This window comes from Arachis hypogaea, chromosome 4 (assembly GCF_003086295.3).
Source record: "Arachis hypogaea cultivar Tifrunner chromosome 4, arahy.Tifrunner.gnm2.J5K5, whole genome shotgun sequence".
Classification (NCBI taxonomy): Eukaryota; Viridiplantae; Streptophyta; class Magnoliopsida; order Fabales; family Fabaceae; genus Arachis; species Arachis hypogaea.
In genome coordinates, this window is record NC_092039.1 from 103535928 (window position 1) to 103608016 (window position 72089).

The 72089-nt window shown below is 36.7% G+C and overlaps 2 protein-coding genes and 1 non-coding gene across 12 annotated transcripts; 2 read left to right on the forward strand and 1 right to left on the reverse strand.

Annotated features, from left to right (window-relative positions):
* Nucleotides 1-3547: 3547 nt before the first annotated feature.
* LOC112799164 (small nucleolar RNA R71) lies at nt 3548-3655 on the forward strand. Its single transcript, XR_003200742.1, has one exon. It is a non-coding gene; the product is annotated as a small nucleolar RNA R71 (small nucleolar RNA).
* Nucleotides 3656-32355: 28700 nt separating this feature from the next.
* On the forward strand, nt 32356-43318 carry LOC112797108 (protein SIEL). Of its 9 annotated transcripts, none has more exons than XM_072235780.1 (11): nt 32356-32768; nt 35649-35781; nt 37801-37954; nt 38601-39218; nt 39463-39540; nt 39782-39994; nt 40175-40366; nt 40579-40719; nt 41264-41353; nt 41484-42025; nt 42391-43318. In XM_072235780.1, the coding sequence occupies exons 3-11, from the start codon at nt 37928-37930 to the stop codon at nt 43298-43300; spliced, it is 2811 nt and encodes a 936-aa protein (XP_072091881.1). In that variant the 5' UTR covers nt 32356-32768; nt 35649-35781; nt 37801-37927; the 3' UTR covers nt 43301-43318. The 9 variants fall into 9 exon arrangements, with proteins under 9 accessions (XP_072091881.1, XP_072091882.1, XP_072091880.1 ...); XM_072235781.1 differs by having other exon boundaries at nt 32399-32768; nt 35658-35781; XM_072235779.1 differs by having other exon boundaries at nt 32407-32768; nt 35658-35781; nt 39448-39540.
* Nucleotides 43319-43542: 224 nt separating this feature from the next.
* On the reverse strand, nt 43543-49240 carry LOC112797110 (uncharacterized). Of its 2 annotated transcripts, none has more exons than XM_025839881.3 (11): nt 49004-49240; nt 48039-48214; nt 47565-47746; nt 46886-47476; nt 46723-46800; nt 45764-46082; nt 45478-45677; nt 44912-44988; nt 44573-44674; nt 44194-44380; nt 43543-43936 (listed from the first exon to the last, which is right to left on the reverse strand). In XM_025839881.3, coding segments are annotated over exons 1-11 (2013 nt in total). In that variant the 5' UTR covers nt 49006-49240; the 3' UTR covers nt 43543-43837. The 2 variants fall into 2 exon arrangements, with proteins under 2 accessions (XP_025695666.1, XP_025695664.1); XM_025839879.3 differs by having other exon boundaries at nt 45764-46085.
* Nucleotides 49241-72089: the final 22849 nt, after the last annotated feature.

Consider the following 72089-nt stretch of genomic DNA (forward strand, 5'->3'; position numbering starts at 1 on the left):
GTGAACCTTTTCAGATTATGACTCAGCTTTGCTAGAGTCCCCAATTAGAGGTGTCCAGGGTTCTTAAGCACACTCTTATTTGCCTTGGATCACAACTCTTATTTCTCTCTTTTTTTTTCGTTTTTCTTTTTCTTCTTTTTTTTTTGTATTCACTGCTTTTTCTTGCTTCAAGAATCATTTTTATGATTTTTCAGATCCTCAGTAACATGTCTCCTTTTTCATCATTCTTTCAAGAGCCAACAATTTTAACATTCATGAACAACAAATTCAAAAGACATATGCACTGTTTAAGCGTACATTCAGAAAACAAAAGGTATTGTCACCACATCAAACTAATTAAGCTAGTTTTAAAGATGAATTTGAAATCCTGTACTTCTTGTTCTTTTGTGATAAAAATAGTTTTCATTTAAGATAGGTGATGGATTCATAGGACATTCATAACTTTAAGGCATAGACACTAAGACATTAATGATCATAAGACACAAACATAGATAACCATAAGCATAAAATTCGAAAAACAAGAAAGTAAAGAACAAGGAGATTAAAGAACGGGTCCACCTTAGTGATGGCGGCTTGTTCTTCCTCTTGAAGGCCTTATGGAGTGCTTGAGCTCCTCAATGTCTCTTCCTTGTCTTTGTTGCTCCTCTCTCATGATTCTTTGATCTTCTCTAATTTCATGGAGGAGGATGGAATGTTCTTGGTGCTCCACCCTTAGTTGTCCCATGTTGGAACTCAATTCTCCTAGGGAGGTGTTTAGTTGCTCCCAATAGTCTTGTGGAGGAAAGTGCATCCCTTGAGGCATCTCAGGGATCTCTTGATGAGAGGGGTCTCTTGTTTGCTCCATCCTTTTCTTAGTGATGGGCTTGAGGTCATGCCTTCTCAGTTGAACCGGCTTCCCTCTTGAATCTCTCTTTCATTGAACGCCCTCTTCACAAATGTCTATGAGGACTTGGTCCAACCTTTGATCAAAGTTGACCCTTCTTCATGGCCACAACTTCATAGAAGTGGTCTTGATGCACCCTTGAGATGAATCTCTCCATCTCCCATGACTCGGAGGTGAAAGCTTTTGCCTTCCCTTTCCTCTTTCTAGAGGTTTCTCCGGCCTTGGATGCCATAAATGGTTATGGAAAAACAAAAAGCAATGCTTTTACCACACCAAACTTAAAAGGTTTGCTCGTCTTCGAGCAAAAGAAGAAAGAAGAGAGTAGAAGAAGGAGAAATAGAGGAGAGGGAGATGGCTTTGTGGTTCGGCCAAAAGGGGGAGAAGTAGTGTTTAGGGTGTGTGAAAATGAAAGAGTGAAGATGATAGTGGGATTTGATAGGTGGGGGGTTTTTGGGGAAGAGGTATTGAGGTGATTGGTGAATGGGTGAAGAAGAGAGAGGGTGGTGGGTTTGGTGGGGATCCTGTGGGGTCCACAGATTCTTAGGTGTCAAGGAAAAGTCATCCCTGCACCAAATGGCATTCAAAAACACGTTTTGAGCCAATTCTGGCGTTAAACGCCGGGCTGGTGCCCCTTTCTGGCGTTTAACGCCAGGTTCTTGCCCTTTTCTGGCGTTTAACGCCAGTCTGGTGCCCCTTTCTGGCGTTAAACGCCCAGAATGGTGCCAGACTGGGCGCTAAACGCCCAACTGCTAGCCTCACTGGCGTTTAAACGCCAGTGAGTTCTTCCTCCAGGGTGTGCTATTTTTCTTCCTGTTTTTCATTCTGTTTTTGCTTTTTCAATTGATTTTGTGACTTCTTATGATCATCAACCTACAAAAACATAAAATAACAAAGGAAAATAGATAAAATATAATCATTGGGTTGTCTCCCAACAAGCGCTTCTTTAATGTCAGTAGCTTGACAGAGGGCTCTCATGGAGCCTCACAGATACTCAGAGCAATGTTGGAACCTCCCAACACCAAACTTAGAGTTTGAATGTGGGGGTTCAACACCAAACTTAGAGTTTGGTTGTGGCCTCCCAACACCAAACTTAAAGTTTGACTGTGGGGGCTCTGTTTGGCTCTGCTTTGAGAGAAGCTCTTCATGCTTCTTCTCCATGGTGATAGAGGGATATCCTTGGGCCTTAAACACCAAGGATTCTTCATTCACTTGAATGATCAACTCTCCTCTATCAACATCAATCACAGCCTTTGCTGTGGCTAGGAAGGGTCTACCAAGGATGATGGATTCATCCATGCACTTCCCAGTCTCTAGGACTATGAAATCAGTAGGGATGTAATGGTCTTCAACTTTAACCAGAACATCCTCTACAAGTCCATAGGCTTGTTTTCTTGAGTTGTCTGCCATCTCTAGTGAGATTTTTGCAGCTTGCACCTCAAAGATCCCTAATTTCTCCATTACAGAGAGGGGCATGAGGTTTACACTTGACCCTAAGTCACACAGAGCCTTCTTGAAGGTCATGGTGCCTATGGTACAAGGTATGGAAAACTTCCCAGGATCTTGTCTCTTTTGAGGTAATTTCTGCCTAGACAAGTCATCCAGTTCTTTGGTGAGCAAAGGGGGTTCAACCTCCCAAGTCTCATTTCCAAATAACTTGTCATTTAGCTTCATGATTGCTCCAAGGTATTTAGCAACTTGCTCTTCAGTGACATACTCATCCTCTTCAGAGGAAGAATACTCATCAGAGTTCATGAATGGCAGAAGTAAGTCCAATGGAATCTCTATGGTCTCAGTTTGAGCCTCAGATTCCCATGGTTCCTCATTGGGGAACTCATTGGAGATTAGTGGACGTCCAGTGAGGCCTTCCTCAGTGGCGTTCACTGCCTCTTCTCCTTCCCAAAATTCGGCCATGTTGATGGCCTTGCACTCTCCTTTTGGATTTTCTTCTGTATTGCTTGGAAGAGTACTAGGAGGGAGTTCAGTAATCTTCTGGCTCAGCTGACCCACTTGTCCTTCCAAATTTCTAATGGAGGACCTTGTTTCAGTCATGAAACTTTGAGTGGTCTTGATAAGATCAGAGACCATGGTTGCTAAGTCAGAGTTATTCTGCTTAGAACTCTCTGTCTGTTGCTGAGAAGATGATGGAAAAGGCTTGCTATTGCTAAACCTGTTTCTTCCACCATTATTGTTGTTGAAACCTTGTTGAGGTCTCTGTTGATCCTTCCATTTTGGATGATTTCTCCATGAAGGATTATAGGTGTTTCCATAGGGTTCTCCCACGTAATTCACCTCTTCCATTGAAGGGTTCTCAGGATCATAGGCTTCTTCCTCAGATGAAGCCTCCTTAGTACTGCTTGGTGCATTTTGCATTCCAGACAGACTTTGAGAAATCATATTGACTTGTTGGGTCAATATTTTATTCTGAGCCAATATGGCATTCAGAGTGTCAATCTCAAGAACTCCTTTTTTCTGACTAGTCCCATTGTTCACAGGATTTCTTTCAGAAGTGTACATGAATTGGTTATTTGCAACCATTTCAATCAGTTCTTGAGCTTCAGTAGGCGTCTTCTTCAGATGAAGAGATCCTCCTGCAGAGCTATCCAAGGACATCTTGGATAGTTCAGAGAGACCATCATAGAAAATACCTATGATGCTCCATTCAGAAAGCATATCAGAAGGGCACTTTCTGATTAATTGTTTGTATCTTTCCCAAGCTTCATAGAGGGATTCTCCTTCCTTCTGTCTGAAGGTTTGGACTTCCACTCTAAGCTTACTCAATTTTTGAGGTGGAAAGAACTTTGCCAAGAAGGCATTGACTAGCTTTTCCCAAGAGTCCAGGCTTTCTTTAGGTTGATAGTCCAACCATATTCTAGCTCTGTCTCTTACAGCAAAAGGGAATAGCATCAGTCTGTAGACCTCAGGGTCAACCCCATTAGTCTTGACTGTGTCACAGATTTGCAAGAACTCAGCTAAAAACTGATGAGAATCTTCCAATGGAAGTCCATGGAACTTGCAATTCTGTTGCATTAGAGAAACTAATTGAGGCTTAAGCTCAAAGTTGTTTGCTCCAATGGCAGGGATAGAGATGCTTCTCCCATAGAAATCGGGAGTAGGTGCAGTAAAGTCACCCAGCACCTTCCTTGCATTGTTGGCATTGTTGTTTTCGGCTGCCATGTGTTCTTCTTCTTTGAAGAATTCGGTCAGGTCCTCTAAAGAGAGTTGTGCTTTGGCTTCTCTTAGCTTTCTCTTCAAGGTCCTTTCAGGTTCAGGGTCAGCTTCAACAAGAATGCCTTTGTCTTTGCTCCTGCTCATATGAAAGAGAAGAGAACAAGAAAATGTAGAATCCTCTATGTCACAGTACAGAGATTCCTTTAGGTGTCAGAGGAAGAGAAGAGTAGAAGACAGAAGTAGAAAATTCGAACTTATCAAAGGAGATGGAGTTCGAATTTTGCATTAAGGAATAGTGTTAGTCCATAAATAGAAGGATGTGAGAAGAATGGAAGTGATTTTCGAAAATTAAGTAAAAATTTTGAGAACATTTTTGAAAAAACATTACTTAATTTTCGAAAATGAAAGTGGGAAAGAAATAAAGTGATTTTTGAAAAAGATTTTGAAATTAGAAATCAAAGAGATTTGATTGAAAATTTATTTTGAAAAAGATGTGGTTAAGAAGATATGATTGGTTTTAAAAAGATGTGATTGAGGAGGATGATTTGAAAAACATTTTAAAAAGATTTGATTTGAAAATTAAAAACTTGACTAACAAGAAAAGATATGATTCAAACATTAAACCTTTCTCAACAGAAAAGGTAACATACTTGAAATGTTGAATCAAATCATTAATTGATAGTAAGTATCTTTAAAAATGGAAAGAAATTGGTTTTGAAAAAGATTTGATTGAAAAATTGATTTGAAAAAGATTTGATTTTGAAAAGATTTTGAAAACTTAGAAAAAATTTGATTTGAAAACAAAATCTTCCATTCTAGCCATCCTGGCGTTAAACGCCCAGAATGGTGCACATTCTGGCGTTTAACGCCCAAAATGCTACCCTTTTGGGCGTTAAACGCCCAACCAGGTACCCTGGCTGGCGTTTAAACGCCAGTCTGTCCTTCTTCACTGGGCGTTTTGAACGCCCAGCTTTTTCTGTGCATTTCCTCTGCTGTATGTTCTGAATCTTCAATTCTCTGTATTATTGACTTGAAAAGACACAAATTAAAAATATTTTTGGATTTTTAATAATAAGGAAAAATCAAAATGCAACAAGAATCAAATAACAATGCATGCAAGACACCAAACTTAGCAGTTTGTATACTACTGACACTAACAGGATGAAAATGCATATGAGACACACAAAACACTCAAGTCAATAGAATTCAAAGATCAGAGCACGAGAATCATCAAGAATTACTTGAAGATCCTTAAGACACATGCATGAATGCAATAAGAACAGAAACATGCAATTGACACCAAACTTAACATGAGACACTAGACTCAAACAAGAAATATTTTTGGATTTTATGATTTTGTAAATTTTTTGTGTTTTTCGAAAATTAAGTAGAAAAGAAAATAAAGGTATCAAAATTCTTAATGAGAATTCCAGGAATCATGCAATGTTAGTCTAAAGCTTCAGTCTAAAGGAATTAGACATGGCTAGCCAAGCTTCAGCAGGACATTGCATTCAAGAGCTAAATTGATAAAGATCAATCAGCTTTGGTGATGATAAGAACATCACATTGAAACACTAGAATTCATTCTTAAGAACTCTGAAGAAAAATACCTAATCTAAGCAACAAGATGAACCGTCAGTTGTCCAAACTGAACAATCCCCGGCAACGGCGCCAAAAACTTGGTGCTGTTGTCGGATCAGAAATTTGGCACTGATGTTACCGGACCAAAAGCTTGCTCAAAACTTGAACAATCCCCGGCAACGGCGCCAAAAACTTGGTGCGCGAAATTGTGAACAATACTTTTCACAACTCTCATAATCCCCGGTCATGAACCCCAAAAAACTTGGTAGTTCAGTACCATGGCATTACACAACTTCGCACAACTAACCAGCAAGTGCACTGGGTCGTCCAAGTAATAAACCTTACGCGAGTAAGGGTCGATCCCACGGAGATTGTTAGTATGAAGCAAGCTATGGTCATCTTGTAAATCTTAGTCAGGCAAACTCAAATAGATATGGTGATGAACGAAATAGACATAAAGATAAAGATAGAGATACTTATGTAATTCATTGGTAGGAACTTCAGATAAGCGCATGAAGATGCCTTCCCTTCCGTCTCTCTGCTTTCCTACTGTCTTCATCCAATCCTTCTTATTCCTTTCCATGGCAAGCTTGTGTAGGGTTTCACCATTGTCAGTGGCTACCTCCCATCCTCTCAGTGAAAACGATTGCATATGCTCTGTCACAGCACGCGGAATTCAGCTGTCGGTTCTCGGTCAGGCCGGAATAGAATCCATCGATTCTTTTGCGTCTGTCACTAACGCCCTGCCTGCTAGGAGTTTGAAGCACGTCACAGTCATTCAATCATTGAATCCTACTCAGAATACCACAGACAAGGTTAGACCTTCCGGATTCTCTTGAATGCCGCCATCAGTTCTCGCCTATACCACGAAGATTCCGGTTAAAGAATCCAAGAGATAAACACTAGAGCCTTGTTTGCTTGTAGAACAGAAGTGGTTGTCAGTCACTTTGTTCATAGGTGAGAATGATGATGAGTGTCACGGATCATCACATTCATCAAGTTGAAGAGTGCGAATGAATATCTTAGAATAAGAACAAGCGGAATTGAATAGAAGAACAGTTGTAATTGCATTAATACTCGAGGTACAGCAGAGCTCCACACCTTAATCTATGGTGTGTAGAAACTCCACCGTTGAAAATACATAAGAACAAAAGTGATCATTGGTTTCGGCCCCAGAGAGGGAACCAGAAGAACCAAGATCTGATCTAAGAACTAGATGTCCGAAGATGCAAAATACAATAGTAAAAGGTCCTATATATAGAGAACTAGTAGCCTAGGGTGTACAGAGATGAGTAAATGACATAAAAATCCACTTCCGGGCCCACTTGGTGTGTGCTTGGGCTGAGCATTGAAGCATTTTCGTGTAGAGACTCTTCTTGGAGTTAAACGCCAGCTTTTATGCCAGTTTGGGCGTTTAACTCCCATTTTGGTGCCAGTTCCGGCGTTTAACGCTGGGAATTCTGAGGGTGACTTTGAACGCCGGTTTGGGCCATCAAATCTTGGGCAAAGTATGGACTATCATATATTGCTGGAAAGCCCAGGATGTCTACTTTCCAACGCCGTTGAGAGCGCGCCAATTGGGCTTTTGTAGCTCCAGAAAATCCACTTCGAGTGCAGGGAGGTCAGAATCCAACAGCATCTGCAGTCCTTTTCAGTCTCTGAATCAGATTTTTGCTCAGGTCCCTCAATTTCAGCCAGAAAATACCTGAAATCACAAAAAAACACACAAACTCATAGTAAAGTCTAGGAAAGTGAATTTTAACTAAAAACTAATAAAAATATACTAATAACTCAACTAAAACTACTAAAAACAATGCCAAAAAGCGTACAAATTATCCGCTCATCAACGGACAAGTGCCCAAGTCTTCAAGAAGATAACACCGTGGCGGCTACCCACAACTTTTATGACCGCCCAAATCAAGGGTACTACCAACAAGGCGGCAATTTCAATCAAGGGTATCCCCAACAAGGAGGAAGCTAAAATCAAGGGGCTGGCAACTATAATCAAAATTGGAGGGACAATCACCAACAAGGAAGTAGGGACAACAACAACAATGGAGGCAATCAAAGATGGAACAACAACAACTCACAAAACCGACCATACTCCCAAAGCCAATCATACACCCAACAAAACCAAGGAAGAAATTACCAAACCTATCAACCACCACATCAATGACCACCACCCCTACCCAACCAATCACAAGCCCCTCAAATCACATACCCTTCCACTTCTCCCAATCAAGATGATACACTCCAGACCATTCTCCAAGGCCAAAAAGAGCTTCAAACCACACTTGCTTCCGGCCTTACCAGTCTCACATCTACACTACAAGCGCTTCTTGCACGCATGGACCCACCATCCACTCCCGGTCCTCAAGTCCCAAATTCTAGTGCCATTCCCTCTCAACCTCAACCCAATCCCAAAGGTGGCATTAATGACATTACCTTGAGATCCGGAACTCAATTGAAAGAGAAGAAGGTAAAGGACCCAAGTCCGATCATAATCACTCAAGAGGAAGAAGGAATCGAGATAGAAAAAATAGAAGATAAGGAAGAAGCACAAGTCATAGTTGAGGATGAAGAGACTCAACCAACAAGTGAGGTCCCCAAGAATAAAGGAGCCGTGGAAGAAGAAATTACTCAACCAATCCCATTTCCTACACTTGCAAAGAAAGCTAGGAAGCATATGGAACTTGACCCCAAAATGGTAGAGATGTTCAAGAAAGTTGAGGTAACCATCCCCCTCTTTGATGCTATCCATCAAGTACCTAAATATGCAAAATTCCTTAAGGATTTATGCATAAATAAGGATAGAATTCTTGAGTTAGAGACTATTCCATTGGGGAGTTCTATTTCCGCTCTAATGGGAGGATTACCCGATAAATGTAATGATCTGGGCCCGTGCATGGTCACTTGCACCGTTGATGGGGTTCAATTTTTAGATTGTATGTGTGATCTCGGTGCGTGTGTTAGCATCATGCCTCTTTCCGTCTACCGAATATTGAGGCTACCACCATTGAAGAGGTCGACGGCAAGATTTATTTTGGCAGACAAGAGCATAATAACCGTAACGGGTGTTGCAGAAGATGTGTTGGTGAATATAAAAGGGTTGGTGTTTCCAATTGATTTCTATGTTCATGAGATGCCATCAAGCGAGTCCGAGAGGGCATCATCTATTCTACTTAGGAGACCATTTTTTAGGACCTCTAGATTCAACTTAGATACATACTCCGGAACCTATTCGTTTGAAATAGATGGGAGAGTCATGAGTTTTAGCCTAGAAGAAGCAATGAAACACCCACCAGAGAATTATTTTCTATTCCAGTGTGACCCAATTGACAACATTGTGGCCGAAGTGCATCTTGCAAAGTTAGATGAGAAGCATATGATTGAAGACATAAGTGAAAATCCAAGTGAAGCGAACGCATTACCCCATCCGGATCATCCGGAAGTTCAAATTTCAAGTCAAGACCAAAAGGTAGAATTAAAGCCACAACCACCCCACCTAAAGTACTCATATCTTGATGAAGCCCACAAGTTCCCCGTGATTATGGCAAAGGAACTAAATCCTCAACAAGAAGAAAAGTTGCTATGTATCTTGAGGAAGAACAAAAGGGCCATAGGATGGAGCTTGGCGGATCTAGTGGGAATAAGCCCCCAAGTATGCGAGCACAGAATATTCCTGGAAGAAGGAGCTAGACCCGTTTGACAACCTCAAAGGCAACTCAATCCCACCATTCTAGAGGTTGTGAAAAAAGAGATCACCCGACTACTAGAAGCGGACATCATCTACCCCATTTCGGATAGTGAATGGGTGAGCCCGGTCTAAGTGGTGCCAAAGAAATCCGGGGTGACCACAATCAAGAATGAGAGCAGAGAACCTATAGCAACAAGGGTGCAAAACTCTTGGAAGGTGTGCATAGACTACCGAAAGTTGAATGCGGCCACTAGAAAAGATCATTTCCCACTACCATTTATTGACCAAATGCTTGATCGATTAGCCGGTAAATCTCATTATTGTTTTCTAGATGGTTATTCGGGGTACTTCCAAATACACATTACTCTAGAAGACCAAGAAAAAACAACATTTACTTGCCTCTTTGGAACCTATGCCTATAAGCGTATGCCATTCGGCTTATGCAATGCACCAGCACCTTATGCATTGATAGTCTCGAAAAAAATATGTAGATATCAAAAAGAAAAGAAGAAAAAAATAGAAAAGAAAGAAAAAAAAGAAGGAAAAAAAAGTAATAAAAGGGGACAAAATGCCCCAAGGAAAAGCCCAATAAAGAATCAATGCATAAATGTTGTGAAATGAAAAGGAAATGCATGAATATGTGAAAAAGTGAAGAATGGTAGCTAGACTAGTGTATAATTGTATAGGATGTTATGTAGGTTAGGTGGGAAGTTTAGGCTAACCAAAAGATCTAATTTTTAGTCCACTTAGCCAAATATATAACCCCACCTTAACCCTAGCCCCATTACAACCTAGGAAAGACCTCATGATACATGTGCATATGCATGTAAAAATTGTTGATTGTTAGAGGAAGAACAAATTTTGGAAAAGCATGAAATAGGGGAGAATTAAGTGATTAACCCAATATACCGAGCGGATAGAGTGCAAACACTTCTGGTGAGGGTTCGAAGATCAAACCATTGTTCCCAGCTCTCACGAGCATTCTTCATGCAAGTTGCGCATATCTCACTTTGATGATTAAAATTGGTAAGTTTCATGCATTGCCTACCCTCTTGCCCTATGTGCTTGAATGTATCTTAGGAAGATCGATTTGCTCTTAACCAAGTGGATAGTAGCACCAATCTTAGTTGCATTCATATAAGTAGATTGCACCTTATGAATCTCATACCTTTGTGATCCTTTGGTCTTTTGCTTTTCTTTAAGCATGAGGACATGCTATAATCTAAGTGTGGGGAGGTTGATAAACCCCATTTTTAGGGTTTATCTTGTATTGATTTCGAGGGTTTATCAATGATCCTACGCACTTATTCATATGAAAATACATGATTTTGTGTTCCTTTCCCAGTTTTGCCTCATGGATGAAATCATGCTTCTTTTGCACTAAATTAGATATATTCTTAATCCTCCTCTAGTACCATTCGATACCGTGACCCGTGTGTTAAGTGGTTTCAGAGTTTATAGGGCACGGATGACTCGGAGGAGAGAAGGGGAGCATGCATAAAGGAAAGGAGCATGAAAAAATGAGCTTTGGAAACTTCAGCAGCGGCGCGCGCACGCACATTGTGCGTCCGCGCAGATTTGCGGCACCAAAGCCAAAGCCAGGAGCCAAGCTACGAGCCGGCATGTTTAGCAGCTAGGCCATGATCCTTATGGATGCGTCCGCACACATTACGCCTGCGCACGGATTGCAATTGCCCCAGGGACGTGTACGCGTGCTGTGCGCATACGCGCCGATTGCCACACGTGATTTTTTAAGAGGCACGTGACCAGCGCGTGGAGGCAGTTAGGAACCCTATTTTGGGGAGGAGTTTTGGTGGGAAAAAGCTTAAGAAGGCCAAGGATAGAGAGTTTTAGGGGATTCATTCATTTTGGACACTTTTTAGATATTTTTTCTTAGAGTTGGTTACATTTTTGGGTAGAGAGAGAACCTTCAACCTCTCTCTAGAATTTCATTCTCCATTACAATTCTCCTTTGATTTTCTTGGTGAGATCCATTGTAATACACTTTTATTTTGATGCAATTAGTAGATCTACTCTTCTCCTATTCTCAATTTCTCAATTTGTGTTCTTTGATCCTCTCACTTTGGATCTAGCTTTGACTTTGTTACTTGGATTTGGAACTAGTGAATTGAGGTACTTTCATATCCATTACTTGTAATTATTCAATTGTTGATGATTGTGTGATTTAGATCTCTTGAATTCAATTCTCTATTTCAATTTTATAATGCCTCTTATGAATGCTCACCAAATGTTTGATAAAATGCCAACACTAATTATGGAGTAAAAGTCCTTCACTTGGCTTAGGGTTTGAACCATTAGAAAAACTTGAATAGTGGATGTCAATTGTTGAGTGAGGATTAAGAATTGCTAATTGGTTTGGAATGCACTAAAGCTAGACTCCCTTAGGGTGAAGCTAGGAATTGTGACTCAAGATAATTACTTTCATTTGAATCTCCTCTATAATTAGAGGTCAACTAAGTGAAGCAAGACTTAATTGTTATCATCATTGAAGGAAACTATAGTGATAGAATTTCCAACGTTAACCCTAGGCCAAGACCTTTAATATTGATTGTTTGTCATCTACTTTTTCTAATCAATAATATGCATTCTCTAGCAATTCCAAGGGAGGACGACTCGGGAGATTAATACTTTCGATTGTAGATTGTAGAATTGTTTGATGCGAAATTTGAGTGCCGATTAGACTATATTCACGATTGTATTCACTATTAGATTCTATATCGACATACAAAATTTCGTTTATCAGTGCCTCAGCTATCGCCTACATAGCCGCAGCCATGTTTCCCGGGGCAGCCATGAAATCTATAGGCTTATTCCCTGCCGGTTTAGTGTAACACCCTGTTACCCTAAGCCTTATCTCTAGCCGTAAAGCAAAGGGTAACAAAGTGCCACGATAGTTCTAAAGCTTATAATATATAATATATATCCAAAAATTTATATAACTAGAAGCCCGAAGTAGGAATAAAGCTCAAAGTCGCATAAAGCAGAATTACGAAACGCGAAGCATTCACACACGATAACTAAATGCGTAGGCATGGACAAAACAGGACATAATATATATGAAACCTTGTAGATAGCTCTAGGATACACAAGGTAATACTTAAATTAAACAAGACATATATATATATATAAGTATGATATATAAAAAGAGGACTAGTCACAGCCTGCGGAGCTTAGGCCAGCTAGTCAAACTGAATACAACAGAGTTTTGATGTTTAAAACAGCAACAACCTATCTCTCAAAGTTTTCATAAATAAATCTTCTAAGGCAACAAGGTTATATAAATACAAAGGATGAGAGAGTGACTATATCAAAATAAAACAGAATAAAATAAGGAAGAAACCATACTCCGCTCTGTCACCATCTCGCAACTCACCGAAGTGGGTTACGACTTGCATCAGAAAAATAACAACATATGGTATGAGAACCGGAGGTTCTCAGTATGGTAACAGTGCCCAATATATAAGATGTAAGGTTCCGGGTTGCCAACAGCAATCCTAGAACTTCACACCAAACAGATATCCAACCTTAGAATAAAAAAAATAACTTAAACCGAACACCATAAACAGGGTTATCTAAACTTAGAGAAATTTCTAACTAATACTAATCATACCGCTGTATCCCATAGCCTTCACCAACCTAACCTCCGTGCGATCCCATTGCCAGCGCCTACCTAACCTCCTCAGCACCAGACAATTACATATAATGCAAGCAAGTAATACACATGTAATATTCATATATAGCAAGTAATTCAAGAAGCAAGTAGGCATATGATACATTTAGGCAAACTGCATGTAATCAAAGCAAACAAGCACATAAGAGATGCATATGATAAATGCCTGTCCTATTGGCTGTGATATCACATGTCGGTTATAATACCAAACCCGACACAAAATCTGGTCGACAACTCCCGGATTAGTCTCTCTGTTGCACAAACTTAGGAGGAATAATTTTGAGGGATGAGTGCCCTACCACCTTCTCCCTTCAGAGGAAAATATTTCGAGGGAGAGTGCCTTACCACCTTCCTCTGGATGCTGCATGATTCTGTGGGTTAGTGCCCTACCACCTTGCAACCAGAGAGAAAACGCATACTCAGGAGGAATAATTTTGAGGTATGAGTGCCCTACCACCTTCTCCATGAGTGAGAAATATGAGTGGGAAGCCCAACTTCAACCCTCACATCCGAATGTAGGCGGAAAACTGCCACAGCCCCTACGACGGAGGACAAAGCATATCAAAATCACATAATCCATTTCAGAGGCCACTGCTCATAGCACAATTCCATTCATACTCATTCCATTAACCATAATCATTCATGTTTCTCAAATCATGATCACCTTAACACTCTGCCCAAACACTCCAGCTATTTCATCCACAGAACTTCCCAAGCCTAAATCACTGTCTTCTAAACTCATAACTAAAATACCCTTTTTATACACTTATTATTTTTCCCTTGATTCAAGATCCTAAAACTGGTGAAAAGGTTTTAAATAAGTGTTACGGAAGTTTGCAAGCTTGCCGAGAAGGTAATACGATTAAAAACAAGGTTTTCATTGAAAAATAGGACAGTGTGCGTATGCATAGGGTTGTGCGTACGCACTCCCAGGAGAGTCTTCACAAAGTGTGTGTACGCATAAAGGTGTGCATACGCACAGAAGGTAAAAGTTTTCATTTTGAGTGCATGCATAGATACGTGCAAACTCCCTCAATAGAAGGCACTTCCCAGTGTGTGCACGATGTTATGCATACGCATAACTTGCAAATTTCATAGGGTGGGTGTGCGCACCAGAGTGTGCGATCGCTCTCAACAGTAGGCATATCCCTGTGTCTGTGTACGCACTAGTATGTGCGTATGCACGTTTTCTAAAAATCACATGGTGTGCATGCGTACAAGGGTGTACGTACGCATAAGTAAGAATGTGGCCCCTATTCAGAGCACACGCACAGCAGTGTGCGTGCGCACACAAACCAGAACTTACAATTTCTACAACATCACAGAAATTAGATTTTTGACACCAACTTCCAACAATTATATCTTTCTCTACAAAATTCATATTTCTACAAAATCTATACCGTTTTAAAGCTCTTTGAATTATTTTTGATTTGATACAAAATTCAATCAATTTCAAAAACTGTAGCTCAAGATATGATCCGCCAAATTTGGCCTAAAACGCATTTTTACCGAAAAACACTAAAAATTCAACTTTACCAAAACTCTCAATTCAAAACCAAACTACTCACAACCCAGACAATACCAAAACAACACAGAAGTCTATACCATTCATTCCTCAAACTCAACCATCAATAACCTCCCAATTACACTATTCCACACCATCAAAATCATTATTTATCAACATCTAAATTCAACCTAAATCACATCAAAGCTCTTAAATTCCATAATTATTCAACTATATAACTTCCAAATCTTAATATCCCAATTTGTCAACTCCTTCAACACTTATCAATTCAAGCATCCATTTATCATCATCAAAATTTTCAATCCACATCATTTATCAACAATATCAACACTCTTCCTTAACAATAATAATTCTCAACAATCATCATCAAAACCATAATAATCAATAACAACCAACAATTAACATCAATTCAATCATATCTTAAGGTCTACTAGTCTTAGTTTCCAGAAACATTACATATTACATAAAGGAAAACAAAGCCATACCTTAGTCAATTCCTAATATGCACAAATCACCAAAAGCTTGATTCCAACAAGATCAACAAGCCTCAAACACCAACACTACTTCCAAAACTCACCAACTATCAAACTATACACATATAACATACCAAGAATCAACTCTATGACTAACCAAAACATTAAACCATAAGTGTTTGAAGAGACTTACCTTACCCAATGAGATTGGGAATAAAATCCAATAATACTCCAATGCTAGATTACCCCTAAACAACCAAGAACACAAAGAAACTCAAAAATCCAAAGCCATTTTTGAATTTTAGGCTAGGGCAGAAAACTGGATCTAGAGGAAGAGTTTCTTACCAAAAAAAAACTTAGTTAGAAATGAGGGCTAGGCAAGAGCAATGCGTGGCCGCAAATGGCTCCTCAATCGGAGCTCCGTAGCTCAAGTTATGGCCACCGGAAGTTGATTGTGAATAGTGACCAACCCTTTTGCTCTCTTCTCTCTCAAAGTTACGCCCCCTTCTTCAAATTAGGGTGGAAATGAGCTGAATGCTCATTAGTTAGGGTATTTATATGATGGACTTGGTCCCAACTTAGGTCCAGTCTAACCTGTTAGCGTTTTAGGTCCGTTTGGCCGACTTTAGGCCAAAACCTTTAGGATTAGTGCCCGGTTTTACATTCCAAATTATTTTTGTCCTTTCAAAATAATAAATTAAATTTTTAAAATCTTATTTTACTAAAATACGCAGTACCAGACAGACTAGAGCCGGTACTACTGGCTTAAGCTCTGGTACTGGTGCACGAATCCTCACACTTTATACAACTGTACCAGCAAGTACACTGGATCGTCCAAGTAATACTTGAGTGAGTCAGGGTTGATCCCACGAGGATTGTAGTTTGAAGCAAGTTATGGTTATCTTGCAGATCTTAGTCAGGTAAGTAGGAGATGTTGGTATGTTGTTTAATTGCATAAAAGGAATAATGAGATCTAAACTAGGTTGACCTATTTACAATGATAAGAATATGGTTAAGGCTTGGAGATACTTTGTCCTTCTGGATTAACTCTGGTCTTACTGTCTTCTTCAATTGTGAATGATTTCTTCTATAACATACTGTATGTGATTGTCACCGGTTGAGAGGTTGCCAATGCTCCTCCATATTTGAACCCCATGGTTAGTATGGATCTATTCTGATTGAGGGTGAAGCTCCTGCAGTCCATTCTCCTTAATGATCCTACTCAAAACGCCATAGACAAGGTCGGATCTTCCGGATCAGAGAATGTTGTGCCTTTGGGTTCTAGCCTCTACCACAGAGACCCTAATCTCCCCATACCTCGGCTGAATTGGTGTCTCGAGAAGTCCCCAACGAAGTCGTGGATTATCCATCTAAGAGATGTATAATCAAGCTTGTGGTTCAATGCTTTTCAGTTACGTATTCACATGAACCCAAGAAGAACATGGGTGGTTGTCAGGCACGTGGTCTTAGTATGAAGAACGAAGATGATTGTCACGGGTCATCCCATTCATCAAGTTGAAGAATGAAGATACATCTTAGAATTGAATCAAACACGGATTGAAGAGAAACACTAATACTTTTATTAATCTATAAAACTCAGCAAGGCTCCTCCCCTCAACCTAGGAGGTTTAGAACATACTAATAGAAAATACAATGTAAAAAATGAAATATGGCTGATCTCCCCTAGAAGATCGTGTAAAATTTCTTTAAATACTAAGCTAATGACTAAGGATTACATAAGAAAGGGTAAAACAATCTTTTAGTACTAAAATCCACTTCTGGGGCCCACTTGATGAGTGTTTGGGCTGAGCTTTTATGAGATACACGTGATAGGTGGTCTCTAGGGCGTTGAACGCTAGCTAGGGGGTCCTTCTTGGGCGTTTGGACGCTGGTCTCCTCCTTGTGGGCGCTGGATGCCAGAATAGGGTAGGAGGCTGGCGTTGGACACCAGTTTTGGGCCTTCAATTCTGAAGAAAAGTATAAACTATTATATATTTCTGGAAAGCTCTGGATGTTATGTTTCCATCGAAGTTAAGAACGCTCCATTTGGAGTTCTATTGCTCTAGAAAAGCTCTTTCGAGTGCAAGGAAGTCAGATCCAGACAACATTTGTAGTACTTTTCTCTGCCTCTGAATCAGACTTTTGCTCCAACTCCTCAATTTCAGCCAGAAAATGTCTGAAATTGCCTAAAACCACACAAACTCAAAGTAGAATCTAAAATTGTGAATTTACACTAAAACCTATGAAAACTTAATAAAACTTAAACAAAACATACTAAAAACTATATGAAAATGATGTCAAAAAGCGTATAAAATATCCGCTCATCAAGTATGCATTTTTACAAAATATTTTTTGCAAAAGATACATTTTTATAATTTAAAATTAAGATGTCTAATTTTTCCAACCGATTCCGGGTAGTTATAATTATTATTTTATTAAAACGGTTTTACGTGAAAACTCCAGTTCTTACATTCAGAATTTGCATCGCCTAATCTACCTCCACCTCGCCCGCAACCGCATCCACGAGGCGCCATCTGGTTCCTATACACACCAAACAAGTGATATCAAGTTGATCAGTTGCAATATCACAAGTCTAGTGCTTGAAGTCCCAAATGCATGCTCATGAACGATTATGCCACATATATAAGTTAGATATCCTAATAGCGCGCGCGTGCGCACACACACACACACACACACACAGAGAGAGAATGCACATAAGCATAGTCAATCCATCACTCAGGCTCTATAGGAATGGATTGCTCTGATACCATAATGTAACACCCTTTCACATAGAGCTTTACGCTTAAGCCGTAAAACAGAGGTGGTGTGGTATTATGACCTCTAAAATAATATATATGTGTGTGTGTGTGTGTGTGTGTGTGTGTGTGTGTGTGTGTGTGTGTGTGTGTGTGTGTGTGTGTGTGTGTAATATTGAAATAATGCAGTATACGAGGAGCCTTGAAAAGCGGGTAAAGCAAAAACGCGAAATAAAAAGTGCAATGCTCCGGAACAAGATTACTTGCGTACGAAGAAAACTATAGTTCATAAGTATAATTAAACAGAAGGTAGGAATAGAGGGTCCAGAGTACAAAATAATAAGCTACTAACTCAGCATGCGATGCTAAGGCTGGCCGGAGAATATTTACATACAAAATATACAACCCATAACCCAAAATACATGTTTAAAATCCTAGTTCTCCATAAACCTCTAAGAGGTGCAATAGTAAAACATATACATACATGAGAAGAATCTATACATATATAGCAAAAGACCAAAAGTAAAATCCCAAAATGAATCCACTTTGCTGCAGAAACTCCAGACGCCTAGCAATGTGCCTCTTAACCTGCATATGAAAAACAACAATATCGTATGAAATAAGAACTGGGGGTTCTCAGCATGGTAAAGGTGCCACGCACATAAGATATAAGGTTCTGGGAATGCCAGAGGCAATTCTAGAATGCCGACACTCGGATTATAAAGCTTATAGGACTAAAACAGAAATCATAAACGGGTGGTCTTCTAAAATTCTAACTTAACCAAACCGTAAACTTGACTAAAATCCCTAACTTCCCCGCCTTTCCTCTGATCCTCCAACATCAGTGGTACCGCACACACAAACAAGCAAGCAAGGGCAAACACAGATAGTATACTAGTACTGCAATTAGCGAATATAACAATTAACATAGTAAATTCACTTAGGCATTCCCAATTAATGAACAATCAAGCAAGGTAAACAATATGCACGTGATGTATGCCTGTTCTATGGCTGATGACTCTCATCTGTCGGTTATCAAGCCAACCCGACAAGTTCGGCTGCTAAACCCTGAACTGTCCCCCATCGCGCATCCCCATGAGTCTATGCATAGCTTTTTCTCTTCTCACTCATAATTCATATATATATATATATATATATATATATATATATATATATATATATATATATATATATATATATATATATATGGGTCAACCTTTCCGGAAATTTATAAGTGCCCGGTCACCCTTACGACGTAGGGTCAACAGAGTATCGAGTCTCAACCTGGAACACGTGATGGCAAGCCACGGTACTTTACCCAGGAAAACTCGTATCTCAGATAATTGAGTGCATAAGCCAATAAACATTCATAATCATTTGTAATCATTGCATAATCATATCATTAAAGTCATGGCACCATAAACACTCCAAGTATTCACATTTTCATATATAATTCATCAATTTTCCAACCTTGCTTTACCCCCAAGTTACCTCCATTTCCTAGCTTCATCTTATTACTTGTCTTACTAATAAGATCTAGGGCTAAAGGAATGAAAATAGAGATTTAGAAGTTTGAAACTTAGCTTTAAAACACAAAACTTAGATTTGCTGAAACAGGGGCCACGCGTACGCATGGGCATGCGTTTTGCCATGCTCGCGTATGCGAGATGCCCAACCCGAAAGAGTTGGTCACGTCACTGATAAACCCATATTTTATGATATATTTTGTGCTTAATCTGAGTGATTTATCCAATCCTTCACCCACTTATTCATATTAATTGCATGGTTTTACTTTCCCTTCCTTATTATGTGATGTATCTGAAAAACATGTTTCCTATGCTTTAGAATTAATTATTTTAATTACCTTTATTTCCATTCGATGCCATGATTAGTGTGTTGAGTAGTTTCAGATCTTCTAAGACAGGAATGACTTAAAGGATGGAAAAGGGAACATACAAATATGGAAGAAAAGCGTAAAATGGAGTTTTGGAGAAACTGGCATCCACGTGACTGCATGGACGACGCGGCCGCATGCCAAGCGCAAAGAAGCAGTGACGCGATCGCATGGACGACGCGACCGCGTGCCAAGAGCGAAGAAGCAGCGATGCGGCCGCATGACTGACGCGACCACGCGACAAAGAAAACTCCAATCGACGCGACCGCATGACCCACGCGGACGCGTGACAGAGGCCACGCACCAGAAATTGCAGAAAATACTCATAGCGGATTCTGAAGCCCTTTTTGGCCCAAGTCCAAGTTCAGAAGGCATAGACCAGAGGTTATGAAGTGTGGGAATGCATTCATTCAAGGAATCTCGAATTTTTTAGTCACTTTCCATGATTTAGATTTAGTTTGGAGAGAGGTTCTCTCCTCTCTCTTTAGGATAAGGATTTAGGACTTCTCTTATTAGTTTTAGGAGTGATTCTTGATCCCAAGTTCAATGTTCTTTTACTTTATATTTATCTCTTATTTTCAGATACCATTAATGCTTGCTTGTATTAGTTATGTTACCTATTTGGCTTATGCTACATTCATGTTATGATTTTCTTATTTAATATTACTTGAGATATTTCAGTTCAATATTGCTCTTTTTATTCATGTTATTGATCATTCCCAATCTGAAGATATTCTTATTCCGGTAGATTTAATTTCCTTCCCTTTTGGTCTTGGTTAAGAAATCAGTAACTCAGGAGTTATCTTAGCTCAACATAATTGATAACTGTTATCTTGCTAATTGAACTGAACTTCAATAATCCCAACCTTTTCTTAGGAAATAAATAGGATTCGAAGGTCTAACTAATTAGTCCCTTGACTTTCCTTTGCTTTAGCAAAGGTTAACTAAGTGGAATTAAGATTCAACTTTTATTATTATTGTTAAGAATAACTAAGTCTGGACTTCCAATTTTTCATATCTTGCCAAAAGTTTACTTTACAGTATTTATTTATTTATTTTAACAGTCATTTAAATTATTTGCCACACTCATCCCTCATTCTTGAAACCCCAAATTTACAATCTTCATAATCAATAATAAGAACATACTTCCCTGCAATTCCTTGAGAAGACGACCCGAGGTTTAAATACTTCGGTTATCAATTTATTTAGGGGTTTGTTACTTGTGACAACCAAAACGTTTGCACGAAGGGATTTCTGTTGGTTTAGAATCTATATCTACAACGCGACTATTTTTATAAAATTCTTTACTAGCAAAAATCCTAACGTCAGTCACGTGCAGGTGGTCGCATATACAACCCCTCAAAAATACTTGCTCGCGTACGCAAGATGCTAAACCCGAAGAGTTTGGTCGCGTCGCGTGCAGTGGTCGCGTACGCAAGCTTTGCAGAACAGCTAAAATGCTGAATGCTGCAGAATTTTCAGTTTTGCCTTCCAAACTTCCGACGCGCATAACTTTTTCATTTTAAAACATTTTTTCTCCGTTCTTTAAACGGTATAAACTTCATGGACCCAATTTTTATATGAAATAAGTTTGAAATAATTTAGAGGTCTAGAAGCCAAGTTATGGCTCGGTGAAATTCGACTAAAAATCAGTTTTTCACCAAAGTTCCTAAACCTCTATTTTTACCAAAAATCAAATTCAATACCACATTCCACTTATACAAATAGCACCACAACTTACCATTTACAGCACCACCATCACCCCACCATCACCCTAACCAACCATTCCTCAATATTACACCATTTCATTCTTAAATTTCCTCAACTAACTAGCAAGGTCACCAATCATTCATCATATACACATATTTAATTTTAACACCTTACCAATCATCATCAAAGCATCATATAACATTATATAATTCATCTCCAATATCAAACAACAACCAACTCTCAACTTAGTTCATAATTATATTCTCAAGGCACTAAACAATTTAACATACACATGCATTCATTCCTATCCTATGGTTATCTAGTCTAAGATTTTCACAAGACATTATATATTAAATATGAGAAATCTAAACCATACCTTGGCCGATTTCCTCGTATAACCCAAGGGCACCAGCGAAATGTCCAAGATCCCACACCAAGAAACTAAAGTAATGACACCCAAAGCTCCACCAAGTCTCCAATTTACATACTTATACACCTAATTCACATTACCACACTTGTATACCAAATTCAATACCCAAACTTACATAAGCTAAGAATTTGTAAGGTTTTGAGAGTCCTTACCTTATATATGTCTTGTATGAACAAAGACCCACAAGTTCCTCAAGCTAATTTGAGCCTAAACATCAAAACATCGAGTTTTAATAACCAAAATCCCAAAATTTTGAAATTTAAAAGAATGAGAAGCTGAGATGGGAATCAAGATTTCTCACCAAAATTGGTTACCAGGCTTTGTAGAACTGGCCGCAAACAGTGCGGCGATCGGAACTCGGAGTAAGGAGTTATGGAGGATTGAATGGAAGACAAGGGTTTGGAACCTCTTTCCCTTCCCTTGAGTTGGCTTCAGCATGTTTTGGCTGAAGGGAAGAAGAATATTGACTCTTCTAATGTATATTTGGGCTGATGGGTTAGGCCTTGGGCCCATTTTGGGTTCGATTCAACCGGTTCGGCCCATTCATCCCAATCTTGGGCCAAATTTTTTGAAATTAGTGCTAAAATTCTTATTTTAATTAGCTCTATCTTATTTTACTATAAAATTTACATTTCTAATTTCTTTTATTAAAATTTAATTTATTGGTTAATTATTCGCTAATTTTTACGGGGTTTACAACTATCACCTTCATTGAATTCATCATTCTCTTTAGTTGAGATGTGATGTATTGAACCTGATTTCTTCATATGGGGAGGAATTCTATGTTTCTTGTAGCAAGAATCTACTAAATGCCTAATCTTATCATAGTACGAGCAAATTTTGTCTTAATATCATCTTCTTTGATTTCTTCTAAATGTGTTCCTTCCACCTTTGAACCCTCCTCTGCCTCTTTGAGCCATGCTGCCCCTTTCTTGAGTGACATCAGTGCTCATAAGAGCATTAGATTCGAGAAATTCAGAGTGAATTTATCTTTCTTGCTGAATAAGCGATGCAAAGACAGTGTCAACATCAGGTAGAGGTTGCTACATCATTATCTATGATCTAACAGTGCTAAATTGCTCATTGAGACCTCACAGTAATCTTACTACTCGATCTTCATTTCTATACATTCTAAGTTTGTCTAAGCCACATTGACAAGATGTGTCATAGTTAATGCATGCAAGAATTAGGCAAAAATTATCAATCTCCTCCCATAATGCTTGAAGCTTTGTAAAATATGCAGTTACAAATATATCACCTTGCTGTGATGCATAGAATTCCTCGTGTAATTGTGCAATATGATATACGTCCCCTTGATGATATCTTCTTTTCAAATCTTGCCATAAATCTGATGCATTAGTTTGCCAAATGACACTGTGAAGAATTTCTTGACTACGAGAGAGGTTGATCCATGAAAGGACATAGGTGTTACAACGATCCCAAAGAGGAAAAAGAAAATCTGACTTATCTGGCCTTGGAATTGAACCATCAATGAACTGAAGCTTGTTTTTGGATTTTATTGCAAGCCACATTTGTGAGTGTAATTTTGAGATATGAGAGTAATATTGACGAGAAGAGTTCCTGGCTTCTCACCATGATGAAGAAAGTAGATGCTGCTCGGGTTCCATTGCAGGATTGAAATTGTTCTTGTTAAGTTGCGCTTAAAGAGTTGATAATTGTTGAAGCAATTGAGACAATTGTTGGACATCCATGTTATTGGAAATTGTGTGTTCTGAGGCTCTATTGCAAATTGCTTACCACACCATGTGAAAGATTTTAAACCACAGTTGATGCAAGAAGATTAAGAAGAAGACAAATTGCAGATGATAAACTAGAATCAATGGTGTGACTCTGGTGCATTAATTCACTAATATAGAAGAATTGTATGAATAAGTTACAAAATCAAGAAGAGAGATACAAAAAAAGGTAAAAGAGATAAGAAAGAAGCAGCTTGAGGTAGAATAAGGTGAGATGTTTATGGAGAAACAAAATGCTCAAATGCACTACTAATCCTAACTGAATTTTTCTTATATACACTAAGTTCAAGTTGAGTTGCCTAACTAATTTTCACTTAGAACTAACTAACTCACGCGCCATATTCAACACTTAGTAGTTTGCTTTTAAATAAAGGTATGCATCATCACTGGTAACTCACACTACAAGAATTTTATTTGTATTGCAACATTTTTTTAAGTTATATTTTTTAAAAAGAATATCTTATTTTATTAATAGGAAGTTTTAGGGTATAGATCTAAATTTATAGATGTGCTTACGTGGCAAAACCCATACCACACATCCTAAAGCCACACTTTTCATTTAAAACCGTAACTCTTCACAAAGAAAAGCGTTACCTAATGGAAAAAAGTAAATTAGAAGATTTAAGAGAAGAAATAATTAAGTTATCAAAATTAATAGATCAAAAATTAATGATTTTAACTAATGCTAACTGTAATGACATCGAATTCTTAAAATCAATACAAAATGATTTTTCTCAAAATCTTTATTTTACTATAAGTTTTATTGAAGGACTTCAAAAACCTGAAAAAACTTATTTCTCACACGGAATTTCTAAAAAATGTTACCATGGAAATGATTCACCACATCTTTATCATACCTTTAACTCACAATTAAATTCTATAGTAGACATGCTTGAAGAAATATTAGTATCCATAAAATTTCAGAGAAATAAGGAAAAAGAAAATCCTAAAGAAGAAAAATTTCAAAATATAATCAACATAATAGATTTAAAAGTAAAACCACCACTAAAATTATGAATATTGAAGAAAAATTAGAAGAAGTTACAATGCTTTTTAAACAATTAAAAATGGCTCAAGAAAATAATGTTATGGAACAAAGATTTCAAATAGAAGAAGAATTAGTAAATTCTGAAAATATAGAAAATGAAGAACACATCCTAGATTACTCAAGTGACGAAGAACCAGCAATTCCAATATAAGTAAAAAATGAAGCTGGAACATCTAAGGATAATCAATCTCAATTTAAATGGGAAACAGGTTTTGATAATTATGCCTTTAAAAAAGGTTTTATAAATAAAGATTCAAAATATACAAAAATACCATCAAAATACATCCCTAAAATCCAGGAAATGGAAGGAGATAGAATGTCGATTTAGACTGTAAAAAGAATGAAAAAGAAATTTTCGAAAACTGGTTGAATTCCTTCTTATTAGAAGCCTTTACTAATCAAAACTTAGTGAATTGTCTGGAAGAGACATTTGGAATTACATAGGGTTTCATACTAAAGAAACTATAAGAGATTATATGACATCAATAGAAAACCAAATAATAGAAGAATTAGAAACAAAAATATCAGCTTATGATAAGATATTATATATAATGATGATTCTATATAAAGAATTTTTTGGAAAAAATATTATAGATCATAGACAAGAAGCAAAAAATTATTTAGCTAATATTCAGATATATGATTTATGTAATGTGGAGTCTTATATATGTGAATATAGAATACATTATTACAAATTAAAAGAAGAAGATAAAAATCATTATCTTAGTATGTATATAACAAAACTTCCATATCCTGCTAATGAATTTATAATGGGAAGATTTATAAGAGAAATAAATAGAGGAACAATTGAAAATAATTTTGGTGGAGCAACCTCTGCAATAAGAGAGGAAATAAAAGAACATTGTATGCAAGAAGCAACTCAAAAAAGATTTGCAAATATAATTAGAATTTGCTGTCAGGATAATGAGGAGATACCTCAAAAATATGGTCTTAATAAAAATTTTCAAAGAAAAAGAAAATATCAATTTAGAAAAAGAAAATACTACCCAAACTGGAGAAAAAAGAGATATTTTAGAAAGGAAAATAACAATAAAAATAAAAGACAAAGAAATAACTATTGTCCGAATAAAAAAGAAAATTGTAAATGTTGGTATTGCCAAGAAGAAGGACACTATGCAAATGAATGCCCAAAAAAGAAGGATAAAAAGGATCTTACTAAACAAATAGAAATTGCTAAGTCTTGTTTCATGGAGCCATTAGAAGAATCTGATGACAACTTAGACTATATTTTTGAATATGTCTTGGAAACAGACTCAGAGACTGAGTAATAATGCTACATTTATTACTATAAAAATAACAGAAAAGTTTATAAATGCTTTCATAGATTCTGGAGCAACACAATGCTTTGCTAGTTCAAATATAAAACTTGATTGGAAAAAATTAAAGAAACCATTAAGAGTTAGAATAGCTGACAAATCAATACATAAAATTGACCAAAAAGCAGAGATGGTTAAAATTTTTATTCAAAATTATAGGTTCATTGTTCCATCAATATATATGTTAGATTCTGGAATGGAATTTATTATAGGAAATAACTTTTTAAAGCTATATCATCCATTCATTCAAGAATTAACATATAGTTTTAAAAGCTCCATACGATTCTTCAATAAATCAAAAATCAAAACGAATAAAAATACCGACTACTACTATAAATAAAATCTTAAAATTTAAAATATTCTCTATATTAGAGACATGTTATTTAAATCTATACTTTCAGATAAATATCCTAAAAAATAATCTTGAAATAAAGATAGAAGAACTTTTGGATGAAATTTGTGCTGAAAATCCTTTAGATATTAAAAATACAAATAACGAATTAGTAAGTATTAAATTAAAAGATCCTACAAAAGAGATAAATGTTCCAAATAAAATTCCTTATTCCGCAAGAGATAGAGAAGAATTTTCATTAGAATGTAGAGATCTTTTGGAAAAAGGAATTATAAGATTAAGTAAAAGTCCTCATGCGGCTCCAGCCTTTTATGTCGAAAACAATAATGAAATTAAAAGGGGAAAACGAAGAATGGTTATTAACTATAAGAAGATGAGTGAAGCAACTATTGGTGATGCTCACAAACTTCCAAGAAAAGATTCTATTTTAGAAAAAATCAAAGGAGCAACTTGGTTTTCATCTATTGATGCAAAATCAGGGTATTGGCAACTTCGTTTAGACGAAGAAACAAAGAAATTAACTGCTTTTACTTGCCCAACAAAAGAATCAACAAGTGTGTTGCTCTATGAATAGAATGTATTACCATTCGGATTAAAACAAGCCCCAGGTATTTATCAAAGATTTATGGAAGAAAATCTAAAAGACTTAAATAAATTTGTTTTAGTATACATTGATGATATACTAATTTTTACAAAATAGGATAAAGAAGATCATCTTCAAAAATTATTAATTGTTTTAGAAAGATGTAAAGAAAAAAGATTAGTTCTTAGCAAAAAGAAAGCAAGAATAGCAAAACAAGAAATAGAGTTTCTTGGGTTAATTCTATCCACTCAAGGAAAGCTAAAACTGCAGCCAAATGTCCTAGAAAAGGTAAATTTATTTCCTAATAAAATAGAAGATAAAAAACAATTACAAAGATTTTTAGGGTGTATAAATTATATTTCTGATCAAGGATTTTTAAAGAACATAACAGAATACACTAAAAGCTTATTTCCAAAAATAAGTACTAAAAAAGAATGGAAATGAGATGAAAAAGACAGTATGCAAATTCAAAGGATTAAAGAATTATGTGAAAAACTTCCAGAACTTTATATTCCAGAAGAAAATGACTACTTAATAGTAGAAACAGATGCTTCAGACATAACTTGGTCAGGATGTCTAAAAGCTAAGAAAGCTATAAAAAGTTTAGAACAAGAAAAAGAATCACTAGATTCTAAATATTCCTCAAAGGAATTACTTTGCAGGTATATTTCAGGGACTTTTACTCCAACAGAATAGAGATATACCACTCATGAAAAGGAAACTCTAGCAGCCATTAAATCTCTTAAGAAATGAAAAATTGATTTACTACCTAGAGAATTTACATTAAGGACAGATTCAAGTTACCTAACAGGTTTCATACGATATAATTTAAAAGTTGATTATAATCATGGACGATTGGTAAGATGGCAATTATTTTTGTTACAATATCCAATAAAAATTGAATATATTAAGGGTGACAAAAATGTTATTGCAGATACATTAACAAGAGAATGGAGTTCGTCTACAACGCATTAGATCAAGAAATTCAGAAATACGAACAAGAACTCGAAAAATGCAAGCATTGTCAGCAAATAAGGACACAGATCCAATCCCTCAAGAAGGCCATCGAAGCAATGAAATCAACACAACAACCAAAACCATCAGAGTTCAGCCAGCTAAGCGTGGTGGACAAATCAGGTGAAGAAAAACTTCCAGAAAATAAAACAATTGCTGAAATCATAAAAAAATCCACCCAAGATAAAAAATATTATGTAATTTATAATAGCCCCATGAAAGGAGTATATGATGCCTGGGAAAAAGCAGCACCATTTACACATCAATCAAGGATAATTCATAAAGGAGGGTTTTTAACACTGGAAGAAGTAAAGGAATCTTTCAGAGAATATGAAGCTCTTCATCCAGAGCAAACCCTAAAAAGAGCAGATAAAGCTCCAATTCAAACCCAGAGAACAGGAATAATAAGAAACATTCTTACAAGGGCTGAAATCAAGGAAAAGAAAAGGGTCTGTAGATCAAATCTCAGAGAAACCCTTAACATAGTCCTAAATTGGACTGAAGAAAAAAGGGCAATCTTGGGATATTATCCTATTGCCAAAGAACAGTTAACAAAGCTAGTTATATTTCCAGAAGCTTTCCCATCTGACACCTATCAGTTTTTCCAGTATGGATTAATTGATACAATTTTAATTTTTAATGATTTGAAAATTATTAGTGAGTTTCCTGCAGGATTCGTTAATGCAGTAAAGAGATTTAAAAATATGATTGACAACGTAAATCCAAGGGATATATCCCTAAAATTTACGAATAGTCAACCTATTTTTAATGAAGAAGAAGAATGCTTGGTTCCAGCACACCAAGTAATATTCATGTCCGTCTTCCCAGGAAATTTTCAACCAATTGATCAAGTTCAAGATTTAACAATCTACAATCATGAAGGAAGACTAGCCGGCACACTAGCAAGGGTCTTCGAAAGAACTCAAAAGATAACAAGGGAATCTCACAAAAGAATCAATTATAAAAGCAGAAATACTTTGCTTGTGTCCAGTAAAAGGAATGAAATTGAAGAAAGAGAGATGAGACTCTTAGTGGAATTTGAATCAGCATTCTACAACTTATCTGGACTCTTAGAAAAGCTCCCTGAAGGGATAAAGAGGAATCTCTGCTATTTGATAAAAGACAGAGAAGACCACAAGTGCCAGCTATGTGTCTCAGAGTTATCTGAAGAAAGCAATAATGAAACGGAATCAACCCACATGATAAAGAAAGAAGACAACGCATCTGAAGGTCACATAATGAAAGAGGAGGACAGCACATCTGAAGCATCTCTCAACATCATTGCATAGTGACGTAAGCGCTTAGGTCATAGAGCACCAACAATGTAGCTGGTGCAAGATAATAAACAATGACGTAAGCAATGACGTCATAAGAAGGGTAAGGATGGGAATTGTCCATCAGACCCAACCATTATAAATAGGTTGCTTAGGCAATTGTAGAAATCATCAAACAATAAAAAGCAGGAGGCTAAGAGTACTCATATGCTAGGAGAGCAAGGAGGAAGCTGCCGAGGCGATTCTATAGTTTGAGGAAGAATTCCCTTAGGAAAAACCAATTCTAAACTCCCCTCTGGAGTTAGTATCTACAATCTTCCCTCTGGAGATAAAAACATCTTATGTAAAATATACTAAATAAAGGAAGTTTTTCTCCAGAAAGGTACGCCTTTATCCTAATCTCTTAGTTATGAATTATTTAGAAAGCTTAGAATTAACGGAAGAATCTGATTATTATAGATTAACTGCTTTATTAGATAATGAAAAACAGGCTGTTCTAAAAACAGAATTAAATCTCAAATCAAATGAAAATTTTAATAAACAAAATATTTTAAAAGAAGTTTTTAATAGAAAAAATATAATATACTATGGAAAAATTCAGCTTGAAGCCCCTATAAAGATAAAATCCGCCAATGGAGAACTTGAAATAGCTTTGATAAATGATGAAGAATTGGGAAACAGATTGAAAAAATTAAGGATCAACAAAAAAGATCTAAAATTAGATGGATTCATATTAGTACTATACAAGTCTTAATCAAATCTACATATATGAAAGGAATTAATTCACCAATAAGCTTAGCAATCTGTGATAAAAGAATTACTGATGATCCAATAGATCAAATAATTGGAATTGTTCATGGAAACTTGGCAAACGTAAATGTTAAATTCAATGCCCATCTTGGATATGCTATACCTTTATCAACTGAAAATCTTGGAAGATCTATAAGTTTGGCTTATAAATTTCACAGAAAGAATCTAATGGAACAAGACGATGAACCATTTTCAATTACATATGCAATAAATTATGCTTTAACAAATAGCCATCATAGTATAATATTTAAAAACAGAGAAAGAATTTATGTCGATGAATTATTCCAGAAAATTGTAAAGACAGAAATACCAAAGTATAAAGCTATTGAAAACCCAGTTCTTTTACTAAAAGAACCATCAGGAAAATTAGTTTCATCGAATTTTCAAATAAGAGAATCCAAAATTAATAGCCCTTTAAGTTTATCTAAGTTAAAGATTAAAGAAGAAAATTCTGAAATAAAAGAATTAACAAAAAAGGTCGAAAAATTAAATGAAACCCTAAACACTAAGTTATGACAATAAATAAAGAGAAAATATATGTAACCTATCAAGACAAGAAACAAGAGCTCTTTGAAAGAGAAAATCGGTTGAATTATTTACAGTTTTCTAAAATAAATCAAAGAGCATTTGAAGTTCTAAAAATAATCTATGACAAATTGAAAGGAGAAGTTGAAGAGTTAGAAAAATTAATAGAATCTCTAGAAAATAGTGATGAATCGATAATAGAATTTGAAGAAAATTCTAAGATAAATAATGAAGTATACAAAGATCGAAAGACCAGAAAACAAAATAAAAAGAAAAAGGGCAAAAAAATTAAAAAGTAAAATAAAGGAGTATAAAAGGGAATTAAATAATCTTCAGTTCGAAATTAATGACCTTATAATAAAAAGGATAGAAATAAGAATAAATATAAATAAGTTGGAGCTAAACTTAAAAAATTTATAAATGTTTGGAACACCATATTATGATCTAAAAGAATTAAAGCTGTTGAAAGAAAAAATGGAAAATGAAGTTGAAAAATTAAAAAGATATTTAGAAACAACAGAAAGTGTAGAAATAAAAGAAGTTTTTGAGGATTTGAAAAATTATATTAAAGAAAAAGACAAACAGATAAAAAATTTTATATACAATAATCCATGCAAAAAAGAATATTATAAACTAAAACAAGATTGAAAAACTATAAAAATGAAATCAGAATTAGTAATAGTAGAAATAGTCAATACATTTGATTATGAAATTACAAATTATAAAGTATCACCAACCAAATCTATACAAATTATAAACTTATTCGAAACAAAATATGAAGAGTTAATAGAAATTTTGAAAAAGAAATTACATTTTAAAAATTGGTATTAGAGCCAAGTTAACGATTAAGGATAACACTTTCTCTTTAAGCAACACTTTTAGTGATACGCTTTTAAATCATAAAAAGACAAAAATCTGTATACATCCATCTGTACACTAGATGGACCCTTTATTAATAGACTATGTCTTTTTTATATTGTCTTTTTATAATATTAATGAACAAATTTTTTTTTTCAAGGACAACTCTTTATAAGTGTCTTTAAATTTTTTTTTATTTTTTAGGTACACCTCACAAATATCTCCTAATATTTTATGTTTTGGGTAAAGTATTAAATTCACATATGATTTTTTGAAACATAGACAAAAATAACTATCATGTTTGATAATGACAAAAATATCTTTAAAAAATTATAAACACAACAAAAATAACAAAAAATATTATTTTTATAAAGATTTAGCAAACTATTTATGTATTTGATCTAAAATTTTGTAAGAATATTTAGATAACTATTTAAAAAGTACATACAAAATATTGGATAAAAATTCAATCTCTAAAATTTTTTATTTTTAAAAAATATTCTTAATCATTGATAAAAAAAATCACAAAAAAATATACTTAGTGTAAAATTACTAATTTTTAAGAATAAAATTGACTTATTTTTTAATCATATTCGTAAAAATTATAAAATCTAATTTCTAAAATATTTTAAAAAATATATTTAATTAATATTATATAATTTTATCGCGTTTCAAAATATTTTGAGAATATGTTTATCATTATAAAAAAAATTAAATAAAGAATCGGGTGAGATTTTGCCATTTTGGTATTTTACCTCTCCCGCCAAACACAAACTCTTCCCGTTCTAAATTTTCATTTTTCTTATTTTTGTTTTTAATAGTTCAGCTGATCACAGTAATCAAACCGGATTTGACCCACTTGGTTTGATTGAAAACCCAGCAACCCTATTATTTCGGATCGTCCATTCATCAAATGATCAAATCCGTTGGAACTCGATTTAACCCGTCCGTTTTCATAAAACCCGGGACCCGATGGGTTTCGAAAACCTGAATTGGTTCATGATTAATAATTTTTTAAAAGGATAAACGAACGTTGTTTCATGCCAAAACTCCAAACCCTGATTTTACTCGTCAGTCCTCAGTCCTCACTCGTCCTTCTCATCAGCTATTCAGCTCATCAATCTCTCACACTCCGTCTCTCTGTCTCTCAAACTATCTGTCTTCTTCATTCACTCCGCTCACAGCCCACAACGGCCAACACTCACCCGAAGCAGCCAGCAGCTCAGCTCAATCATTCCGTCTCCGGCGTCTGTGTCGCCGCCTTCTTGGCCTCGTCATCGCCGGCTCAGTCACGCAGAAGCAGAAGCAGAAGCAGCCAGCAACTCGCCCCTTGTTTGGACGTCGTCATCTTCTTGCTTCTTGGCCTCGCCGTCTCCGCCTTCTCGCCGGTCTCGTCGCCGTGGTGAGTCCTTGCCTTCTCCTGTGTTCCTTAGTTCACAGCTTCCTGCCTTCTTCTTTAACTAATTAATTAATTTGCCATTTTGTTGTAAATCATCGCTGAATTTTAATCATGTTTCTGATAAAATTAATACAGTACTGTTGATACTATAATTAGAAAAAATATGGAGTCCTGTAGAATGAAATATGTATGCCAATGAATTTCTGTGAAAATATTTTAGTTAGTCCTGTAGAACAAAGGTAGGCAACATGCCACTTGGAGTTTAACACTTGAATTTCTGTGAAAATATAGAATTTGGAATTTAAACCAGAGAGGTAAATGTGGTCTAGTTATGGTACGATTTGAAATTTGATTATTATGGAATAAGCATTGCTTTGTTGTAAATCCCGTGAGTTCAGTGAGTTTGTTTTAGGTAGTTACTTTGAGATTTGTTTCCTCATGTCTTGGGTAAGACTTTTTTTTTATGTTCTTTATTTTCTGTCTTTAGTGACTTCGTTTTCCATTTTACCTTTTTTAGTGGCTGCATAAGAAGAGGTTGTTTCTGCTGCACTCTAAGAGAGAAGAGGCCTTTTTGTGCTATACGACAATTCTCAATTCTATTCTAGAGTGTTATATTTGCATGTCTTTTTCGTTTTTCATTATTTGGACTATTTATGCAATTATGCTTCAGCTAAATGTCTACTGAGCCAAATTGCCATCTAAAGAAGTGTTTATTTGTTGCGTTTTACTGTTATCTCACTATCCCCTCTTTTCTCATCATGAAAACGCATCACCAATTCATCTGCAGAATATCGTAAAATGGCATTCAAAGGTTCCCTTAGAGAGTTGCAAGATTCTTTTAGCACCTTGTTTCCTAATGTGCAATACTGAGCTTTCAATCAAGCAAAGCTAAGCTTGATGCCTCTTTAACATAAATTTTATGTTATGGATGAAACCTGGTTTTGATTTTGATGATATTTGTGCAGCAATGCAATTTATATGAATTGTTTCAGTTTTATCCGGTGTTTCTTTTCTGGATTTTATGTTTTGCATAATATGATGTGTGTATATTGTTATGGATGCTGTCATTTCTTTAGTATTGTGATGAACAATTGATCCAAGACTAATTGCTCATGTTCTGGTGTATTTTTTGTCATGCATACAATGATGAGTCCTAAGTGTATAATCTAATCAAAAGTTATAGTTCCTTATGGAGTTGGTCATTTGTATTTTGTATAACGATGATGATGCAGACGAAGACTTGATAAAAAAAATACTACGCATTATTGGTTAATCTCCATCCGATGGAAGTCAGCTGTTTCTTAATATTTTTTAATGATAATTATATTGAAGATGTACTTAACGGAAATCATGTACTTTGAGCACGTACTTTTCGGTTTGAATGGCATATATAGCTTTGGAAAATTGGTTTGAAGCCTTATTTATCTGAAACTTATCTTTTATGCAATATATATGAAATATATAATGTCATGTATGTGGAATTTTGTATATATCATATTTTAATCAGGTTCAGATATACTTTTATCCTAATTGAATGGTAAATGCTTGTGTTATCCAGCTAGTTCAATTATTTGAATTTTGAGGCACTCAGCATACTGTACCAAATGTTTCCCTTTAATGCTTAATCAGTGGAACTTTCATACTACTAAGTAGGAAAATTGTTGAAGCAAAATATTAGTGTAGTTTAGTTTAATTTAAATATTTCATCATCTGGTAGAACATGTAGTGATGATTACAAACAAGTGTGAAAGTGCATGAGTCAATTCAGGGGCAATTTTTGTGGACATGGGACACCCAATTTAGAATCAACTTGCTTCATTATATACCTAACTTATTGCATCTTCAGAACCGTTCCTTTCTTATCACTTCCCATGAATCTGTGTTTGAGATGAAATGGTGTTAAGGTTTCCCGTCAAGATTTAAACAGTTGAGAACCTATGACAATTATGGCACCTTATTATGAAACCCAAGTTTCCTAATTGTCGTGTATATGTCACCATGCTGCATTTGTGTTTTGCTGACAAACATTAAGGATGAGAGGTTGAGGGTGCATGAAAAATATGTAGAAGTCTTTATAGATAAAAGGCACTTCATTCCGACTCTCTATCAAAAACGGCTCCACTAATCAGTGTCTTCAAATTTAGTTAAAGATATGCCTACTCTACATGAAAACCTCTGTGCTCGACGGCTTCAAATTTACATTTTCGTCACTGCTCATGTGCTACTCGTCTTCTAGTTGCATTCTATTCGCTTCCTGTTCCCTGCTCCATTTGGTAACACCTATTTGGCTGCGAATTATGATTAGCTTAATATATTTAAACCCTGACCCTTGCATAAGGACCTATTTCTGATTATTTGTTATTCCTATTAATTATGTTTTTGCAATGTTTTTACTCTGCACTATGATGCTCACTGATTTGGTTGATAATTAAATTCAAAGAGGGGGAGAAAAAGAAGCGGAGCTTTAAAAATGGAAAGCTCTTTTGTGATTGGGAGAAAATTCTAGCTATTTCTTTTCTGTTGATACATCTTAAATTGATTGATTTGTAATGTAATTGAAGTGTCAATGTCCACAAGGTAACATAAGGCATTAAGTGTATCTTCTAATTGGTAAGTTACTTTCTTTCCAGCTTCATTGATAACATTATTAAAAATTAGATATCACATGCAAAGGGATAAAAGTATGTGATTGAGATATTACATTATGTTGTTCTGTTTTCATATATGGTGATAAGGTGATTCATAGTATCTGATGTATATGAAATTTGAATTTCAAAGAGAAATTTTATTTTTCTTAAGTGCATAAATGAATCAAGTATTATTTTGTTTTAGTTCAGTGCAGTTTATGCATCATTGCTGAGACTCTCATTTACTTTTCATTAGAGTTCACAGGATTAGGGAGACACGGTTGATTTATCAGGACCTCTAATATCTCAAATGCACACCGTCAATGAGCTCTTAGAAAGACATGTGCAACATCTACGGCATACTGTCTGGCGATCATGGTTTCAGAAAGGTATAACTGCATTTTCTCGCTGACAGTTACGATACAAAGAAGCTGTATGTTTTGTGCTTAGACTTGTTGAAATCAGTAAACGAAGACAAAATGGTTAAGTGTTTTGTTATGATTGTTAGTCTGTTACTTATTTACGCTGTTAATAGTTTGTTCAATTTTGAACTGTTTCTGGTTGTTTCTTGTTAGTAATTTGATATTGTTGATTATTATGGTTGTTTAGAGCATCAATTTTCAGTTGTGGCTGTTGAATGATTCTGATTTGGTTGGTTGATATTTCAGAATGTAGGAGAATGATGGCTCAGGGGCACAATTTGGTGTTTTAATTAATTCTAGGATTTGATGCTTTGATTGTCTGTTATATTTAAATTGGAACTTAGAGAGCTTAATTATGAATATTTGAAGATATTTGTTGTAACTTCCACTACGAATTTGATTTATTATGTGCTTTGTGGTGAAATTGTCAACCTAGAATGCTTATATTTGAGTAAAATTTCTATGATATATATCTTACGCACTAAAAGAGTATTTCATAACAAGTAAACTCGTATGAGTCTAGGAATTGAGTTTAGGTGAGTTCTACGAGTTTATTTAGACTTGCGAGTTTGACAACTTTGATTGCAATATTAACTACCTTTATTTAATATATTTAGTATAACCATGACATTATAATAAGAATTAAATTTTCATGCCTTGCCAGTGTCAGTCTCAAAAGTCAAAAGACAATTTGTTCATCAAAAGATTTGGATTTACCTACCCTTTATGTATTTCTTCCATTGTCAGCCTCAGTTACTGGCAACTCACTCTCTGTTCTCTCTCCTCCTTGCCCATTCTCCTACGAAACCCTAATTCCCAATTTCTCTCAAATTGATACTCCGGTTGTCTCAAATGGCCCATAACGTATCATTGTTAAATTCTCTCTGACACTCACGCCGCTGCCGCCGCCACTGGAGGAAGGACACCGCCAAGTTCGAAGGTCCTGTTTCCTCCCCTGCCTTCATCAACCAGTGCTTTGTTTGACTGATGAGGTTACTTCCGTTGCTGTCATGGGTGTCTTCTCTGCCATACAACCCTTTGAGTTGCACCACCACCATACTGCATCCACCACTTCACCCTTGTTCTGTGTATGATGTTTTCTGTGCCTTCTCAAGAATCTGTTGACTTGGAATTTGGGTTCTTGGGGGTTTGTGGGTATGTGTTGTTTGTTTGGTATTTCTTGTGGGTTAGCATAGCATGCGCTCTAGAATTTTGACGGGACATGGCTTGAAAAAACTGGAGAAAAGTGTAGATTTGTATTTGCCTTTTTCTTTTTCTTTTGATAGCTACAAAATTTCTTTTATTTATTCATTTTAGTTAGAGTGAATCAATTTCAGAGAAGATTTTAAAATTGCCATCTTGTGTTAAAATTAGAATTATCACTGAAGTAAATTTTGATCTACAAGTTATGCATAACCCCTCTTCTCTACGCTGTTCAAAATGACTTCTTATTTAGGTACCTACATAACTGTCATTGGTCTTCTTTGCAATGGGTACTACCATTGTGACTTTATTTTGCTCATTAATATATCTGGAATTTCTTGGCATTCATTTTGCTGTGGTTTAATCTGTAATTCTGTACAATGAAATTATAACAAGTCAACAACGTAGAATTAGAATCACTCTTGCATAAATAATGACAGTAGTCATTTTGGATAGATTACATTATTGGGAACTCGCAACTGATTTGTGTAGTGTACACACTTCATATGAGGAATAAAAATTAGTGTCTCTTTGAACTTAAAATATTGACTGTGGCTACTATATGATTAAAAAGTGTAGGAACAAAGTTGAATCTGAGTTGTCTAATATCTGCGCAGATATCATGACTGTTATTATTAACACCTTGTTCCTTCTTGTTCTGGTGGCCAACCTAGTGTTTACTTCAATAAGATGCACGGGATATCGTTCTCTCTTTTCATTCTCTCTGATGTCTTTCTGTTTGAGGAATTTGGACTTTCACTGTTTTTGCTTTGTTATTTGCAGGAAGGGCGACTATTATCAGTATCTGGCCAAATTCAAGTGTGGTGATGAGAGAAAGGAGGCTGCTGATCAGTCCATGAAAACATATCAAGTTTTCTTCTATTTATCTGTGTGCTGTTAAGGGTGCTGGATGGTTCTTCTTGCCATGCCTTTTAGCGTAATTTATTCATTAAACCAGATAATAAAAGTGTTTATCTTATCTTTCCCTAAACAATTTATATTTATCAGTAGCAACGAAATAATAAGTGAGTATAGCATGTGAGAAAGTGATGGTCTTCTTATATATAATAAAGTGTAAAGGGTCATCTAGTTTAGGAGAGTCTATTTTTAATTTAAACCCTTAAGATTTAAGACTAAAATCATTCCTATTGATTGGAAACACAAATTTCAGAATTGTCTCTCTAATATGATATTGGCTATAATGATCTCTTAGTTACATTTGATCGAAAACTTGTTGATAATAGCATCAAATTCATGTCAGATGTGACTTTGGGTGGTAGCTCCATTTCTTCCCTAACAGAAAACATCAATTCAACATAGATTATGTTATCTCTTTCTCATTCAACATAACTTTTTAGCTATGCATTTATTCCTATCTTCTGCTAGATTATATATGATTCTAGTTCTCATATTTTTTTTAGGGTAAACTACTATTTTCGTTCCTAATGTTTAGGACAAGTCTCAATTTTGTCTCTACCATTTGAAACGTCATATTTTTGTGCCATATATTTTACTTTGTCCTAATTTTGCACCAAATGTTATGTTGCTCGGTAAATTTTCTCTTTTTGTGTTTTTTCCTACAGAACAACACACCAGAATCCATACAACCAATTTCCATGCAGACCTTCACTTCAATGATGAACGAAATTCTAAACCCTTCAACACCAAAAAGCACGGTTTCATCAATCTTCAAAACCCTAATCCACTCCCTCCTCCATTCTCCAGAATCACACCACAGCCAAATCCTCAAGCTCATAGCTGACCTCTCTTCCCACCACCCTTCCCTTGCCCAACTCGCCCTTGACTCGCTCCAATCCATGTTGCCTCAACTCACCGACCCGCCGAGTCAACTCACCATTGAGTACCTAGATGCACTTGTCAACATCTCGGAGAGGCCCGTGGAGGTTGACGACTCTCTCTTCACGTCGATATGCCTGGCGGCATCGTTTCCGGTGAGGCTTTGGATGGTGAGGAATTCAGGTTGCCGGGTCATGGTTCGACCCGAGTTGTTGTACCCGGTTCTGATGGGGATGACAAAGGAGCCTTACCCATGTTTGAGGGAGGAAGCATTGGAAGCATTGGTTCGGTTGGGAGAGTGTGCAGTTTTTGAGGAGGTAAGCTTGGTGAAAGGTTGCTATGAGCGTGGTGTTCAGCTTCTAAGTGATAACGAAGATTGCGTGAGGATCTCTGCTGTTCGAGTTGTAAGTACCTCCTTTACAATCACAGGATGAAAGAAATTTAGGATAAAATACATATGTTGCATCTTTTCATTTATTCATTTTTATTTTATTGTCAAGCATATATATATGTCTTTTACTTCCTACTATATAAAGGAGATTGGAAGGAGTTTGTTGCACTGGTCTCCCCCCCCCCGTTTCCAAAATGCCCTTATTTAGGGGGGCTGGTGGTGCTCAATTTGAATAATGCTAGTTATATGTATTTCAGGTAGCTCTATGGGGCCTGATGTTAGCATCTTTTAATGTAGATACGAAGACCTATTGGTCCAACGAAGTATTTGCCATGGTAAATTTGTAGTTGTAGATGATAGCAGTTTTATGTGCTAAAGGTTCCAAACTTTTTATTATATATATATATATATATATATATATATATATATATATATATATATATATATATATATATATATTTTAAATTTAAATTTAAATTTTAATATTAAGTATCTGTTTTAGTTTTCTACTTCTAGCCGTTATTGCAGTTGTTGGCTTGTTATGTTAACATCAAATTTCTTTGCATGTGAATGTAGCTCTGTTCTGTGGTGAGAGATATGAACATGAAGGTCAGGGTTGAAGTTTTTAATGGCCTTGGAAAGATGGAAATAGTATCCAAGGAACTTCTTATGCAAAGCTTGTCAAAGAGGGTTTTAGTTTTGGATCAAAGCCCAACTGAACAATTTGTGCTGCTTGCAAGTAATGTCGCTGGTGCACTAGTTCATGGGGTTGAGGATGAGTTCTTTGAGGTATCTTTCAAGAACATACTACCAAGTAATATATTGTACCTTGCTTTCAGAGGTTCATAATAATAAAATTTTAAAATAAATAAAAAAAAACTGACCACTGTGAACTGAGTTTCATGACTTGGGTGCTTTATCCTTGTGTTAATATATGAATGAATGACTGATTTTCTGCTTAAACTGAAGGTCCGGAAGTCTGTATGCCAGTCCTTACGCACCCTGACGGTACTCTCAGTTGAGTTTGCTCATGCAGCCTTAAACTTGTTAATGGATGTCTTGAATGATTATAAAGTGGAAGTTCGGTTCCAAGCTTTAGAAACTATGCATCACATGGCAATCAATCATTGTCTAGAGCTTCAGGAAAATTACATGCATAAGGTATTAAGGTTTGTTCCTCATCCTTCCTTAATCATTTTGCTTGATGTCCTATATATATTTTGGAGCCTAAAATTCATTATTTGTAATTAATTGAATCTCCTTGTTGATGTATCAAGATGAGTACAATCTTTCTGTTGTTTTTTTCAAGCAGAAAGATTACCCTAAGAAAATTTGTGATTGGTATCATTTGTGTGTTTAATTATCTTTTGCAGTTTCTTGATGTTCTAGAGGACAATAGTAGTGAAGTGAGATTTTCTGCCAGGAAAATAGTTCGACTAATGAAGCTAAGAAATCATTTGTTGTTCAAATCAACTATGGATGTTCTTCTAAAAAATTTAGACAGCTATCCACAGGTTTGCTTTATTTCCATCTCATTATGTTTATGTTTTCCCAAATGGCATAGTGATGCATCTTCATTCAATTTTCAAGATACAAGTTAGTTCTATGATAGACTAGATAAAACTCTGATTTCATTGCTTATGAAAAATTCATTTCACTGGTATAATTTCAATCAATCATGCTAGGAGTACACCAAAATCATCTACCAGTGTAGAATACACATTGAAATACAAAATGCAGATTGAAAATAAGCTAAATTATATATGTATTTATTCTCAAATACATGGTGGTTGATTTTGGTAGCTGATTTTAGTGTGCAAATAACATTTTTGAATTTCAATTGATATTCATGAGTTAACTACATTGTTCTTCAAGTTCATTCTCACTTTTCTCTTGATATTCTTCTGCCGATATCCATTTCTGTTCGTCATTATCGGTCTAATTTTTTCTTTTAAAAAAATTATTATTTATGGAGCAAGTTATGCACACAACTCCATTTTAGTAATTCTTTACTGTTGCGCTCTCCCTATGCTTGACATTTAACTTTTTTCTTACTAGGATGAAGCTGATATATTTTCTGTTCTCTCTCATCTTGGCCGAAATCACAAGCAATTTGTAGATTTAATTGCAAATGAAATCGCTGATGAGGTATACTTTCTCGGACTGTAATTTAGCCATAGATATCTATATACAAATTTGGCACGTTGGCCTGCCAATGAAATAAAAAGTACCTATTGTCCTTGAAAGAATGGTACTGATTATCCTTTTGTCCTCACAGGTAGAAGCAAGTTTTGAAGGAAATAGAGAATTTAATAGTGCAAGGATGGCTGCTCTGTTAGTCCTATCTATATCTGCTCCATTCTTGAATGCAGATGTTTGCCCTATACCACCAGTAATATTTTCTTTTGCGGCTACATTTTTAAGTAGGATTTGTTGCGCCTTTAGCGATGTCATGAATCGGGACACCCTCTTGGAGTACCTTATTCAGAAAAGCAGCTCGATGGTGCAACCTGAAGTAAATATTAGTAATGGGGAAGGACAGAATCCCTTGGCCAAAGACGATGTTCAAAATGTTGCTGGCAATGAGATGATTCATTCTGAAATAACTATCAACAATGGGGAAGGACAGTTGCCTTTATCCAAATACAATGTTCAAAATGTTGCTTTGGAAATGAAGCCGCCAAATGATGTAGGCCAACATAAGCGGCCAGTGCATGATAGTGTTGTTCTAACCTACATAAATTACATCCTTGTGAAGCTCCCTAATATATGGCCAAAGGTACAATCTTGTTCTGCAAACGAAGTGCTATGTTCCTTGAGGTAAGAACTGTTTTATAGCTACCAACATTTGTTCCTTAAGATGCGTTTTACTACCTGCAATATTGTTTAAAATGTGCAAGTGAACTCAGATCCATGTAGAGTCTTCACTTTCAGTGATCAGCATCACAATTGTGGGATCTTGCTTTGTTTGTATGTGCTTAGTATGATGAAAGGTTTCTGGTTCGGTGCCTATCTTTGTGAGGGCTTCAAGTTTTACTTAAACTGATTCTATACAATATGGATTTCTGTTTAAATCTTTTGATGGTCTAATTCAGCCTGTATACATCTTTCGAAATACATACCTGATATTGTACCTTGCCTTTTGTCATTTTCCCATTTGGGGGATGATGATATTAATGATGTAGGCATTGGAAGGAAGAATTGACATCTTTGACATTTGACTCTTCTGCTCCTGCTGATGCTTCAGCATTTGCTTTATTGTATCTTAAAATAATAAAGTTGGTCGTAGAAGTCTGGGATCACTTGGTGCGAAAAACGGAGGTGGTCTCTGGAACGGTTGAATTGGAAGACAAGTTGGAAAAGCTTGACGGGAGGGCTAAAGAATTGATGAATCGTTTTATAGGTTTCTCTGCAGAAGAGGAAATCTCTGTTCTGGAGCTAATTTTGTTGACTTACACCCTCAGGCTTTGCAGATCTGAAATCTGCAGTCGCAATTTCATATTCAAGAGGATGACGATCATATACTTACGCACCGAGTCATTCCTTAAATTGAGATCAGATGTTGCTTCCGGTTTTGTAGCTGAACTTGGGAGCTTAATACGTGAAAGTAGCAACGGTGGAGCTTCCTGCAGTTCACTTGCATTTGATAACTGTCTAAAGTTGTTCTCCCCGAAGCGGTTGATGATTCGGGAAGGAATCAGACATAGAAGGGCAGAACTAAGTATTCCTAACAATTGCCCTGACTATCCTCTTCCCTTTGCACCAGGACTAACTGCTAGTATACCATGTGACATAACAATACATAACATTTCAAGCAACTGCAGAGCCTGGGTTAGAATGTGTATAAATGATGGCTTTACACAACATGTCTACTTAGATTTGCAAAGTTTTGAAGTATCTGGAGAGGTGAGAAAAATTTCTTATGCTGTGCCATATTACAGAACCCCAGAACTTGATTCTTTCAACTTGAAGGTTTGCATTGGTTTAGAATCTTTGTTTGAGAATGTTACTCCAGTCCAGGCACATGGGGGCCCAAAATGTGAACTGGTACTTCTATGTGAAGAGAAAATAGTTTATCTTTCGAGGGTCTTATAAAAACTAAGTTATGGCCAATTATCTTTAGCTTATCAAAGATTAATTTATCTAATATTTTAAAATTAAATATCAGAAATTGAATTATTTTTTATTCGAAATTAATTTGCAAAAAAAAATGTTGAAATCAAATTTTGAGGGTCAATAACCAACAAAGGAGGATCCTGCAGCTAATAAGTGCTCAAGTAATGTAGTAACGCTTGCTTTTTAATAATTGTAATTAATCTATATATTGAATTAGGAGATTGAAAACATCTTTTTCACATTTTAAGTTGATTAAAAATGAAAAATGGGTGACTTGTACAATTAACCAAACAATGAAATTTATATACACATTAAGTGTAAAACTAAACCATTTATGCACACACAACCTCGGCCACAAGCACCTTACATGAAACAATCACTAGCTCTATGAATTATTGGCATTGAAGTAAACAGAAAAAGCAATGCCAACATAGAGAAGGATTTAGAGTCAGAAAAGACAATCTCTTCATCCTGTGACTTTACAAAAAGCAATGGTGATTATGAACATCCTTCTGTTTACTCATGACCGCAGGCAATTGCGGACAAGAAACACCTTTTCGCAACCGAGGTTCTGCAAGTTTCTTGCCATCCCTGACCTTCCTTATAATTCTCAACCTGTAAAGTATATTCATTTAGTCATAAGGATATATAGGCGTTAGGCTTGTCATAAGGTATCACTGTATCAGCAAAAGATGCAAGTGACAAAATGACCTCCAAAGATACGCTGTATTTACAAAAAGAACCAAATGTATATAAGTATATATGCGAATTGACTGAACATTTGTTAAGTTTGTCAAACAGAAAATATCTTTGAAGGATCAATTTGTCAAAATTGTAATCTTTCAGAGGTCAAAATGGTTATTTAGAATTACCGTATCTACAATGTTGTCACCAGATTTAACTCCCCCAATCACAAAAATAGATTCATGGATGACTGCAGCAGCAAAGTAACCCCTAGGGTGATTCATTGGTTCTCCCATCATCCATGTGCCAAGACGGGGATCAAACACTTCAAGGCTCGGAACCATTGCACTTCCATCAAAGCCACCTAGAGTGTAGCTGCGAAGACGGATTAAGAAGCTTAATTAGCTGGGCATGGAAAATTCAGAACAGGATACTGATCTCCAATTAGAATGACAGTCATCTATACAATTTTATTCTGTAAATGGTCAAATTACAGAACACTCAGAGGACACTTATGTAAATTGTAATCCCTAATGCATCAAGAGAGAGAAGAGGAGTCAAGCTCACAGCTTTTCATTTAGAACAACTAATGAGTGGCAGCCACGCCTCGTATTCATGCTTGGGATTTTGGACCAAGAATGTTCCCTGGGATCAAATCTTTCAGCAGAGCTGCATTTACAAAGTGTCACTCGTGTCAGAACAGATACAGTTTACTAAATGCGATTCACAATATTTGTCAATTTCGGTATATTAGTCATTCTCACAATAAACAATGAAACATTTTATATTAAACAACTTTGTAATTTAATCTGAATTTTGAGTTCCTTAATTGGCATGTGAACGAGTAAAGTGAAAAATATTGTGAACCAGAGGGAGTATACACTATTTAATATATCAAAATCTTACTTCAAATAATCGTTTCCATCAAATCCACCAGTAGCATAAAGCACACCGTTGAGTTCAACAGCAGCAAGAGCAAATCTCTGGAATATAGAAATGCATTCAAGCAATAAGTTCAGTATTTTCATAGGCTTTTCAAAGCACTACAAAATACAAATGGATCTCTCTCTTGATTATTTGGTGTCTGTGATGTTTGGAGAAGAGAGTCAAGTGAGGCAGAAATTTGATTACATTACAGAGGCAACTAATACAGAAGTATTAGACCTTTAAGGTAGATAACACTAATTACCAGTCCCAGCATATGAAACCATATCATTAAATAACCATCAACGAAACATCTAAGCTCTCTTTAATTGAACAAATTGAACTTGCGCACACACAAACACAAATGACAAAACACAAAAGGAACACCTAGTAAAATATCGGTTTATAGCTCCTATGTTAAGAATCTTATTCCTCAAAAATCAAGGAAATAAAGACTTCAGAACTGTTGTTTTACCTTTATCTATAATTGTACCTCTTAAATCTCAATCAAGACCTGAACTATTTACCATATGACAGCAACACTTTACCTTTTCTAGCATTGAGCGTGTAGTGATCCATCGTCCAATGTCTAAATCTAGCATCTCAACGTCTGAAAAGCAGTCAACTCCATTGCCGCCACCAACAGCAAATATCTTCTTATCCAAAACAGCTCCAGATAAGCTTCCTTTCTTCTGGTTCAATGCAGGACACAAGGTCCAGTTGTCAAGAATCGGGTTATATGATTCAACTACAAACACGGAAGATAATAATCTTTCTCAGAACTTCATCTTGGTTAAAATAAATAAATAATAAAACCATCACAAGATCCCATACCAGTATCATACCAAACAAGACCATTTCCACCGCCAAAAACATAAATATCACCATTGAACTGCACGACCGAAGCATATGAACGTATTGAGCTCATGGGCTTGAGAGACTTGATAGCATTTTGTGAAGTAGAATACATGTCCATACTAGGCAACCAAGATTCTCCATCAAAGCCTCCTATTAGAAACAATGAATCTTTGTGGTCTAGATGGAGCTCTCGAGATGACTTGGTTAATGTCTTCTCAACATGTGTCGTAACATTAGATGCAGATTCCAATAATGTACAACGATCTCTTAGATGCTGAATTTCTGACAAAGCCTCCTTCTAAAAGGCAGATAGAAATAGATCAATAAATATGGGGAAACATGCTATGCCTGATATGATACAATGATTTATCTTAATTCAATACCACTCAGAAATGTTGTTCAAATTACCAAACTAACTATTCATTATTTACAGTCATTTATATTGTGTTCAGTTTGCTTTGAAAACTTACCTATTTTAAATTGTGTAGTCTCAAACTTAATGGAATTAGATGACAAGAGAAAGAGCCAAAATAATAATAATAATAATAATAATAATAATAATAATAATAATAATAATAATAATAATAATAATAATAAAAAACAATAACAAAAAACAGAAAGTAATGAACGTATTTAAACTTAGAACCATCTTGTTTTATTTGTTATCCCCCCATTTCATTGATGCAGTCACTGCGGCAGAAACAAACCACTTCAAATAGTAGCAGAGATTCAAATTTTAATATGGAGATAAGTACACAACAAGAATTTATAAATAAGGTTGATTGAGAAGTTCCACATACTTGGTCAATTGGTATGAAGACTATACATTTATGCATGCCAATAAATCAACAATACAATTTAACATGATACCAATAGAGAAGCAATTGAGAAAAATAATTAAGAATAGCATCTACAACATAGCAAAGAGTCCCTACCAGTTTCTGCTCCAGGTAACTATTCCTCTCGGTCTGCATTTTCTTGAAAGCTGTCAGTTCTTTGACCTCTTGCACCAACTAAAAAAAAACATATATCGAGTTAGTTGCTTACGAACAAAATTTATAATATTTTTAATATTTTCCATCAAATATCCTCAACAACCTGGGTTATGTCATATTGATATTCCAATGAAGGACTAGGATCCACTTTCTTCTCTAAACCAGCTGGTGCCTCAGAATTATCCTTTTCGATTGGACACATATTATTTGCAGCAGCGGTATCATTTACATAATCTGGCAAAGATAGATTTTGTCTTTTACTGTTAAGAGACAGCTGCTTTAGTTTCAGAAATATGAGGTTCTTCTCATCCTGTTTTGCTTCCGGCATGCCTAAATGAGTATCCAATGGCTGGATGTCTTCATCTATAGTAGAATCATTTTCAGCGGATTCTGATATCACACTGGCGTGAGTATATTGCTCCACATCCGATTCAAGCACCGTGAACTGTTCACTTTCCCTCAAAGTTTCATATGATGGAGGCGGCTGAGAAACATTTGCCAAATTCAGCATATGATGAGGGACAGAGCTACCAGGCACAATTGCTGTTGGTGTTAGCAAAGAAATCAGCTTGCTAGTTTGTGCATGGTCCAGCTCAAACCAGAAAAGGTTTTTATTGTAGTAGTTGTCTGCAATTGCATGTCTAAATTTATCCTCGGACAGTGGCTGGCACTGAAGCCGAACACAAATTTGCACCTTAATAGCAGAAAAGTATGAAGATGAGGGCTTGTTTCAGAATGTAATTGTCTTGAACAGAACAATAGTACTCTATAGCATGTGATACCTGTGCAGGATATTGTGTTCTCTCCGAACCATTAGCAGTCCATCCGTAAGGGTCTATAGACATCTTTCCATTGCTAGCCGCCTCGAAAATTCCATGAAGTTTCCTGTCGCTATAATTGAATAGAAACAGCGGCAACCCAGGTTCAATATTCTTCACATATGAGAAATGCTGAGTTGGTAAACCTGTTTAAACAGATAAAAATTTCCATGAGTCGAATGCAACAACTGCCACCTTCAATTCAAAATATGGGAAAAAAATTACCATAAGCTAAGTGACAACTTTTATGCTGTTGATAATATAAGTTCCAATATGAAGCTCATGTCAACTATATCAGTGACCATTCAGTAACTTCAATTTTAAAATGTTGATCATCATTGTCACATGACACCTATTTGTTTCTAGATTCATACTACTAATAGCCTTTTCCTATGGCAAATGCTGTAAACCAAAGAAAATCAAATGAATAACACTGACCAAAGAGTTGTTTAGAAAGACATTCTCTAATTGTATTATTCTTGCACCCAAATACAACACCTCCAAGTTGATTCTTCTCCAAATTTCTGCCAAATACAGTAGTGGCTGATGAATTTGAAAGCGAAGATGACCGCCTCCTGTACTGAGAATTTTGAGCCTTCTTCCCTGCTCCCATCCTAGCATAAGAGGATTAAGATCATTTCATAGGCAATATGCAGAGGAACTGAAAGAATATAGCAATTAAGTTACCAAAATTCCACATAACGCATCAACAAGGAGCAAAATAATAATAAGAATAATAAGAATAATAAATAAAAATAATAATCTTTGAAGTAGCAACATAGAATCTTTGAAATATGTATTCAAAAAAAGAACAGGCTGATTGTATAAATACGTAGTAAATATACTTCAAGGTTCAAACAAATATGAAAGTATTGAATTCAAATTCCACCATTTTATTTGGTAGAAAATCCAAATTCTATTTGGAAAAAAAAAAAAAGAAAAAATATGAAATGCTCAGCAGTTAACTGCAATGCAACAAAGGGAATCTTTTGCCCCAGTAATCCTACTTCCTGCGCTATATTCCAATTCACAAGAACCATGAAAATAATCAACACTAATTACAGAAGCACAATCACCCAATGTAGCTTTAACATCACTGTTGCATGTAGGTTCGATACTATTACTGCTTCGTACAAACCAGAAACAATAATAACTTCCATTTCTTTTAACAATTCAACATCGCATTATGCAAAACATGATATAAGAGAGAATAATAGAAGAAAACACGCTATATACGTATACATAACCGAAGAAATGGGGTTTAACGAAATGTCTCAGAAACACCCTAAGGCGACATGGGAAAATGCAGAAGTGCAGAATCAAAGCTTATGATCAAGAAGTTCGGTAGGAAAAGGAAAAATAAAAATAAAAAGAAAAAGAAAAATATATCTTTTTGTTCTTACATTTTTTGTAATACGAATGACGAAGAGAAAGAGGACTTGCGGAGACTGAAGAGGAAGCGCCAAAGGGAAAAGAGCGCATACGAGAAAAGAAAAGAAACGAATGACGCTTCAGATGGAACTTAGGAAAGAGGCTGAATGGCTGATGCTATAACTTCTTAGTCTCTGACTCTGCACATGAGCACATCGTGTTTTCTTTCTCTTGTTTAGTTGTTTTTCTTTTTCTTTTCTTTTTCTTTTAATCACCAGGACACCGAAAAAAATGATGAATTTTGTTTCAAAAATATTATTTGTATATTAAATTATTTGTCAAAATCAAATTATATATATATTTTTTATATTTTAATATATATTTTATTAATATAAAATATAAAAATTAAAAATTAAAAATTTTAAGTATTTTAGATACATCATATAGAATAATGAAGAGATTAAATATAACGTAAATCATAAGATTTAAGTAAATTGGTCAAAATAGTGGAGTGCATCTGGTTTTATATGTGACAAAAAAGTATTTTTAAAACTTAAAAATAAATTTTATTGTATTGTTATCAAACCGACTATCCTTTGTGGTACAAAATGTTGGACGACCAAAAGACAAGCATGAATATAAGTAAAAGGTGGTAGAGATGAAAATATTGAGATAGATGAGTGGTCATACGGATTGGAGTAGTACTTATTGTGAAAAATATGATAGAACTAGAATCACGTCTCAGGTGGTTTGGACATGTGAGAAGAAGACGACAAAGTACCTAGTCAAAAGAGTGAATGAAATAGAAAATAGACAAGAGATGAAAGCAGAGAAAAACTTAGAAAGACCATTATCTATATAAAAATAATCTTTTTGTAGATATAATATATAATAAAATTTAATAACTCATTTGATTCATGTAACTGACCTCATCTAATTAGACAAGACTTTGTTGTTGTTATATATTTTATATTAATAATTAATTTTAATATATAAATAATATGATTAATTTTGTTTAGTGCCGTACAAATCCTGGGTTAGCAAATTGGTGATAAATGATTTCAAAAAGATTCTTACTTTTAATTTTTTTTTTACATTTTTCTTATCATACTTAAATTTTCTATAATGTGTAATATGATATCACATTTTATAAGATTAATTAAAAAAAAAATTATTTCCGTTTTAAATCATACTAAAGATTAAAATAAAAATCATCAATTAGAAAATTACTTTCAAGACAAGAGTATTCACCAAAAATAATGTGCAGGAAATATTATTCATAAAACAACACATTTATTTCATATATCTAAAAAATTTTATCTAAAGGACAAATTTTAAATCAATTATATAATGTGTATACTAAAAATCAGTTATTTGTATAAAATATATATTAAAATATAAAAATATATTTTAAAAAAATTAAATAATACATATATAATAATTTATTTAATGATTTATTTTATATGTACATATAATATTTTTTTATTTTTAATATGGCGTATGCTATGATACTTATTATTATGATAAATAGGAATTTTTTTTCCAAAATTAATGTAATATTTTTTCTATTTGTCCATTTTTAAATTTAAAAAAATAAAATAAAAAATATTAAATTATAAAAAATGTCACAGGAAGTTTATACTTGATTATAGGGTAAAGTATTATTTGAGTCTTCAATATTTGGGTCGAATCCTAATTTGGTCCCTAACGTTTTAAAAATCCTATTTTATTATCAAAAACTTTCAAATGTCCTATTTCAATCCCAAAAATTTTTTAAGCGAAATTAGTGTTGTCCTACCATTAAATTTGACACAAATGGTTTGCATATTGAAGAGCCAATAATATTCGATTTCAGTATGTAAATAAAATTGATCTACCAACGATTATTATTTTTTTGAAATATTGATGATTTATTGTAAGGATTTGGAGTTTTGTACAAAAAGAAAATTAAGGAGAAGATGAGTTACAACAAGGCTTTCGTTATGTTTTTCTAACACATGGAAGAAGATATGACTTAACTAGTAACATATTAATGTCCACATCACTCATTGTTTTAACAATTAGTGTCAAATTTAATGATAGGACAACATTGAATCTATTTAAAACTTTTTGAGACAGAAATAGAACGTTTGAAAGGTTAAGAACAAAATTAGAATTTGGACTAAATATTGGAGACCAAAATAGTACCTTACCCCTCTATTATATAAGAAGAAATATAGGAAAACAACTAGTTTTGAAGTCAACTTGAGCCAACTACACTAATTAAAAGAAGTATAGGAAAACAACTAATTTTGAAGCCAACTTGAGCCAACTATACTAATTAAATTAAAAAAAATTAAATATTAAAAACAACTATAATTCTTAAACTTTTTTTCATGCTTATACACTTTCAAAACCTGTATTGAAAAAAACAACCGCTACGTACACTTTCTTCCTCTCTTTTGACACCCCCACTTTTCTGCAACACCTCCCGTAGAACAGTTCATCCCGCTGATTGTTGCCAGCCAAACATTACCCAGCCACTCCGTTCATTGCGGATCCTAGCGGCGCCGTCGATCGCACGACCATCCGTCGCGGAACCTAGCCCACGAGGAACACGTCTCCGTTTCTATGTTGTGCCTTTCTTTCTTGCGACAAAGCTTACATGCAGTACCACCGTCCTCCTCTCAAGCCGATTGCGAAATGGATTCATCTAAAATGGATGGCATATTGAGTGATAGCATATTGGATTTAGGCTTTAGGGTTTTGGTTTTAGGATTTATATTTAGGGGTTTAGAGTTTAGATTTTAAGTTTAGGGTTTATGATTTATGGTTTAGTTTTCATGGGTGAAGGTGTATAGTTAACTGTTTAGTGATAGCGGTTTAAGGTTTAGGAAAAATGGGTCTAGTGTGTATGGTCTTTAGGGTTTAGGGTTTATAATCTAGTCTTTAGATTTTATGGTTTAGGGTTTAACATTTAAGGTTCATGATTTATGGTTAAGGGTTTTACACGTTTTTTCCGTGAATAATGGTTGTTTCTATTGTGTTAAATGGTTATTTTTTTTTTGGAATTTAAAGTTTTGGTTTTATGATTTTGGATTAAGTGTTTAGGATTTAGGGTCTAGAGTTCATAGTTTAGAATTTAAGGTTCGGGTTTAATTTACATGATTTAGGAGTTGGGGTTTAGATTTCAGGGTTTAGGATTTAAGATCCGGATTTAGGATTTATAATTTAGAATTTATGGTTTATAATTTTTGGTTTATGGTTTAGGGTACATGATTTAGGTTTTGGGATGTAGAATTCAGGGTTTATAGTTCGGGTTTAGGGTTTACTGTTTAAGATTTAGTTGGTTTAGGTTTAAGATTTACGATTTAGTGTTCAATATTTATTATTTAGGATTTAAGGTTTAGTTCATTTAAGGTTTAGAGTTCGTATTTTAGAGTTCAGGGTTTAGCGTTTAGGGTTCAGGATTTAGTGTTTATGGTTTAGTGTTTAGCTTTCGACTTTACGGTTTAGTGTTTAATTAGTTTAATGTTTAGAGTTCAGGATTTATTTTTAGGGTGTAAAATTTAAGGTTAAGGGTTCATATCTTAGGGTTAAGGGTTTCGAACTTATGTTTCGGGATTTAGGGTTTTAGGGTTTGTGATTTAAGGTTTACGGTTTATGGAATATGGGTTTAGTCTGTAGAGTCTTTAGGGTTTAAGGTTTCGTTGGTTTAAGGTTTAGAATTTAAGATTCAGGATTTAGGGTTTAGGTTTAGGGCTTAGTGTTTATGGTCTAGGAAAAATAGGTCTAGTGTATACGGTTTTTGGGGTTTAGGGTTTAAGGTTTATGGGTCAATATCTATAATTTTGGATTTCATGTGGCGTTTTTGTGATAAATGGTTGTTTTTTTTTCGAGTTAAATGGATGTTTTTTGGTGTTTATAGGATGTTTTTTTTGTGTTACTATGATGTTTTTTCGCATTAATTGGATTTTTATTTTGTGTCATTATGACCTTTTTTTCGTGTTAATTTGTGGTTTTATATTTAAACTGGTGTTTTGGATGTTTTTTGCAAAGTATAATGGATGGTTCTATATATTTAATTGAAAAATTTTTTGTAATTTTTAAAATAACTAAATATAACTTCTGGTGATGAAAAGGTACTGAAATTTCTGAATCTACCTATGACAACATGGAAGAGATTTATTAGGTTTGGATTGTAGATACAGAAATAATGTTCTCTTGAAGTGTTAAACTCCTAACTTTTATTCAGTTATGGCTTATTATTTGTGTTACAGATGCTGACCATGATGGCATTCGTTATGAAGAAATTTCAGAACTGTGAAGGATTTTTGATACGTTACAGCAGCCACAAGAATTTCATGCTAGTTATGCTAAGAAAGTATGCTTCATTACCAAGATCAGAAACACAAACTATGACAAATCCAAAAGGAACTAAAGTTACCCATCAACCAATCCATCCATTGTACTCGTGAAGGGAATCGAGTCTCTCGGGTGAAGGCAGTAGCTCGAGCACATAAGATATCATCAACCACATGCAAAGCAAGGATATATGTCATGTTGGACAAAGAAAAGATGATTTGGATGGAGTCGAGATTAGAATTAAGGCATTCACATCCATGTTCATCTAAACAATCGATCCACTACCATCAAAATAGTGAGCTTAATGTCCATGCTAAGTGTGTGATTGAGGACAATGACGAGACTGGAATACAACCAAACAAGACATACCTTGCACTTGCTAATGAAGTAGGTGGTTCTTCGAATTTGAATTTTTCAGAAAAAGATATGAGAAATTATATCACGAGCAACCCCCGGTTCACTGATAACAATGCTGACTTCGGAGAAATGTCAAAGTACTTTTTATACATGAAAGATATCAATCCAAACTTCTTCTATGCAGTGGACGTTGATGACAGTCTCAAGTTGAGGAGTGCACTTTGGGTAGATACAAGGTGCAAAGTATCATATGAATACTTTGGTGATGTGGTATCTTTTGACACCACATACAAGAAAAATAAGTAAGTAGTTTTTTGTTTAGGGTATTGTCACACCTTTGATCTATCCATTATATGTTTAAATGTGTCAATTCTTTTTGTCTTTCTTGTAGACATAAACTACTGTTTGATTTCTTTGCGGGTGTTAACCATCATAAAAAGTCAACTCTCTAGGGTGTGCTTTATTAAGAAATGAGGAGATCCCCAGCTTCGAATGGGTTTTCAAGAATTGGGTGAATTACATGAAAAATCCTCCCAAGGGCATTATCACAGACCAATGCAAATCAATGTTTGGGAAAATTAAAAAAGTTCCACCAGATACTCGTCACAGGCAGTGCATATGGCACATTATAAAAAAGATGCATCAAAAGCTAATTGGTTACACTCACTACAGAGGGCTGCACGCTGACATGCTTGGAGTTATATGGAATTCTTGATCAGTGAATGCGTTTGAGAGTGAGTGATATAATTTCTTACAAAGATATGATCTTCATCACAATAAATGGCTTTTAGGTTCACCTTTGGTCTTTAATGAGCTTTCTGGTTTTGTTACTTACTGTTTGGAGATGTTTATTTTTCTGTTGTTCAGCTATTCTCTATATTCATTATTAAGATATTTTTTATTGTATCATTCTAAATGTTTTTTTTGCTGAGTTATGCCGGTGTTCTCTTGTTGTATATCTTTATGGAAATCGACAAATGTGGGTTCCGGTATTCTCTGAGGAAGAATTTAGGATTGGTATGAGGAGTACTCAGAGAAGTGAGAGTATGCATGCATTTTACAGTGAATTTTACACACCAAGAGTAGCTTAATCAGTTTGTCCTTGAGTATGATAACGTCCTTGGAAATAAAGAGCAAAAGGAATTAGAGGATGATGCTGGTGACTATAAAGGGATTCTTCCTTGTGTGCCCAGGTTAATGATTGAGAAACAATTTCAGTATAAGTACAAGAGCAATATGTTTAGGGAGATCCAAGTGGAATTCATAAAAAAAAGGTGATTGTAATACTTATGATGTGTCCCAAGATGGGGTTGTGTTTCATCTGAAAGTGGATGAACAGAAATTAGCATCTGATAGGGTTGTATATTCTTTGTTGTCATGCACTTGCTGTGTTATCCCACAAACGTGTGGGGAAAGTACCTTCCTACTACATTCTCGACCGCTGGAGAAAGAATGTCAAGCGCAAACTGGTGGACGAAATTGTGATTCAATTGTTATTCCATTTTGCAAAATTCATTGCTTTTCATTCCTTGGTAATGGCGCCAAAAACATGATGCCAATACCATAGTTCACAACTCCGTTCAACTTAACCAGCAAGTGTACTGGGTCATCCAAGTAATAAACCTTACATGAGTAAGGGTCGATCCCACAGAGATTGTTGGTATGAAGCAAGCTATGGTCACTTTGTAAATCTCAGTTAGGCAGATTAAATTTGTTTATGGTTTCGAAAATTAATAATAAAAAGAAACTAAAAAGGATAGAAATACTTATGTAAATCAATAGTGGGAATTTCAGATAGGTGTATGGAGATGCTGTGTTCCTCTTGAAACTCTACTTCACTACTCGCTCTTCCTTCAATCCTTCTTACTTCTTTCCATGGCAAGCTGTATGTAGGGCATCACTATCATCAATGGCTACTTTCAATCCTCTCGGGAAAATGGTCCTATGCGCTGTCACTGCACGGCTAATCGTCTGGAGGCATCACCCTTGGTTGATAGCTACATCCCATCCTCTCAGTGAAAATGGTCCAAATGCTCTGTCACAGCACGGCTAATCATCTGTCGGTTCTCAATCAGGTTGGAATAGAATCCATTGATTCTTTTGCGTTTGTCATCACGCCCAGCCTTCAGGAGTTTGAAGCTCGTCACAGTCATTCAATACCGGAATCCTACTCGGAATACCACAGACAAGGTTAGACTTTCCGGATTCCCAGGATCCTACTCGGAATACCACAGACAAGGTTAGACTTTCCGGATCCTCATGAATGCCGCCATCTATCTAGCTTATACCGCGAAGATTCTGTTGGGGAATCTAAGAGATATGCGCCCGGCCTAAGGTAGAACGGAAGTGGTTGTCAATCACGCGCGTTCATAGGTGAGAATGATGATGAGTGTCACGGATCATCACATTCATCAAAGTGTTGTGCAATGTATATCTTGGAATAAGAATAAGAGAGAATTGAATAAAAAGTAATAGTAATTGTATTGAAACTTGAGGTACAGCAGAGCTCTACACCCTTAATCTATGGTGTGTAGAAACTCCACCGTTGAAAATACATAAGTGAAAGGTTCAGGCATGGCCGAATGGCCAGCCCCCTGAGTGATCAAGAGACCGAATAATCAAAGGCTAAACAGTCAAAGATTAAACTGTCGAAAGATGTCTAATACAATAGTAACTTATCCTATTTATACTAGACTAGCTACTAGGGTTTACATGAGTAAGTAATTGATGCATAAATCCACTTCCGGGGCCCACTTGGTGTATGCTTGGGCTGAGCTTGATCTATCCACGAGCTGAGGCTTTTCTTGGAGTTGAACTCCGAGTTATGACATGTTTTGGGCGTTCAACTCCGGATCATGACGTTTTTCTGGCGTTTAACTCCAGACAGCAGCATGTACTTGGCGTTCAACGCCAAGTTACGTCGTCACTTTCCGAATAAAGTATGGACTATTATATATTGCTGGAAAGCTCTGGATGTCTACGTTCCAACGCCGTTAAGAGCGCGCCATTTGAAGTTCGGTAGCTCCAGAAAATCCATTTCGAGTGCAGGGAGGTCAGATTCCAACAGCATCAGCAGTCCTTTTGTCAGCCTTTTTCAGAGTTTTGCTCAAGTCCCTCAATTTCAGCCAGAATTTACCTGAAATCACAGAAAAACACACAAACTCATAGTAAAGTCTAGAAATGTGAATTTAACATAAAAACTAATGAAAACATCCCTAAGAGTAGCTCAAACTTACTAAAAACTACCTAAAAACAATGCCAAAAAGCGTATAAATTATCCGCTCATCACAACACCAAACTTAAATTGTTGCTTGTCCCCAAGCAACTGAAAATCAAATAGGATAAAAAGAAGAGAATATACTATAAATTTCAAAATATCAATGAATATTAATTATAATTAGATGAGCGGGACTTGTAGCTTTTTGCTTCTGAACAGTTTTGGCATCTCACTTTTTCCTTTGAAGTTCAGAGTGATTGGCGTCTCTGGGAACTTAGAATTTTGGATAGTGTTATTGACTTTCCTAGTTAAGAATGTTGATTCTTGAACACAGCTACTTATGAGTCTTGGCCGTGGCCCTAAGCACTTTGTTTTCCAGTATTACCACCGGATACATAAATGCCACAGACACATAACTGGGTGAACCTTTTCAGATTGTGACTTAGCTTTGCTAGAGTCCCCAGTTAGTGGTGTCCAGAGCTCTTAAGCACACTCTTTTGCTTTGGATCACGACTTTAACCACTCAGTCTCAAGCTTTTCACTTGGACCTTCATGACACAAGCACATGGTTAGGGACAGCTTGATTTAGCCGCTTAGGCCTGGATTTTATTTCCTTGGGCCCTCCTATCCATTGATGCTCAAAGCCTTGGATCCTTTTTACCCTTGCCTTTTGGTTTTAAGGGCTATTGGCTTTTTCTGCTTGCTTTTTCTTTTTCTTTCTATTTTTTTTCGCCACTTTTTTTTTTTCGCAAGCTTTCTTTTTCACTGCTTTTTCTTGCTTCAAGAATCAATTTCATGATTTTTTTTAGATCATCAATAACATTTCTCTTTGTTCATCATTCTTTCAAGAGCCAACAATTTTAACACTCATAAACAACAATATCAAAAGACATATGCACTGTTCAATCATTCATTCAGAAAACAAAAAGTATTGTCACCATATCAATATAATTAAATTAAATTCAAGAATAAATTCGAAATTCATGTACTTCTTGTTCTTTTGAATTAAAACATTTTTCATTTAAGAGAGGTGAAGGATTAATGGATTTTATTCATAGCTTTAAGGCATGGTTACATACTAATGATCATGAAGTAGAGACACAAAACATAGATAAACACAACATTAAAAACCGAAAACAGAAAGAAATAAAGAACAAGGAATGAATCCACCTTTAGTGGCGTCTTCTTCTTGAAGGACCAACAATGTCCTTAAGCTCTTCTATGTCCCTTCCTTGCCTTTGTTGCTCCTTCCTCATTGCTCTTTGGTTTTCTCTTATTTCTTGGAGAATAATGGAGTGCTCATGATGTTCCACCCTTAATTGTTCCACATTGTGGCTCAAATCTTCTAAGGAGGTGTTGAGTTGCTCCCAATAGTTGTTGGGAGGAAAGTGCATCCCTTGAGGCATTGATGAGCGGATAATTTGTACGCTTTTTGGCATTGTTTTTAGTATGTTTTTAGTATGATCTAGTTAGTTTTTAGTATATTTTTATTAGTTTTTAGTTAAAATTCACTTTTCTGGACTTTACTATGAGTTTGTGTGTTTTTCTGTGATTTCAGGTATTTTCTGGCTGAAATTGAGGGACCTGAGCAAAAATCTGATTCAGAGACTAAAAAGGACTGCAGATGCTGTTGGATTCTGACCTCCCTGCACTCGAAGTGAATTTTCTGGAGCTACAGAAGCCCAATTGGCGCGCTCTCAACGGCGTTGGAAAGTAGACATCCTGGGCTTTCCAGCAATATATGATAGTCCATACTTTGCCCAAGATTTGATGGCCCAAACCGGCGTTCAAAGTCACCTTCAAGATTTCCAGCGTTAAACGCCGGAACTGGCACCCAAATGGGAGTTAAACGCCCAAACAGGCATAAAAGCTGGCGTTTAACTCCAAGAAGAGTCTCTACACGAAAATGCTTCATTGCTCAGCCCAAGCACATATCAAGTGGGCCCGGAAATGGATTTTTATGTCATTTACTCATCTCTGTACACCCTAGGCTACTAGTTTTCTATATATAGGACCTTTTACTATTGTATTTTCATCTTGGAATCTTTTGATCACTTTAGATCTCTAGATCATCTTTGGACATCTAGTTCTTAGATCACTGGGAGGCTGGCCTCACGGCCATGCCTAGACCTTGTTCTTATGTATTTTCAACGGTGGAGTTTCTACACACCATAGATTAAGGTGTGGAGCTCTGCTGTACCTCGAGTATTAATGCAATTACTATTGTTCTTCCATTCAATTCCACTTGTTCTTGTTCTAAGATATCACTTGTTCTTCAACTTGATGAATGTGATGATCCGTGACACTCATCATCATTCTCACCTATGAACAAAGTGACTGACAACCACTTTTGTTCTACAAGCAATCAAGGCTCTAGTGAATATCTCTTGGATTCCTGATTGCACGATGCATGGTTGATCGCCTGACAACCGAGTGCTCGCCTGACAAACGAGCCAACCATTCCGTGAGATCAGAGTCTTCGTGGTATAGGCGAGAACTGATGGCGGCATTCAAGAGAATCCGGAAGGTCTAACCTTGTCTGTGGTATTCTGAGTAGGATTCAATGATTGAATGACTGTGACGTGCTTCAAACTCCTAGCAGGCGGGGCGTTAGTGACAGACGCAAAAGAATCGATGGATTCTATTCCGGCCTGACCGAGAACCGACAGCTGAATTCCGCGTGCTGTGACAGAGCATATGCAATCGTTTCCATTGAGAGGATGGGAGGTAGCCATTGACAACGGTGAAACCCTACACAAGCTTGCCATGGAAAGGAATAAGAAGGATTGGATGAAGATAGTAGGAAAGCAGAGAGACGGAAGGGAAGGCATCTTCATGCGCTTATCTGAAGTTCCTACCAATGAATTACATAAGTATCTCTATCTTTATCTCTATGTTATTTTCGTTCATCACCATATACATTTGAGTTTGCCTGACTAAGATTTACAAGATGACCATAGCTTGCTTCATACTAACAATCTCCGTGGGATCGACCCTTACTCGCGTAAGGTTTATTACTTGGACGACCCAGTGCACTTGCTGGTTAGTTGTGCGAAGTTGTGTAATGCCATGGTACTGAACTACCAAGTTTTTGGGGTTCATGACCGGGGATTATGAGAGTTGTGAAAAGTATTGTTCACAATTTCGCGCACCAAGTTTTTGGCGCCGTTGCCGGGGATTGTTCAAGTTTTGAGCAAGCTTTTGGTAACATCAGTGCCAAGATCCGGCAACAACACCAAGTTTTTGGCGCCGTTGCCGGGGATTGTTCTAGTTTGGACAACTGACGGTTCATCTTGTTGCTTAGATTAGGTATTTTTTTTCGAAATTCTTGAAGATGAATTCTAGAGTTTCATGATGATTTGTTGAAATCTGGCTGGCTGAGAAGCCATGTCTAATTTCATTGGACCGAGGTTTCAACTGATCATCACAAGAGCTTGTTGATTTCTATCAATCTTGCTTTTGGAGCAGTGATCTGCTAAGGCTTGGCTGGCCTTTGGCCATGTCTAGTGTTTTGGACCGAAGCTTTCTTTGAAAGCTTGGCTGGCTGTGAAGCCATGTCTAATTCCTGGACCGGAGTCTTAGACTAGCATTGCACTGATTCCTGGAATTCTCATTAAGAATTTTGATATCTTTTTCCACTTAATTTTCGAAAAAACACAAAAAAAAATTCAAAAAATCATAAAATCCAAAAAATTTCTTGTTTGAGTCTGGTGTCTCATCTTAAGTTTGGTGTCAATTGCATGCATTCATTCATGTATCTTAAGGATCTTCAAGTAATTCTTGATAATTTTCGTGCTCTGATCTTTGAATTCAATTGACTTGAGTGTTTTGTGTGTCTCATATGCATCTTCATTTTGTTAGTGTCAGTAGTATACAAACTGCTAAGTTTGGTGTCTTGCATGCATTGTTATTTGATTCTAGTTGCATTTTGATTATTCCTTATTATTAAAAATCCAAAAATATTTTTAATTTGTGTCCTTTCAAGTCAATAATACAGAGAATTGAAGATTCAGAACATACAGCAGAGGAATTGCACAGAAAAAGCTGGGCGTTCAAAACGCCCAGTGAAGAAGGACAGACTGGCGTTTAAACGCCAGCCAGGGTACCTGGTTGGGCGTTTAACGCCCAAAAGGGTAGTATTTTGGGCGTTAAACGCCAGAATGTGCACCATTCTGGGCGTTTAACGCCAGGATGGCTAGAAGGGAAGATTCTGTTTTCAAATCAAATTTTTTCTAAGTTTTCAAAATCTTTTCAAAATCAAATCTTTTTCAAATCAATTTTTCAATCAAATCTTTTTCAAAACCAATTTCTTTCCATTTTTAAAGATACTTACTATCAATTAATGATTTGATTCAACATTTCAAGTATGTTACCTTTTCTGTTGAGAAAGGTTTAATGTTTGAATCATATCTTTTCTTGTTAGTCAAGTTTCTAATTTTCAAATCAAATCTTTTTAAAATGTTTTTCAAATCATCCTCCTCAATCACATCTTTTTAAAACCAATCATATCTTCTTAACCACATCTTTTTCAAAATAAATTTTCAATCAAATCTCTTTGATTTCTAATTTCAAAATCTTTTTCAAAAATCACTTTATTTCTTTCCCACTTTCATTTTCGAAAATTAAGTAATGTTTTTTCAAAAATGTTTTCAAAATTTCTACTTAATTTTCGAAAATCACTTCCCTTCTTCTCACATCCTTCTATTTATGGACTAACACTATCCCTTAATGCAAAATTCGAACTCCATCTCCTTTGATAAGTTCGAATTTTCTACTTCTGTCTTCTACTCTTCTTTTCCTCTGACACTTCAAGGAATCTCTATACTGTGACATAGAGGATTCCACATTTTCTTGTTCTCTTCTCTTTCATATGAGCAGGAGCAAAGACAAAGGCATTCTTGTTGAGGCTGATCCTGAACCTGAAAGGACCTTGAAGAGAAAGCTAAGAGAAGCCAAAGCACAACTCTCTTTAGAGGACCTGACCGAATTCTTCAAAGGAGAAGAACACATGGCAGCCGAAAACAACAACAATGCCAACAATGCAAGGAAGGTGCTGGGTGACTTTACTGCACCTACTCCCGACTTCTATGGGAGAAGCATCTCTATCCCTGCCATTGGAGCAAACAACTTTGAGCTTATGCCTCAATTAGTTTCTCTAATGCAACAGAATTGCAAGTTCCATGGACTTCCACTGGAAGATCCTCATCAGTTTTTAGCTGAGTTCTTGCAAATCTGTGACACTGTCAAGACTAATGGGGTTGACCCTGAGGTCTACAGACTAATGCTATTCCCTTTTGCTGTAAGAGACAGAGCTAGAACATGGTTGGACTCTCAACCTAAAGAAAGCCTGGACTCTTGGGAAAAGCTAGTCAATGCCTTCTTGGCAAAGTTCTTTCCACCTCAAAAATTGAGTAAGCTTAGAGTGGAAGTCCAAACCTTCAGACAGAAGGAAGGAGAATCCCTCTATGAAGCTTGGGAAAGATACAAACAATTAATCAGAAAGTGTCCCTCTGACATGCTTTCTGAATGGAGCATCATAGGTATTTTCTATGATGGTCTCTCTGAACTGTCCAAGATGTCTTTGGATAGCTCTGCTGGAGGATCTCTTCATTTGAAGAAGACGCCTGCAGAAGCTCAAGAACTGATTGAAATGGTTGCAAATAACCAATTCATGTACACTTCTGAAAGAGATCCTGTGAACAATGGGACTAGTCAGAAGAAAGGAGTTCTTGAGATTGACACTCTGAATGCCATATTGGCTCAGAATAAAATATTGACTCAACAAGTCAATATGATTTCTCAAAGTCTGTCTGGAATGCAAAATGCACCAAGCAGTACTAAGGAAGCTTCATCTGAGGAAGAAGCATATGATCCTGAGAACCCTTCAATAGAAGAGGTGAATTACATGGGAGAACCCTATGGAAACACCTACAATCCTTCATGGAGGAATTATCCAAATCTTTCATGGAAGGATCAACAACAAGGTTTCAACAACAACAATGGTGGAAGAAACCGGTTTAGCAATAGCAAGCCTTTTCCATCATCTTCTCAGCAACAGACAGAGAGCTCTAAGCAGAATACCTCTGACTTAGCAACAATGGTCTCTGATCTAATCAAAACCACTCAAAGTTTCATGACTGAAACAAGGTCCTCCATCAGAAATCTGGAAGGACAAGTGGGTCAGCTGAGCAAGAAAATTACTGAACTCCCTCCTAGTACTCTCCCAAGCAATACAGAAGAAAATCCAAAAGGAGAGTGCAAGGCCATCAACATGGCCGAATTTTGGGAGGAAGAAGAGGCAGTGAACGCCACTGAGGAAGGCCTCACTGGGCGTCCACTGGCCTCCAATGAGTTCCCCAATGAGGAACCATGGGAATCTGAGGCTCAAACTGAGACCATAGAGATTCCATTGGACTTACTTCTGCCCTTCATGAGCTCTGATGAGTATTCTTCCTCTGAAGAGGATGAGTATGTCACTGAAGAGCAAGTTGCTAAATACCTTGGAGCAATCATGAAGTTAAATGACAAGTTATTTGGAAATAAGACTTGGGAGGATGAAGCTCCTTTGCTCACCAAAGAACTGGATAACTTGTCTAGGCAGAAACTGCCTCAAAAGAGACAGGACCCTGGGAAGTTTTCAATACCTTGTACCATAGGCACCATGACCTTCAAGAAGGCCTTGTGTGACTTAGGGTCAAGTGTAAACCTCATGCCTCTCTCTGTAATGGAGAAGTTATGGATCTCTGAGGTGCAAGCTGCAAAAATCTCACTAGAGATGGCAGACAACTCAAGAAAACAAGCCCATGGACTTGTAGAGGATGTTCTGGTTAAGGTTAAAGACCATTACATCCCTACTGATTTCATAGTCCTAGAGACTGGGAAGTGCATGGATGAATCCATCATCCTTGGCAGACCCTTCCTAGCCACAGCAAAGGCTGTGATTGATGTTGATAGAGGAGAGTTGATCATTCAAGTGAATGAAGATTCCTTGGTGTTTAAGGCTCAAGGATATCCCTCTGTCATCATGGAGAGGAAGCATGAAGAGCTCCTCTCAAAACATAGCCAAACAGAGCCCCCACAGTCAAACTCTAAGTTTGGTGTTGGGAGGCCACAACCAAACTCTAAGTTTGGTGTTGAACCCCCACATTCAAACTCTAAGTTTGGTGTTGGGAGGTTCCAACATTGCTCTGAGTATCTGTGAGGCTCCATGAGAGTCCTCTGTCAAGCTACTGACATTAAAGAAGCGCTTGTTGGGAGGCAACCCAATGTTTTATAATTAACTATTTTATTTTGTTATTTTCTCTTTTTTGTAGGTTGATGATCATAAGAAGTCACAAAATCCATGAAAAAAGCAAAAACAGAATGAAAAACAGAAAGAAAAACAGCACACCCTGGAGGACGCACCCACTGGCGTTTAAACGCCAGTGAGGTTAGCTGGTGGGCGTTTAACGCCCAGTCTGGCACCATTCTGGGCGTTTAACGCCAGAAAAGGGCACCAGACTGGCGTTAAACGCCAGAAAGGGGCAAGATGCTGGCGTTAAACGCCAGAAATGGGCACCAGCCCGGCGTTTAACGCCAGAAATGGCACAAAACGTGATTTTGCTTGCCATTTGGTGCAGGGATGACTTTTCCTTGACACCACAGGATCTGTGGACCCCACAGGATCCCCACCTACCCTACCACCCTCTCTCTTCTTCACCAATCACCTCAACACCTCTTCCCCAAAAACCCCTCACCTATCAAATCCCATCTTTCTCTTCACCACTCACATCCATCCTTCAATAAACCCTCCTTCACTCCTTCATTTTCACACCTCCTACACACCATCTCTCTCCCCTTTGGCCGAATACAAAGCCATTCCCTTTCTCCTTATTTCTTCTTCTTCTACTCTCTTCTTTCTTCTTTTGCTCGAGGACGAGCAAACATTTTAAGTTTGGTGTGGTAAAAGCATTGCTTTTTGTTTTTCCATAACCATTTATGGCATCCAAGGCCGGAGAAACCTCTAGAAAGAGGAAAGGGAAGGCAAAAGCTTCCACCTCCGAGTCATGGGAGATGGAGAGATTCATCTCAAGGGTGCATCAAGACCATTTCTATGAAGTTGTGGCCTTGAAGAAGGTGATCCCCGAGGTCCCTTTTTCACTCAAAAAGGGTGAATATCCGGAGATCCGACATGAGATCCGAAGAAGAGGTTGGGAAGTCCTTACCAACCCCATTCAACAAGTCGGAATCTTGATGGTTCAAGAGTTCTATGCCAATGCATGGATCACCAAGAACCATGACCAAAGTGTGAACCCGAATCCAAAGAATTATCTTACTATGGTTCGGGGGAAATACTTGGATTTTAGTCCGGAAAGTGTAAGGTTGACATTCAACTTGCCTATGATGCAAGGAGATGAACATCCTTACACTAGAAGGGTCAACTTTGATCAAAGGTTGGACCAAGTCCTCACAGTCATATGTGAAGAGGGCGCCCAATGGAAGAGAGATTCAAGAGGAAAGCCGGTTCAATTGAGAAGGCATGACCTCAAGCCCGTGGCTAGAGGATGGTTAGAGTTTATCCAACGCTCAATCATTCCCACTAGCAACCGGTCCGAAGTTACCATAGACCGGGCTATCATGATCCATAGCATCATGATTGGAGAAGAAATAGAGGTTCATGAGGTTATAGCCCAAGAACTCTATAAGGTGGCGGACAAGTCTTCTACCTTGGCAAGGTTAGCCTTCCCTCATCTCATCTGTCACCTCTGTTATTCAGTTGGAGTTGACATAGAGGGAGATATCCCCATTGATGAGGACAAGCCCATCACTAAGAAAAAGATGGAGCACACAAGAGACCCCACTCATCATGAGATCCCTGAGATTCCTCAAGGGATGCATTTTCCTCCACAAAACTATTGGGAGCAACTAAATACCTCCCTAGGAGAATTGAGTTCCAACATGGGACAACTAAGGGTGGAGCATCAAGAACACTCCATCATCCTTCATGAAATTAGAGAAGACCAAAGACTCATGAGGGAGGAACAACAAAGACAAGGAAGAGACATTAAGGAGCTCAAGCACTCCATAGGATCTTCAAGAGGAAGAAAGAGCCGCCATCACTAAGGTGGACCCGTTCTTTGATTTCCTTATTCTTTGTTCTTCTGTTTTTCGAATTTTATGCTTATGTTTATCCATGTTTGTGTCTTGTGATCATTAGTGTCTTAGTGTCTATGCCTTAAAGTTATGAATGTCCTATGAATCCATCACCTTTCTTAAATAAAAATGTGCTTAATTGATAAAAGGAAGAATTGCATGAATTTTGAATTTTATAACAGTTTAATTATTTTGATGTGGTGGCAATACTTTTGTTCTCTGAATGTATGCTTAAACAGTGCATATGTCTTTTGAATTTGTGGTTCATGAATGTTGGCTCTTGAAAGAATGATGAAAAAGGAGACATGTTACTGAGGATCTGAAAAATCATAAAAATGATTCTTGAAGCAAGAAAAAGCAATGAAAAAAAAATCGAAAAAAAAGGAGAAAAAGAAAAAGAAAACGAAAAAAAAACATATAGAAATAAGAGTTGTGATCCAAGGCAAATAAGAGTGTGCTTAAGAACCCTGGACACCTCTAATTGGGGACTCTAGCAAAGCTGAGTCACAATCTGAAAAGGTTCACCCAATTATGTGTCTGTGGCATGTATGTATCCGGTGGTAATACTGGAAGACAGAGTGCTTTGGGCCACAGCCAAGACTCAATAAGTAGCTATGTTCAAGAATCATCATACTTTACTAGGAGAATCAATAACACTATCTGGATTCTAAGTTCCTAAGGAAGCCAATCATTCTGAATTTCAAAGGATAGAGTGAGATGCCAAAACTGTTCAGAGGCAAAAAGCTAAAAGCCCCGCTCATCTAATTAATACTGATCTTCATAGATGTTTTTGGAATTCATTGCATATTCTCTTCTTTTTATCTTATTTGATTTTCAGTTGCTTGAGCACAAGCAACAATTTAAGTTTGGTGTTGTGATGAGCGGATAATTTGTACGCTTTTTGGCATTGTTTTTAGTATGTTTTTAGTATGATCTAGTTAGTTTTTAGTATATTTTTATTAGTTTTTAGTTAAAATTCACTTTTCTGGACTTTACTATGAGTTTGTGTGTTTTTCTGTGATTTCAGGTATTTTCTGGCTAAAATTGAGGGACCTGAGCAAAAATCTGATTCAGAGACTAAAAAGGACTGCAGATGCTGTTGGATTCTGACCTCCCTGCACTCGAAGTGGATTTTCTGGAGCTACAGAAGCCCAATTGGCGCGCTCTCAACGGCGTTGGAAAGTAGACATCCTGGGCTTTCAAGAAATATATGATAGTTCATACTTTGCCCAAGATTTGATGGCCCAAACCGGCGTTCAAAGTCACCATCAAGATTTCCAGCGTTAAACGCCGGAACTGGCACCCAAATGGGAGTTAAACGCCCAAACTGGCATAAAAGCTGGCGTTTAACTCCAAGAAGAGTCTCTACACGAAAATGCTTCATTTCTCAGCCCAAGCACACACCAAGTGGGCCCGGAAGTGGATTTTTATGTCATTTACTCATCTCTGTACACCCTAGGCTACTAGTTTTCTATATATAGGACCTTTTACTATTGTATTTTCATCTTGGAATCTTTTGATCACTTTAGATCTCTAGATCATCTTTGGACATCTAGTTCTTAGATCACTGGGAGGCTGGCCTCACGGCCATGCCTAGACCTTGTTCTTATGTATTTTCAACGGTGGAGTTTCTACACACCAAAGATTAAGGTGTGGAGCTCTGCTGTACCTCGAGTATTAATGCAATTACTATTGTTCTTCCATTCAATTCCACTTGTTCTTGTTCTAAGATATCACTTGTTCTTCAACTTGATGAATGTGATGATCCGTGACACTCATCATCATTCTCACCTATGAACAAAGTGACTGACAACCACTTTTGTTCTACAAGCAATCAAGGCTCTAGTGAATATCTCTTGGATTCCTGATTGCACGATGCATGGTTGATCGCCTGACAACCGAGTGCTCGCCTGACAAACGAGCCAACCATTCCGTGAGATCAGAGTCTTCGTGGTATAGGCGAGAACTGATGGCGGCATTCAAGAGAATCCGGAAGGTCTAACCTTGTCTGTGGTATTCTGAGTAGGATTCAATGATTGAATGACTGTGACGTGCTTCAAACTCCTAGCAGGCGGGGCGTTAGTGACAGACGCAAAAGAATCGATGGATTCTATTCCGGCCTGACCGAGAACCGACAGCTGAATTCCGCGTGCTGTGACAGAGCATATGCAATCGTTTTCACTGAGAGGATGGGAGGTAGCCATTGACAACGGTGAAACCCTACACAAGCTTGCCATGGAAAGGAATAAGAAGGATTGGATGAAGACAGTAGGAAAGCAGAGAGACGGAAGGGAAGGCATCTTCATGCGCTTATCTGAAGTTCCTACCAATGAATTACATAAGTATCTCTATCTTTATCTCTATGTTATTTTCGTTCATCACCATATACATTTGAGTTTGCCTGACTAAGATTTACAAGATGACCATAGCTTGCTTCATACTAACAATCTCCGTGGGATCGACCCTTACTCGCGTAAGGTTTATTACTTGGACGACCCAGTGCACTTGCTGGTTAGTTGTGCGAAGTTGTGTAATGCCATGGTACTGAACTACCAAGTTTTTGGGGTTCATGACCGGGGATTATGAGAGTTGTGAAAAGTATTGTTCACAATTTCGCGCACCAGGCATCTCAGGGATTTCTTGATGATGAGCTTCCTCATGCATCTCTTGAGAACCGTGCATGGTCTCTCTTGCTTGCTCCATCCTCTTCTTGGTGATGGGCTTATCCTCTTCAATGGGGATATCTCCTTCTATGATAACTCCAGCTGAGTAACACAGATGGCAAATAAGGTGAGGGAAGGCTAGCCGTGCCATGGGTGAGGGCTTGTCGGCTATTTTGTAGAGTTCATTGGAGATGACCTCATGAACTTCTACTTCCTTTCCAATCATGATGCTGTGAATCATGATGGCCCGATCCACAGTAACTTCAGATCGGTTGCTTGTAGGAATGATGGAGCGTTGAATGAACTCCAACCATCCGCTAGCTACAGGCTTGAGGTCCACTCTTCTTAGTTGGACTGGCTTGCCTTTGGAGTCTCTCTTCCATTGAGCTCCTTCCACACATATGTCCATAAGGACTTGGTCCAAACTTTGATTAAAGTTGACCCTTCTAATGTAGGGGCGTTCATCTCCTTGCATCATGGGCAAGTGAAACACCAACCTCACATTTTCCGGACTAAAATCTAAGTATTTCCCCCGAACCATTGTGAGATAATTCTTTGGACTTGGGTTCATACTTTGATCATGGTTCCTAGTGATCCATGCATTGGCATAGAACTCTTGAACCATTAAGATTCTGACTTGTTGCATGGGGTTGGTTAGGACTTCCCAACCTCTTCTTCGGATCTCATGTCGGATCTCCGGATACTCATTTTTCTTGAGCTTGAAAGGGACCTCAGGGATTACCTTCTTCTTTGCCACAACATCATAGAAGTGGTCTTGATGGCTCTTGGAGATGAATCTTTCCATCTCCCATGACTCGGAGGTGGAAGCTTTTGTCTTCCCTTTCCCTTTTCTAGAGGATACTCCGGCCTTAGGTGCCATTGATGGTAATGGAAAAACAAAAAGCTTATGCTTTTACCACACCAAACTTAAAATATTGCTCGCCCTCGAGCAAGAAAGAAAAGAAGAGAAGAAGAAGAAGAAGAGAATAAGGTAGAGAGGGAGAGAGGTAGGTTCGGCTAAGTGGCAGAAGATGGGTTTGTGTTGTGTGAAAATGAAGTAGAATGGAAGGGTATTTATAGGGAGAGGGGAGGGTGTATGTTCGGCCATTAGGGTGGGAATGGGTGGGAAATTGATTTTGAATTTTTGAAGGTAGGTGGGGTTTATGGGGAAGGGTGGGTTGATGTGAGTGGTGAATGGGGTAATTGGGAAGAGGAATTGAGGTGATTGGTGAGAGTTGTTGGGAAGTGTGACATGGGGAAGAGGAATCACAAAAGTAGGATTAGGAGGTAAAGTGAGAATATAGTAGGTGGGGATCCTGTGGGGTCCACAGATCCTGAGGTGATCCTGTGGGGTCCACAGGTCCTGAGGTGTCAAGGAATTCCATCCCTGCACCAAATAGGCATGTAATTGCCTTGGCACACCATTCTGGTGTTTAAACGCCGTGTGGTGCACGTTCTGGGCGTTCAACGCCCATGTAAAGCATGTTTCTGGCGTTGAACGCCAGTTTCATGCTTGTTGCTGGCGTTCAGCGCCAGCTTTTCTTCTCTGGGCACATTCCTGGCGTTCAGCACCAAAATATTGCTTGTTTCTGGCGTTCAGCGCCAGAATGGTGCTCTGTTCTGGCGTTGAACGCCGGCCAGATGCATCTTACTGGCGTTGAACGCCAGCCTGTGCGTCCTCCAGGGTGTGAATTTTTTTCTTCTGCTGTTTTTGATTCTGTTTTTAATTTTTATGATTTTTTCGTGACTCCTCATGATCATGTACCTAATAAAACACAAAATAACAATAAAACAAAATAAAATAAAAATTAGATAAATAAAATTAGGTTGCCTCCCAACAAGCGCTTCTTTAATGTCAATAGCTTGACAGTGGCTCTCATGGAGCCACAAGGTGATCAGGTCAATGTTTGTGTAGTCCCAACACCAAACTTAGAGTTTGGATATGGGGTCTTAACACCAAACTTAGAGTTTGGTTGTGGCCTCACAACACCAAACTTAGAGTTTGACTGTGTGGGCTCTTCTTGACTCTGAACTGAGAGAAGCTCTTCATGCTTACTCTCTTTTGTCACAGAGGGATGGCCATGTGCCTTAAACACAAGGTAGTCCCCATTCAATTGAAGGACTAATTCACCTCTGTTGACATCTATCACAGCTCCTGCTGTGGCTAGGAAAGGTCTTCCAAGGATGATGCAATCATCCTCTTCCTTCCTAGTGTCTAAGATTATGAAATCAGCAGGGATGTAAAGGCCTTCAACCTTTACCAACACGTCCTCTACTATTCCATAAGCTTGTCTTATTGACTTGTCTGCCAATTGTAATGAGAACAAGGCAGGTTGTACCTCAATGATTCCTAGCTTCTCCATTACAGAGAGTGGCATAAGGTTTATCCCTGACCCTAGATCACATAGAGCTTTTTCAAAGATCATGGTGCCTATGGTACAAGGTATTAAGAACTTGCCAGGATCTTGTTTCTTTTGAGGTAGAGTTTTCTGAATCCAGGTATCTAGTTCACTAATGAGCAAGGGAGGTTCACTTTCCCAAGTCTCATTACCAAACAACTTGGCATTCAGCTTCATGATAGCTCCTAAGTATTGAGCAATTTGCTCTCCAGTCACATCTTCATCCTCTTAAGAGGAAGAATAGTCTTCAGAGCTCATGAATGGCAGAAGGAGATTTAATGGAATCTCTATGGTCTCTATATGAACCTCAAATTCCTTTGGATCCTTAATAGGAAACTCCTTCTTGCTTGAGGGACGTCCCAGGAGGTCTTCCTCACTAGGATTTTCGTCCTCTTCCTCCCTTGTGCATTCGGCCACATTGATCACATCAATGGCCTTGCACTCTCCTTTTGGATTCTCTTCTGTATTACTTGGGAGAATACTGGGAGGAGTTTCAATGACTTTCTTACTCAGCTGGCCCACTTGTGCCTCCAAATTTCTAATGGAGGATCTTATTTCATTCATGAAACTGAAAGTGGCCTTTGACAGATCAGAGACTATATTGGCTAAATTAGAAGTATTTTGTTCAGAATTCTCTGTCTGTTGCTGAGAAGATGATGGATATGGCTTGCTATTGCTAAGCCTATTGCGTCCACCATTGTTAAAGCCTTGTTGAGGCTTTTGTTGATCCTTCCATGAGAAATTCGGATGATTTCTCCATGATGAGTTATAGGTGTTTCCATAAGGTTCACCTATGTAATTAACCTCTGCTATGGCAGGGTTCTCAGGATCATAAGCTTCTTTAGAAGCTGCCTCTCTAGTACTGTTGGATGCATGTTGCCATCCATTCAGATTTTGAGAGATCATGTTGACCTGTTGAGTCAACACTTTGTTCTGAGCCAATATGGCATCCAGAGCATCTATTTCAAGAACTCCTTTCTTCTGAGGTATCCCATTATTCACGGAA

Coding starts and splice junctions, on each gene's coding strand:
- LOC112797108 (XM_072235778.1), top strand. CDS start 38,553: ATGTTATGTTGCTCGGTAAATTTTCTCTTTTTGTGTTTTTTCCTACAG. Junction 40,367..40,578: donor AGGAAAATTACATGCATAAG/GTATTAAGGTTT, acceptor TATCTTTTGCAG/TTTCTTGATGTTCTAGAGGA. Junction 40,720..41,263: donor ATTTAGACAGCTATCCACAG/GTTTGCTTTATT, acceptor TTTTCTTACTAG/GATGAAGCTGATATATTTTC.
- LOC112797110 (XM_025839879.3), bottom strand. Junction 46,801..46,885: donor ATCAATATGACATAACCCAG/GTTGTTGAGGAT, acceptor GTTTTTTTTTAG/TTGGTGCAAGAGGTCAAAGA. Junction 45,678..45,763: donor TCTTGTTTGGTATGATACTG/GTATGGGATCTT, acceptor CCGTGTTTGTAG/TTGAATCATATAACCCGATT.